Source organism: Glycine soja, chromosome 14 (assembly GCF_004193775.1).
Source record: "Glycine soja cultivar W05 chromosome 14, ASM419377v2, whole genome shotgun sequence".
Taxonomy (NCBI): Eukaryota; Viridiplantae; Streptophyta; class Magnoliopsida; order Fabales; family Fabaceae; genus Glycine; species Glycine soja.
In genome coordinates, this window is record NC_041015.1 from 51,040,879 (window position 1) to 51,112,268 (window position 71,390).

Genomic DNA, 71,390 nt, shown 5'->3' on the forward strand with positions numbered 1-71,390 from the left:
CAATAGGTTTTTGAATTAGATTACGGGGACACATTGTCAATGGAACAAATGCCTTCAATTTCCCTGTTTTTGTCCATGGCTGTTACTCCATCAACTAGATATTCATGATTTAAGAATGCTTTTTTCCATGCACATGAGAGAGAAACGGGTTTTTTTTAAAATAATAATAAATATAATGAGGATTAAAAATTGTCACCATTCATAATCAAAAAATCACACAAATTCACAATCGCAATCTGATTGGGTGAAAAGGACCAAAGAAGTGTATTTAAAAAAAATTGATGATTAAATTAAATCTTTTAAAAATTAAGAGATTAAATTGAATCTTTTAAAATAATTTGGGAACTAAATAATTAAGCTTTATTTAAATTTGATTAATGAATAAAAGCCTTAAAAGAAGGAGCTTCTCTAAAGCAAATTAGGGGACTTTTCATTTTTAAGAAAACGAGAACCTAAAAAATTTGAACCAAACAATACCTAATTTTCGTACTTTTCTTTTTTATTGGGAGAAGGGGTTTGCTGTTTGAAGTTATTTCATCTTCAGGTAAATACTTGTTCACTCTTGAAGGGAGAAGAATTAAAAAAGTTGATTGGTGCTCTTGCCCAAAAGCAGCATAGTTCTGTTGGGCATCACTTTTTTAACATTTATAAGTTGTGTTGTTTCAGGTCGTTAGCGTGGACGTGCATGTGTTATTGTGACAACCGAATGTAAAAGCCCCCTTTGATATTGCCGTTAAAGTGGTTCTTCAACCACCAAAGAAAAAAGAAACAAAAAGGCACAGAGCCTGTTCAATCGTTGTGATCTTGAAACAGAAATTAAAAGGACACAGACAGGCCGTTGCATGCTAACCTTTATCTTCCCTATATCCTCTATTTAGTTTGGACAACATGTTAAAGGCTTTAATATCACAAGATTTATGGGTGACCCACCCTATCACATTTCATCCTATGCGAGTAATCGAGTATTTCTTGTTTTATGTAAGCAATTGACGAGAAGTACTACCTGCCTATGTGAATGTGATAGTATTCAGAGCCCTAAATTCTTATTCCGTCCATGATTTTTGTGGGTTTTGCCTGTTTAAGTTACCAGAATTTTGTCTCAATTGAAGGATGTGACCAATGGATGGGCTTTTGTGGTGCGATAGAAACCATGATTAGGAATGATAAAATGCAATTTCAGGAAGGAATGGACACCTCAAAAAGCTTTGATGAGTGTGGGAACATCCAATTTATATGGCTTTGATAAAACATTAAATGCAAATGCCAATCGTGCTTTATAATGACCTTGACGCCACTGCAAACATGTAAATGCAAGAGTAATGAACATTCAATTCATGCAGTTTTAATTAAACTGCACATGCTAATTGTACATTAAGAGTGATGTTATATACTTTATCCTCCTACTAATCTTCCCAACAGAAGTATTAAATGAAGATGTGAGTACATTTAATATCTTGCCGTATAAAATACTTTCAATTACTTCTTCATTTAGCAAGTAGAAGAATTTGTAGGAAGATTTAAAATTATTCACTTCAAAATAAACTTGATGCCACTGCAAACATTTTATAATGCACGAGTAGTGAACACTGATAAACCTTTTTTGTTTTTTAAGATGAAGATGAACACTCACAACAACATGCTTGGCTTTTCATACAAGTTCACATTTGGGTGTCTTGGATATGTTAGGCAGGGATTGAGACCTTGATGGGATCATATTTTTCACCCAGCATACCGCCCTTCTGTTTTTGGAATTGGATGTACCTCAATGTGCCGGTAAAAAAGGCATCTGAAGCTGGAAGAGCTGATGCAGAGTCACTCTGCATCTCGGTCATGATCAATTCTATAAGCCCTTGGATAGTAGAACTAGTGATCTGCGGGTTTCCTTTCTCAAAATAGTAAATGTACCTGGAACCCACTCTCATCCGTAAGTAAGAAAGTCATGAAGATAGTATAACAAGTAGTTTTATAGCAAAAGGTAACCAACTTGTTCAGTATTTCAACAAAGAGCGTCACTGGACCACTGCTACCCCTTGCTGCATTGGCCATTTGTTGAGCAGCATTTGCAATCCTCAAAGCACGCTTAAGGCAAAGCAATACCCTGTAATCAAACAGTCAACAGCCCCACCCCAAGAGAAAGAAACAGAAAAGACGAAAGATGACAATTTGAAGACTGTTCAGCATACAGTAAAGTTCTACCCCAAATTAATTTAAGCAATTCTAAACATGTGCATCAATTATGCAGAGCCATAATTACATTTGATAAATCATGATGCAGAAGCATAGAGGGCGAACCCTGGTGCAGCGGTAAAGTTGTGCCTTGGTGACTTGTTGGTCATAGGTTCGAATCCGGAAACAGCCTCTTTGCATATGCAAGGGTAAGGCTGCGTACAACATCCCTCCCCCATACCTTCGCATAGCGAAGAGCCTCTGGGCAATGGGGTACGAAGTTTTTTTTTTATGATGCAGAAGCATAAATACTTTATGAAACTTGATTCCATATTGTCGAAAGAAGATCATTATTTCAGAAAACATAAGTAAGAGGCAAAGATGCATGAAACCGATATAATCATCCTAGTTAAACCAATTTGAGCAGTTACCAGCATACCTTTCTCCATCTTTAATACCATCTTGATCATCAACCCAAAAGAGATGAGAGCATGCATAAACTGCTCGGCACTGATCAGGTTTCTTCAAAAGCTTTGCTGAATACTGTGAAAAGATAGAGCATCATGTTAGGCTTGGCATGAATACATAGAAAGAGATTAATAACATTTGCCACAATCCTTTTGTATAATGGTCCGGGTCTTAAGAAAACTAATCACATGGCTGACGTATACTGAATTTTTTAACTAAGTTGGGAAGGCGGGGATGGAACTGGTTGCCTTCCCCAATCCTCCCATGTATGAGTGATTAGTGATGGGAATGGGAAAGGAAAGGTTTATTATAATTGTAACATTTCAACCTAATCCTTGTTTACTATTTTAAGTACCTTAGGAGCAGAAGTTGAATGATTGCCCTGGTATTCCCTTTCCCTCTAAAAAATTTTAAACCTCCAAGTAAGAAGGATTATTCCATTCCCATCATCACCCCTCATCCAAACAAACTCTTAAAAGGAAAAGGATAGGGGCCAAAAAAAGGAAAACAAGTAACCAGACTATACCCCTGTGGCCTTGTGTGTTAATGTATCCCTGTTCTCGACGCCAAAGATGTTCATTCTCTGAAGAGACCCAATAATTAAATGTATTGCAGTTACCTGGGCTTTGGAGTCCTAAAACCATTATAAACAGAGACAGATTAGTACGGCCATTTCTTAGTCATGTTAAGAAAATGTTAAAGTGAACTGTTTTTATTAATAATTACCGCAATTTCTTCTTCATATAATACAAATGCCTGAGTGAAAAATTCATAAGCAACAGGCTCAAGGTCACAGTCATTAGCAGCCTGATATTAATAATAAAAGTGAGAAAAAAAATTACTGAAACAGTTGTGAAATGAGAGATTTGTAATAATCAGGATAAAGAGTCTCTACAATGTCAGGAAAATATTAAAATTCATGGTTGTATGACTATAGCCAGCCAGTGTGAGCATAGCCCTTAAAAATCATTCAATTTAAATTGGGGAGGGGGGGGGGGGGGGGGGGGGGGATGCCCTTTAAATACGTTTGGGTGGCAGAGAGAAAGTTTGCAAGCCACAACTTCATTTGTAAATCCCCTTTTCTGGTTCTTCTCAGAGTTGTTTGGAAATATAGGGAGGAGAAACAAAGGCAAAACCAATTAGATCATTCAAGTTTGCAGAGTGAAGCATACCTCAGCACATTGCAGATACAGTTTCAGGGCCAGTTCAGGAGATGACACAGAAGAAAGAGCTTCAATTACCTGTAACAAAATAACTATTATTTGTCCATCACATTATGGTAACATTATTTGTCCATTGCATAAATATCATAAATGACTTGATAATTAATATATGCTACACAGTAGTCAGCTAAAACCAGATAAAATTATTCTGTGATAGTTTAACAAAAAATATTTTAGAGTTGTACACTTGTACTAATAAAGAGAGACAATTATTCTACCCCAGACCTCCACTCCACTTCGATTATAAATTTTTAAATCACCTCATTTAAAAGCTGAAATATTTTTTTTGGTGTTGTAGGAACTTCTTCTCCCACTATATCTCCATCCTGCCCTTGCAATTGCCTGATCAACTGCAGCAAAATATGATTCAAAAAGGCAAAAAAGAAAGAGTTATTCATTCCAACATATCATTCTCAAATCTCAATAAGTAAACCCCCAATTACAGTTTCATACAATTTAAGTAAATATTTTCAGACCTTGTTGCCCCAGCTATCAAGTATCCAATTGGAAGTAGAAAACTATTAGGATTTTTATAAATCTAATGGGTAAGAATATGCATCGCCATTGAAGCCGCCACAAGGTTTCAAAATAATATGAGGCTATTAAATCATAAATATAAGACCTCAAGATATAACTGTACAATTATTGTAAGTATTTGTAGTTTTACATATATACTTAGTCTCAAATCTCTGGTGTACATGGTTCATAGGATCACCATCGGTAGCTTTATAGTGGAATATGGACCTGACAAGACCAGGCAAGTCCATTCATATAATTTTCAGACAACCATCATATAAAACTCAACTCAAGAAGCATGTTAAAGATACTGGAGATAAAACATTGAAAGAATATCATCGTCAAGGAAGAAAGATACCCTTAGTGCAGAAAATATCAAGGAGGGAACTGTAAAAGGTAAGCGCCTTGGTCCTCCGCTCATAATATGCTTCGTTACGGTACATATTATCTGAAGGTCAATGAGTTGTGTTATATGAAGCACTTAATAGAGAAACACCAGTGCAATTCAATTTGACTATGAACACACTTATCGTTACCTTAAACATTTCCTCTGATTCATCATTATGAAACATGTGTATGAGGCGAGCAACAGAGTTTTGCTCCTCATTGAAATCTTCTTCATCAACCTGTGTATAAGATGGAAAAATATTTAAAATAGGATGATCTTGAGAAAATATTATATTTATGTAGGGAATAATAATAGATTATTTATTGCTTTGACATATAAAGAAATGTTAAATAAATAATTCAAAAATAACAGGTCACAGAGAACAATCATATCTTTATAAACAAAATCCCAAGATAATAAATACTCAGGCACACCTCATCCACAGTTGTTCCATCCAAGTCCATTATAAGCCCTTTGATTAGTTCAAATAAAACTTCAACCTTCAAAGGCATATTGAACACTGTTACATAGAGATAAAGTTGTTATGTTGAGCCATAAGCAAACTAACATACCTTATCGGCAGTACAGATGCAAGTGTTATTCTTCATAATGCTTTGGATAATAACCATGGCCATAACTTTATTTGTTTCATGATCAAGATGATCCATTACACGAGGATAATTGGAAAGTGTCAGGGCAGTCACAATATCATTGTATTTATCAAGTGGAGCACTTAAAAGTGCAACAACTTGCTTTGTTGCTCTATTGTCATCAAGCTTTGGTTTTCCATAAAGCTTCTTGACACATGATCCCTGTACAAATTCCAGAAATGATGCAGCTTAGCTAAAATGCAATTCATGTCCATACCACATCTCATAAAAAGGTTGTGATGTTTGAAAGTAACATACCAGTACTTGGTCCACATAATCAAGTCGATCTGGATGAACACGGAGAGTAAATGTAAGAAGAGAAACATGCAAAGCTATTGCTCCCACAATAGGCATGTCAACTTGTGCTTCTATCACCTGCAACCAACCAAATGCAGTTTATATGGTATTGGATTGCAGCTCCATAGTCCATACAATAAGGTATAACTAGTATTTAGAAGGCACAAAGAAGGGATAATGGGATATCATTCCTTTGTTTCTCTGTACTTTTCTTCCTATCAAATCAAATGACTATAACCACTATTTGGTTTTTCTCGTAGAAAGTTGAAAAGGACTTTTCCTTTTACACAGAAGATCAACTACCAAGTAAAGGCCGTTGGATCCACAAAGAAATTTTTAAAATATGCACCAAAAAAGAATCAATATGGCCTTGTTATATAGCCTCAGATTTATAAGTTACACCTAGCAGCCTAGCACAACCATGAAGATTAACCTTTAATTCAAAACACTTTTAACAGTGCACTACCAACTTATACAACTTCTGACATATGAATTCATAAAAAAAATTAAAACAAGGAAAAGAAAGGCTAGTACAGAAATCCATACTAAAACAATGTAAAGAGGTATCACTACATGTACTAAATTATCAAAGGGAAATATTTATCATGAAGGGGTAACAGCCTTTGGACAACAGCACCACATTTAGTTCGTTCATTGTCCATAACTTTATCAGGACATCCTTTTCTATAGTTCTCCCAAAATAAGTATGAGTAAAAGTTGCAAACTGAAAGAAATCTGGTTTACCCTGCCAATTGCTGTGCTTAATTTGGTAAATGCTTCCACTTGCAGAAATTCGGGCAATACCTGAGGCAGAAATGATATCAACAACACGTGGAAGCTTAATTTTTGACAAAAGGTGCATACAACTTACTTCAGTACTAGAGGCAGCATAATTTGACAACCTGTCCATTAACTGAGATAACACTGTCTTGATGTCTACTGTGGGCTGCAAATAAATCAAGTCAGTCATAGGGGAGATAAAAATGGCTTTCAGCTTTAAGAAAATCAGAGAAAAATAGAACAGAATTGATCTATGAGAAGTTTTTCTGTTGCTTCACTCTTCACTTATAATAGAATCCCCACATATATTCTAAAAGAAAGTCACATGGGTGAACCACTGCCATCCAGTAAATTTCTTGGTCATCTGCAAGGAAACCTACCACCAGCTAGATACAATTAAGAAACAAAAAATAAAACTGGGTTGCGTTTGGATGGAGAATTTTAAATTTTCAGAAATTAAAATACAGAAAATCAAATTTTGTCAATTTAATTTTCTTCATTTGAAAAATGATGTATCTGGGTAACAAGAAGTGAAATTGAAATTCCCTCCATGAAGAAGATTAGATAGAAGCTGCACCAAAATTATCATTCCTTGTATACCCATCCAATATTGTTGTCCATGACGCTCATGTCTCTCAAGCATCTCATCAAACAATTTACATCAACATCCATAACAAAACAATGATTGGTTAATAACAAAGTCAACCAAATAATTATCAAAAATGACAATGACAATGATTATAAGTAAATAATTTTACAGCTTCCATATCTGGACTAGGAATGTTGTCAAATGATTGGTGGGCATAGCAAATGTCTGATGATTCGTTGACCATGTGAATTAATAATAGCTTGAAGCCATAAACTATGATAGTTGAGATAAGTACAAAATAAACGATGTACAATGAAGCTTAAAGGAGTATGAAAGAAAGAAGACAGTGCAGTCAGTTCTTGACGAATTTTTGAAAATCCACTTCAATAGGCAGAATTCCAAAATCTCTGTTTTATTACACTCAATCAAAATGCTTACAGATTTTAAAATTCACCGGTTCAGTATCCAATCAAGATATTTTATTTTATTAGTCTTAAAAATTACATTGACTCCTAGAATCTCTTAATTTAAATACACTCTAAGTATGTCCAATTGTCCACACGTGATTAAGCATATCATGTGCAATTTTTTTATGCACCAAATCCAAGGTGTTTGAAAATCTAATTGAATAGGTCAGTGGTCACCATTCCAAATAGCCTAAATTCATGAGCAACCAAATGTATGATCAGCAATTCATAAGTCATAGAGCTTCACATACTTGTAAAACAAAACCCTTAAGAAGGAATCAATATAATAACAACAAAGTTAAACTCAAGTATATTAGGCCTCTACAAGGTTGACCAGTCACCACTAGTATAATTTTTAAAATCCCAAGCACAAAAGAGGTCATCTATTTCCAATCTAATTTACCCACCTGCAATTGAGGGCAAGCACCTAACAAAGTCTCAAGTGTCTGCAAATGGTACTCATCTGGAAAAACCTGGATTATGCACTCCATAAGATAAAATTGGGCAAGCTCATCTTTACAATTGACAACCTGCTCAAGCCAATTTAAACAGCTGAGAGACAATATAACATCAAGGGTTACAATAAGAGAAAAATTATATTTTGGGGAGAAAATGTACTTTATTAGACCTGCTCTAAGACACTAGGAAGGACGGTGTCTTTGTACATCTCAAGGTCCACGCCCTCTATTTGACTCAGAACATGTAGATTTTTCCCCACCTAATAATTTCAGAAAAGGAAATCACATATATCTATCAAAACGTATAACACATTGCTTCATCAGGACATAGTATCATATTTTTATATTACAAGATCACGAAGCTCGTTCCTTTCTTTTTCCCTCTTCTCCCTTATCTGAGCAGGTCCCTGCAGACCAGAAAGAGCAATTGAAGGCCACAGCTCAGGATAGCCAAAGATTAAGCATGATTCACAAGCACCATAACACCTGCATGGCCAGAAATCATGTTCTCATGATTTATTTTTACCTCTATGGCTATGGCATGCAAGTACTGTGGTGCTATGCATCTCATAAAATAAGATTAGAAAAGAGTTAAAGAAGTTAAACGAACCTGATGCTGCAACTGCAACCGAACCCAAAGCTTATTCATTTCTGTGAAATTCTGTAGAACAAATTCAACTGCGTCCATCACACTATTAGATTCCCTGCAGGACAACAGAGGCACCTTTCAATCTCCATTCCTTTAATGCTTGTACACCCAGTCCAAACATAATACCAAAATATAATTTTCCAAATTGAAAATTGAAACCAAAGACACATAGGAATTAAATTTAAAAACAAAAAAAAAGCTATTTTTCAGTTACTTTCTAATTTACCACCTACTATTAAATTAAAGAACAATTGTTGGAGAATATAACGACATTACTCTAAATTAAAATGACAAGATGCACAAGACATTTAAAAACATAAATTCATCAACAACCAAATAACAACCTTACCCCTCTTCATATTCATAGCCAATATCAGGCAACTTATCTTTACTGACTTGAGAAAGGTAACTCCTCAAAAATAGACCACGAATGGGATGTTGAACAGCACGACACATCTCCACTAGATCTTTAAGAACATCCTTTACTGGAGCATCCTTGCATCTGAGATAAACAGATCCTACCGTGCAAAGGAGATACCTGGCAGTAAATTAAGTTCAAATCATAAGCAGGAACATTGGCATTTGGTAAGCAACAATAAAAAAAAAAAATTGGGCGCAAAAAACGCTTACAGTCTAGGCAATATATTTCCAGCGTGCTGAACAAGCTCGTAGAGATCAACTATGGAAACCCCGTGTCTGCTTTCGTCTTTGAAGAAAATCTCCAACCTCCTGAGCTCATCGAAGGCTCTCATATCTGAGGCACAACGCCAAATAGAAATGAATAATTGAAGTGAGAGCTTAGAAGTTGGAATCAGCAAAGAAGGTTTTTTTTTCTGGTCTTAACCCTTCAATTCATAAGGGGAAAATGACTCTGACTAATCGGAGTTTCACCGGAAGTTAAGTAAAGCCTAACAAAGAATTGTTTTAGTCAAGGATTAAACTCAGGTACTATCCAAACGATTCAATCTTGACTTCAGCACATTAACTAGTTGTGTCCAATCACTTGCTTACGAATAAGGTATTTACTTACAAAGTTGGTAGTATTTGTGAGGTGAGAGCCTGGAAGTTCGAAGCTCGGATAGCATCTGCGCGGAGTATTTGAGAGCGTCTCTGAGATTGTTATCGTCCTGCGAGAGAGAGCAAATTGTGAATTGAGAAATTAGGTTAGGAAGTGCTGCGGTGAAGAATAGTGAATACCAGTGCGCGATGCATGAAGAATGCGTTGTGCTGAATGCCGGCGATCCCCTCGGCGAGCCATTTCTCTTCGTCCTCGAATCCCTGTGCTAGCATTGCTCTTTTAATTTCCTCACCTCAGATCGCTCCTCCTCTTCAGACGTTGAATTGAATCGCAGGTGAAGATGATTGACTCCAATAATAAAGTAAAACCACCATGGATTGACGAAATTGAAAAAAAAAAAAAAAAAAAGTGTAATTTTGGTAACCAAATTTTAATTTAGATATCAATTTTCTCTTAATTTTTTTGTTTGAATTATCTTTTAGTGAGTTCTTTTAATATTTTTTTATATTTACATGCATTGAAAATGTAAATATTTTTTTAACACGGTTCTTTGATTATAATTTACAAATTTTATTTTTTATTTTGTACATCGGACATTAAATATAAATACCAGAAATTCAAATCATACTTCATCACCTTATATTACAAATTAAATGAATGATAACTGACTTTTAGTATTATGGTGCCTAATTAATTAATAGTGTAAAAGTTCATACATTATTAAACCATTAGTTTTAAGGTTTACTATCCCATAGGTCAAAATCTCTATAAAAAAAATTCAATTAACACTTTTAGTCCTTAATGTTGATGACCTAAATTAGACTGCTTGAAATAACAGTCTTTACCACAAAAATATTGTCCGTAGATCAAATGACTTTCATTTTATGACTCCATTGCATATGCTTGCGGTAAACATTTTTATAAGTAGTATTTGTCCATGTATCATTTGATTGAATAATTGACTTTCAAGAAAGTTTCAAGAAAAACAAACATATGGTAGTAAATCCAATCTTTCAGTAAAACTTTGAATAGTTATCCCAATTGAATTTTTACCTTTTGATAAACCATGTTTCATCAGCTAGTCTTTAATTCTTTATCAACTAATCCAACCCCCATAAAACGTTTCACACTTTTATCACATTCAATTTTAAACTGCATGCTACGTTGCACAGCTCCCTTGGCCCACAACCCATTTCAGTGGTGTGAAACTGTGAATGATTTTAATATAATCGCAATCACTTGCTAAAAAACTGTTTTACTACTATAATATTTATGTCTGTGCATTCTACAAATACTACTACCGCCAAGTATGGATGACAAAATTACATCGATCATGTTTGAACATATTAACGCAATCTTTGCCCATATGCCATGTAATTGTTTTTCTCTTTCAAAAAAACAATCATCCACCGGTTCTCAATTAGAACACAGAACAGCTCCCTACTTTCATCAAACTACCACCTATTGTCAAAAAATAATCCAAAAGAATCAAAACGGAACTGCGTATGGCAACGCATATACTTCGACCTCAGGCAAGTATTGTGCACGAGGCCACATAGAATTTGAAAGCTGAAAGACATCAGAATCACACTTCTGTTTCTTCGAGACGGGCCTTGACTCTTTCGGTTCAGAACTAAATAACCAATCATCATATACCGAGTCCAATCCATCATACGTTAGTGGTGGAATCTGTAACAAAGATTCGTACAAAGATTCAACTTTTTGACTTCCAGGAACCAAATTCTGCAACGCTTTGCAATGTTTAGAATCAGAGTTTCCAAGAATCCGTTTGGGCTCTGTAATCTCGAGACTTTTCAACTGATGATCACTTCCAAAGGTATTTTTAGTGACAACGGCATCTCCATGAACTGGATTCTGCTTTGCTTTGCCATTTCTAGAATCAGAATTTCCAAGAACCCGTTTCGGTTCTGTAACCCTGAGGTATTGATCACTTCCAAGGTTCTTTTTAGTGACCACAGCATCTCCATGAACTGCCTGCATCGCTTTGACAGAGTTCCCAAGAACCCGTTTGGGCACTGTGGTCCCGAGACATTGTGACTGACAATCACTTCCAATGGAATTCTTAATGACCGCAGCATCTCCATGAACTGAATTCTGCATCACTTTGCCAGAGTTTCCAAGAACCCGTTTGGGCTCTGTGGTCCTGAGACATTGTGACTGACGATCACTTCCAATGGTATTCTTAATGACCGCAGCATCTCCATGAACTGAATTCTGCATCACTTTGCCGGAGTTTCCAATAACATGTTTGGGCTCTGTAGTCCTGTGACATTGTGACTGACGATTACTTCCAATGGTATTCTTAGTGACCACAACATCTCCATGAACTGAATTCTGCATTGCTTTGCCATGTCTTGAATCAGAGTTTCCAAGTACCCGATTCAGCTCTGTAATCCTGAGACATTGTGACTGACGATCACTTCCAAGTGTAGTTTTAGTGAAGGAATTTGCAGTTTCCCCCACACTTCCAGAAGAACACCCCGCTTGAAATTTTGATTTGGATTTCAATTCTTCAGGTTCTCTATGCTTCCTCAACGGAAGTCGAATTTTAATAGCAGATCCTGTTTCACAGAAAGTACAAATTAGATTTATACAAAGTTAACCCAAACACAACAATATACAATAAAATGACTAGTTTCAAACCTTCCTCACCATGATCATGAGTTGATTCTGGGGAGCTCCTTTTTCTCTTACTGCTTTGAGTACAGTCAGAAAGGCAGCAAGGCTCCACAGAAGTGACAGGTAGGTCAAGTTCCTCTGTAATTCCACTCCTCTCATGTTGTTCATTCTCACTGTCTTCACCCTTTTGCAATTTTCCATCTGCTTTGGTTTCCTTTAGTTCGTTGATGAGCTTAAACTTTTTGCCATCATCAGTGCCAGGGCAGGCACTTGCTCCGTCTTTAAGTTTCCTTTCTTTCTCCGCTTTCCTTCTCTCTTTCTTCTCCTTCTTCTCTCTTTTCCTCTCTTTCTTTTCCCTTTTCTTCTCCTTCTTCTCCCTCCGGTCCTTCTCTGCTTTCTCCATCTCCTCTCGGAGCTTTAAAGCACCAGAATAACATTTTCAAATAGATGATAGGGAAGAAGTCCAAAGAAACAAACATGCTATGCAAGCATTTCAATCTTTGCTTCACCATGCAATTCAAGAACTAGAGCTATTTCATATCTCTTTACAATTTACAAATCTTTTGGTAGTCAAGAACAATCGTTTCAACAATTGCAAGAACAATAACTATTTACATTTTATTTCATATATACAAGAGAGTAGCAATCACATGCCACAAAATAGTAAAATAACCTGAGTCATTTCTACCAATGAGTGAGAAAATCGAAGATTACCCAATCACCCACTAATCAAAATGAACGAGTTTCATATGATTTCGCATCTTTATACCTCAGATTATATAACCTAACGTGATCCTAACTACAAAAAACCGATCCAATATTTGAATTCACCATTTACGTAACAGAGATTATTGGTTTAAAAAAAAACATTTCAGGTTTTTTAGGCAACATAGGTGAAAAACACCCACCAATTATTAAAAACAATTGTTAGTGATTTGGAAGAACTGCATGCATTATAAAATCCTTATAAAAACCGAAACCCTTTTTCTAGGTCTCACAAAACAATTTCGGTTTACTAATTACCCAAAAGAAAACCCTAAATAATATTATAAAAGTTTTAGAGAATGACCGCGGGGCAACAGATCTTTGCTCACAACATGGCCAAATCTGGGTTCTAGGGTTCGATCAAAACACATTTAAAACGGCAGCGTTTGGCACTAATATACAACCCAAGCGCAAAAAGGGGGGGTGGCAGTTTTATGCAGAGAAACAACATGCAGAGAGAGTTGAGCACAAACGCAAAATCGAAACGGCTCAACAAACCTTAATCGATTTGATCAAGGCCTCGCCACGTGCCCTATACCCAGGAGGGGGGAAAGGGAAGCAACGAGACATCTTCAATTGATTGATTATCCGAAAAATATAAAACGTTCGGTTGGTTCTTTTCTGGGTTTTCCAGATCGCTCAGCTGCGGAAGCGAATCGAGAAGCGGAAAGGCCCGATTTGGGAGAAAGGAGGGTAAGAAAACCTACGATCGAAGGCTTCTCTTCTCTCTCTGGCTGGCGGCTATGGTCAATGGGGCTCCACAGAAAGAAAAGAAGAAGAAACCCTAAGATCTGAATCGTCTCAGCCAAATAGGAAGAATAAAAGGGGCCAAGGGCTTATTTATAGCCACGGAAACCGACTTTGTTACCACACGGTTTCGTGATGCCTACGCGGCCACGCGTATTGCTGCTTTTACGATATTACCCTCGCTACAATATGAATTCCAAACAATTTCAAATTAACGATTATCTTTTTTTAATGAAGGGGGGAAGACCCCAAATCAAAAGAAAAAATTAAAAGCTCCGCGGGAAAGCAAGGCCAATTGCATCTGCCACAAAAATTTTGGAGGCTTTTAGATTCATTTTTTTTTTAGTTTTATTCATAAATTAATATTAATTTATTTTCACTTTTACTGTATTATATATATATATATATATATAATAAAATAAAATGAAAATTATAATTAAAAAAACAAAAATAATTTTATTTTCTTAAAGAACAAAATATTTGTTATGTTTAATGTCTTTATTTTGGTTTGTATTTATATTCACTTTGTGTTTTATTCAAGTAATTTTTTTGAATGAAATTGTCCTAGGCCTATACATCTATATTTGTTATATTTGTAAATCCGATAAATCAAAAAACAGGTTAGATAAAACATGATAAAATTAGGAAATTCTTTAAAGTTCGGATGCCAGGTGTCATAAATCTAACTTTAAAATAATTTGATTCAGATACAAATCAAATTTAAATTAAACATATTTATTTTTAATTAAATAATATATTTGCAAGATAAATTAATCTCTACTTGATTAATTTTACTTATTAAGTTAACTTTTTCTTATGTTATTGTTTTTTAAAAACGAAATTATTGTGATTGGTTAGAGAGCTAATTCCCTTTAAAAAAAATTATGAATTTCAAATTGCGTTTAATTGAGTTGCTGAATCATAAACCTGTTTAAAAATTTAAAATAGTTTTTGCATGCACTCATTATTGATAATTAAAATTTTAAAAAAATATATATTTTAGCATATTTAATTTTATTGAACGAGAAACATAATTATTTTTAGGTAAGTCTAATAAAAGCTCTGGTTTTTGAAACTAAAAAGGAGCATAAATAAATATTAAAATATCAATTAATTCCCATATAAATAAAGTCAAAATATAAATTCTTCAACTAAAAATTAAAAATTAAAAATAATATTTGAAAAAAATTAAAAAATTACATTTTCCAATATTGTCATTTTAGTTGATTATCATAATTATAAACGATAAATGTTTTAATTAAAGTGATGAGAATTAATGAATACTTTTTTTTTCATTTGGAGCTTAACTTTATCTTTTAAGGATTATTTTCACCCACAATCAATTGTGCGGAATATTATTTATAATTAAGTCAATAAAGATGACAAAATTTTAATATTTGAATGAGTATCTCCAGTAACAAATAAAAAATTGTATCAATAACATGATTTTTATCCAAACTTACCTTATTTTCTGATGGACGTGAGGATGATTTAAATATGAAAAAAAAAACTTAAAAAACATGTGTCTATCACATTATCAAATATGCAAAAAGAATAAACATTATTTCAAAAAGGGAGATGTCACTGTACAGAAACAAGAAGAAAGGTTAGGAGATTTTTCTGTAGATTGAAAACAAAAAGTACATGTGTAATTATAACAAAATAAAATACATGAAGTATCACTGTACTCTTCATATTTTTATTCAATTATTGATATATTGTTAGTTTTAATATTATAAAATTACTTTTAAACATGACAAATTTTATTTGTATAACAATAATTTTGCTAAAAGTCAATGAAATGATAATTATTTTGCTAAAAGTCATTGAGATGAAACAAACGGTTATTTACATCTTAGTTTAAAGTTTGATCTCTTGTATTTAAAAAATTTCACTCTAGTCTCGTAAATTTTTTTCATTGCACCAAATTGGGCGTGCATTATGTTAGTTAAGGGTGATAGTGACATAGGTTGGACTTAATTTAGTCTGATTTACAATACAATTTGGGTTTGCTTTTTTTATTTTTTTTTTAGCAACCCAATCCACTCCAACTAACCTTAAAATAGTCATTTCTTTAATTTTTAACAAAGAAAAACCTCACAATTATTAATTCAATATTTCTTCGTAATTCTTATAAGTCATCGGTTAATATTTGTTTCTTCATTATTTTATAACTCACAGAGACCATTCAATGAAATCATTAAACTTGTTTTACAACTTACAATTAGATTGAGTTAATCTCCAAAACAAAATACATTGCTATGGCTTGCGGGAGAATGAGGGTTAGAATTTAGTTTGTTTTTTTACTCACAAATTTTCACATGTTATACATAGAAAGAATTAGACAATTACTTAACCCAATTTTAATTGCATGCACTAAATAATACTCAACTAAAGCCACACAAATGTAATTGCTTGCACCACTACTATTAGTTATCAAACTGATTTGATCAACTTTTATTAGTAGAACATTTCCTCCAAGTATTGGAGACATGGGATCTTCAAGAATATTTGTTAAAAATTAATGAAAAAGGAATTTAGGAGGAAAAAATAGATATTGTCTTAATTATTATAAGGCAAAAATTTCATCAAGAAGAGAGCACGATTATGCTATCCCTAACGCGACAATGCTTCAAATTATGCAATTTTGCTTTGTAAAAGGAGCACAATCGTGTTCAATGCAAAACACGGTTGTGCTTGAGTTTTGAGGTTTTTGCTTTAAAAAAAAGATATGTATGTGCTCATACTTAGTATGACCTTAAAAGATGAAACACGATCATGCTTGATTCAACAACTAAGTTAAAACTTTCACCATCATGCTCATATTTGTGTTTGTATCATTTGTAGCATGCATCTTGTTATTCCCCAAATCACAACACTTTTCTTGTTATTGTGCCTTGTTTAACATGTATAACTTTGATCAAATCAATTAGAAAATAAATCATTGTTTTAAAACCAACTCGAACAGGGAATCAACATTATGACTAGTTCGAGTTAAATATAAAAGCAAACATGTGTATTGACCATGTGTTGACTTTGTTAAACTAGTCAAAACCTGTCAAAATTTGGATTATCTCGGTATTAACAAGTTTTAGTGAACCAAAGAAATTGAATTTTATGTTTTTTCAAATTTGTGTCCTTTGTGTGATAAGGTGCAACGATTTTCTTGATATGTGCATTCACAATAGCTACCTTGTCTTGGTATGCCTACAACAACTTTTTGAACATGCATTCACCTTTCACATGTCTTAATGATTTGTTGGTCAATTTTAGGAGAAGGGGGGATGCAAAATGTTATACTCTTTTGGTTTCAAACCTAACACTTGCAAGTTTTAGCATGGTAACTTACCACTACACCACCATAATTATTTTAAAAATTTGTGACATAAATCATATATACGTGTATATAAATACTACACACGTCTCTAAACATACTATTATTTTAACTAATTCACATTATTGAAGAAATTTGATTAACTTAGTTAATAACATTAAATTTGTTAACAATTTGTATTATTTTTCCAAAATCATCCTTAAAATTATTGAGATTCACCATCTTGCTCTTTCTACTTAATTACTTTATACACGATTAGTTAATATCTGCAAATCTTGTTCTCTAACCCTTATAAGATATATAATGCATTTATTTTTTAATTCATAACATTTGTTGTGAAATAATTAAAGGTATTTTAGTAAACAAATTAATATAAAGAAAATTTTGAAAATAATCTTATAAAAAAGACAAACAAAATTGGAAAAAAAAACTTATATTTAGGAACAAAGATAGTATCATATTACTTACATTAGTTCATGCATTTCAACTATTGACCCATTAGTTTGACTAGCAACTTCAACCCATTACATTAACTATTATTTCAACTCATGCACACTAACCCCCCTTATGTAACAACACTTTGAACAAGGGCATATGATTTTGCCTCAATTTTATACATAATCAACTGCAAACCTAATGAACTCTTTTGCTCCACACTAACTATGCAAGTTATAATTAAAACAACGAGCTCAACAAGAAAATAACTATATATGCTCTAGCAAGTTAACTATTAAAACTTGGTGGAGAGCTTCATCAGCAAAAAAGATAACAAAAAGGATTATACTAAATTACTTAATATTCCTTTTTCAAAATTAGTATCTTGTGTTTGGACCTTCTATATCAACGATTCTAAAGGAGATTATGTTGACCTTGAGGGAAGTCTCTGAGATAATATAGTCGAACACTATAGGGATGTGAGTCACGTTTGGATCTAGGCATGATAACTAATCTCGAACATGTGGTTACAACCTTAAACCTCTATTGACTTTAACAAAAAATACCCACCTTGATAAGATACGAGCTTGAACACGAGTATTATTTTGAATTTTTTAAACGGAAATGAATATCAAACTATACTCACACTTGTCATGGTTATATTTTTATATTTTTTTGTCATAACATATATATATCAAAGATTTTATTGTTATAATTTTAAAAAAATATAAATGAATTAGTGTTAAATAACAAACTTACAACTATACATTTAAATAAAAATATAACTTAATTCTTTATTTTTTTATTCATTATTTTATATATATTGTTTGAATTAAAATTATATAATAAGTAAATTAAATTATAAAAAAAATAATGTAACAAATTAGCCATAGGTATAACTGAATTCTATGGGAATGGACATGAGTATTCAAATATCAAACCCATATCTTTATATCCGAATCCGTATGAGTCCAACCTTTTCATGGGAATGAGAAGAGTTAAAATCCGTCTCCGACTTCTCTCATTGTGATTCCTATTTGGATCCTTTATACTTTTGGGAGAATTGGACATCTCCATCGGCCTTACACTTCATCCGCATCTCCCTTCACCTATCCCCAACCTCTTACTCCTTCAATCCTTCAATTCGACCCTCTCACCAACACCAACTGCAACATCTCCAATCCTACGACGATGGCGCCGAAATCATCTTCCACTCGATGATTACGGGAGGGCAGTCGGTGGTGGTGATGCTGCTCCTCCCCTGCGACGACGGCGACGAGCAAGGTTGTGAAAGCGGAGTGCAGAAGTTTCGGGTGAAGATGTTGGCGGAAAGTGGTGGTCAGAGCACTGTGGATGTTCTCTGTCAGGTACTAGGCATTTATTCTGCTGCTAGTTTTCGCTTAAATTGCACTTGCATGTTGGTTGACAGTAAATTAGGCAACGCTGGATAAAAAATCATCTGGGACTAAATAAAATTTGTTTGATTGATTATTGAAAATTTTTAAATAAGTTTTTAAAAAATAAAAAACTTAAACATAATTTTACTAATTATTTATCATATTATATAATTTAATAATATGATGTTTTTATTTTAATAATTGGACGAGTAAATTAATAATCTCCCAGATACTTTATAGTTTATGGGAAATGTGTTATTAAAATGGAAATGAAAATGCACTTAGACATAAAATGTAGTAGTATTCAATACTTTTTTGATTAATTTAATTTTAATAAATTGGAGGATATTGATATAGGAGGATGTTGTATTGTAGGAGGGTTTAAAATTATTTCCATTTTTTTTCTCAAAAAAAAATTCCAGTTTTAAGATTTATTTTAAAAATATTTTCAGATAAACTGTTTCCTATAACACACTCAAACACATTTTCTGTATCATTTCCTATTTTCATTAAAAATAGAAAATGAGGAAACCAAATGGGGTATTTATATATATATATATATATTTTTATGTACAATGAAGACAGCATGGGTTTGAATCTAGGAACTTGGCCCTAATATATTCTCACTTGTTTTTCTAGAGGGAGTATAATGGCAAGCTACAACTTTGGATTTCTAAATATACTCCCGAAAGGTATATCTTCTAACAGGGAAATAATACTTCGACGCACCTTGGGTGTGATCGGTTAGAGAGAGATGGAAAAAGAGGAGACCTAAGTGATTGATATGATTTATGTGTGATGTGACAAGAAGAGAAATAAAGAAAAATGAAAGATATTGAAGGAATAATTGTAATTAAGTGGGTATCCAAAAATCAGCCCCTCCTAATATAATTATTTGAAAAGCAAAAGGGAATATGTTAGCAGAGATGTGTGTTTTTGGCACTTTGATGGTCCGTATGTGCAATCATTTTTTTTTCTTCTTTCAGCTCAAAAGCTTTCACTTGGGACAAAGCTTTTGTTGTTGTATTATTACACTTGCATGCAAAGTCAGAATCCAGTAGGTATGCACTATGCAGGAACCTACCTTTTCTGCGAATCTCTATCCCGAAGACATTTAGCATAATTTTTGTTATGCATTCATTAAACTATTTGTTGTTTACCATGGTGGTTGATTTTAATTGGTGATTTTGTCACTGCTAATTCTTTCAGATTGGTTTGGATGGAATTCGTATGTTGGATCCAAATACTAGTCGAACATTGAGAATATATCCAATTGAGAACATAACAAGATGTGATGTAAGCTTGTTGTTTTCCTTTGTGAAAATTTGAAATTAATTTGTAGTCAATCTCAATATAACATTTTCTAATTGAATTATGCAGAAATTCGATTCATCTACCTTTGCATTTTGGTCTAAGAGCTCGGTGGATGTTGTTGAGCCAAGACGAATAAGACTGCAATCCAATAGTTATACTACCAACACACTTTTGGATACAGTAACTGCCCACCATACAGGTATACAGAGAAATTCATTCTTCATGTTTGCCAGTATTTATGTTGCTGATAAATTAGATAGAATAATGATAATCAGAGTAAGCAGTAAGACTAAGACAGATTGCACTGAAAAATTAAGCCTATACTAACCAAAAAAGAACTTCAGCTTTCAGCCACTTTGGTCCATGAAGACACTGCAAAGAGTGGATAGAATAGTAGCCTGGCTGAACTGTTATAAACTGTTATTAGTAAAATAGGATACCAATCCCTTAGAAGCTTGGATTCAAGATCTTCAGCAATAAATCCTGGGAAAATAGACAGAGACACTATGTAGATTATGAAAATTCCAAATGCTGCCCCCTTAAATTTTCCTGCCACTGCCCAAAATTTTGTCCCTGTGCATAAGGTGCTCTCCTGAGTCCTGATGAAGCCTCTGATGATACTGCTGCATCACTGGTAACTTGTGCTGCAAGTTGCTAAAGATAATACAACATAGGAGGAAAATGGTGGCAACCATGAAGTACAAGTGAGTACTTATTTTGAGGCCCTTAGGGGCTTGTAGGAGTGATGCCTTGGTTATTATCCTCAAGATTGAAATTATAATACCTGTCTCCCAGAAAAAAAGATTATAATTATTTGTATAAGAACGAATTTTAACAGCACCTGGATGTCAAAGTTACAATTTTACTGCAGAAAAGGCTTTAGCTGTTTCATTTGAAAACTTGAGGCTGACCAAGTACAACTTATTTAAGCAAGAAAATCAACAAGGTCAGTCACAGTTTCAAAATCTCTAGTATTTAATATTTAAGTGGCAGTTGGTGTGAGCAATAGCATGGCTCTATTACCAGATGGATCGGATTAATTTATAGATTATAGATGAAAGAATATGATAAATACACAAGAAAAGATCTTGCCACATAGATACAGTGCCCAGTTAGTTAAAATTAAGAAAACGAAGACCCAGGAATCTACATTAGTTTATTTTCTCCCTAACCTTTAAAAGCATGTATATCTTTAAAAGAATAAAAGTACACATCGTGGTATTGTTTAGAATTTCTATACTTCTAATAAACAGCTTCTTATGTTCCTTTCTTTATTTTTAAAACTAAAAAACACTTTTTCTATGATATGGATTAATTATGGAAGCAAATGAATAAATCCTACAATTCATGTCCCTGACTAATACTTAATTAGTATCCACAACCCTCCCATCTATCTCATGGGAAAAACCTCCTGCAGCAAGGAACAACACCATTTTCAGATAATGCTTCTAGAGACACATAACTTAGAGTGCCCACCTACAAGAGTTTAAAACAACTTTAAGTAACAAGTACATATCTAATACTTTTGAGTTAGTTTGGTATCCCTTTAAAATTAGGATGAAAATTTCAAAGAAGTTTTTCATATAATTTCTTAATAAAACTCAATTCTTAAATTTTCACATATTTTTAAGGAAATGCCGAACTGTTATTTAGGGTGCGGTCTTTCATTTTAAGCCTGGGAAAATACTTCAAATTTTGGTTGTGTATCTATCTTATAACGTTTTAAGTACTTAAAAAGAGCCTAGAAGAACAGTAATGAAGTTGTAATTGTCCAGCTGCTGAACTAAAATGCACCCGAGGACCTTCTTCTCCTTGATGTTTCCCGCAAGCGAACCAAACGCCTCCGTCGCCGCGCCATCACCTCCATCACCCCGCACCGGTATGCCCCTGTTTCTCTTTTTTTCTTCTGTGGAGATACAAAAGGGAAGAGTGTGTGTGTGTGTGAGTCACGTTGCACATGGGTTATAACTTAAGGGCACCCTTTTCTTGGACTGCACAGGGAGATACAAAAGTGGGTGGAACAATTGTTCAACTTCTTGGCTTTCACGAAGTAGCATTTCTCAGGGAACGTTTAGTTTAATATGGGGAAGTGTACGTGTAACTTCCCCCAACAATGGACAAGTTGCTTAATAACAATAAATATATTAATTTAATAAGTTAATGGCCTAACAATAAATATATTAATGGGTTATATGTTTTTGAAACAATAATTATTTTTTAACGAAAATTCTATTTTTAAATTGTTAACATATCATGGACATACATTAAAAAATGGAGTTTGGCAGGAAAAAAGACAAACTTGTGAGGAGGAATAGTTTATGTATCCATTAAAATGTGACGCAATGAGCTAAACGTTAAACAAAAACTAGAACCAGAGTAAACTTCAAGGTTAACAGAAATCAAAACACAGTTTGAAAACAAACTAGTAAAATACCCTTAATATTACACGGATTAGATTTGTTTTTTTAAGCATGTTTACAAACCACAAAAATTTTGAACTCGACAATACCAGAATTCATTAATTTTCAAATAAATGAAATTTACACAGATTCCCTAGATATATGATTGGGGCAAAGTGATCACGATGCATGCCATATATGTCTTCTTTCCGCGTGCATTAATGAGGTAAGTACAGTTTCACCAATATGTAAGAAAAGATTAGTGTTCATAATCAAATGATCACATATCGTATATGAACTATTTAATTATAAAGTTTTTCGATATTGGGAAAACTCTACATGTATTTATTCAACTCTTTGATGAGTGAAATAAAATAAATTCTTTTTCTACTTCTCAAAGTCTAAAATTAGGTTCGACTTTTTCTAGATTTTATCTATTTGTAATGTTGATGAAGAGATATGAACTTAGCCTTTTTTCAGAGAAAACAAAAGAAAAAAATGAAAAGTTTTATTTAAAATAATTTCATATTTCTTTATCTTCATAAAAAAATCAAATATCTTATATTTTTAAAAAGCTTGCTCATATTCACAATTAATCGTATGACTAATTATGATAACTAATCATATGATTTGATCCTGATACGTAACAATATGATATTATTTTTATTTTATGAACAACTTTCACATTTATAAAATAATATTCTTCTTTTTTTATATTAATTATATTCTTGGTGATAGCAAAGAATATAATAATATTTCACTAAAATATTTATTTGATTAAATTAAATTTTTTAATTTAATTATCAAATAAATTATTTTTCTTTTTTGCAAATATTGAAGCACTTGTTTGCGTGTGATTTCGTATTTTCAATATTAAACCGGTAAATTAATTATAATTAATTTAGCAATCAAGTTAGACATCTAAAAACACTCCTTGATGTCTAAACAATATGTAGTGATATCTTTTACATTCAAGAACCAATAAAAGAATAATGTAATATTTTCTTCTATGCGCTCAAGATTAACGCTAGAGTATAATATTAGTGTTAAATTCTAATAAGTTAACACATTTAATAAATGAATGACTTAAGAAACTCTCTTTTTTCTAATTCAATATTGTGGTCTTAATTATCCTAGAGTGTTACCAAGAGTTTATGGATTTTTTAATTACTATAATAATCTCAAGTCAAAGAAAAACTATTATATTTTTTTATGAGAACTTCCTATTAACATATCAAGGTAATAGTACGTGTTATGAATTCTCAATTGAGTTAGTTCAATGATGATATTTACATATACATAATCTATATGTGTAATTTAATAGATTAGATTTATTAATTTTTATCCAATAAAGATCGTTACATATATATTGGTTTATCCAGATTATCGATATCATATTTACAATAATTCTATGATCAAGAACAATTCAAATTAAAATTATAAGAAACTTTTCTCATTTTCATAATCTTTATTATCATAACAAAACTTTAATTTTAATCAAGGACTTTTATTAAGTTAACTATTTTATCAAAACAGTATAAAAAATAATAAAAAATAAATAAAATATTTTATTATTAAAATTAGAACACATATATTATTATTATTCTCAACACAATAATCCATTAATTCTTGCATGAGCACATAAATTCTTAAGCTGATCAAAATATAATAACAAATCCAAGGATTGAGTTGCCAAACAATTTCAACCACAATATATCATTAGTAATCTGCAATAAATATTTATTTTGATGAATAGAAGATAATGAAAAGAACACTGGCACAAACTAATGATATTGATCCAGTCTTTTCCCACTTTGAAGGAGGTCTGCGTTACCATAATTAACCCAATGCATTCATCAATGGGTACCAAGAGATGTTGATATATGCTTTTGAATAGAATGTAGCATAATGTGTTTACTGAGTGATGACGGTTAAATCTAAGTAGGAACCCCAAATAAACAAGAAAAACACCAAAATTATTGCATAGAAATAACAAGAAAAATTCAAAATTATAAACTCAAAACAAATCTAAACAAATTATTTTGGGATTAATATATTTATTTTTCTGTCAAATGAGTTTAGGTAGGCTTGAGACATTACTCATACTTTTCAATTTCTTATTTTACCATGTTCAACTTTATGTATTCCTCCCTCTATCCGTAGAGTAGATTGAATGTACAGAAATGGACGAATATGAAAGCTTCTATAAATACAGATACTTCTGTTGCATCCAAACTTATTGCTCAAGGATAAAGGAAAACCTTTTATGAAATCGGTTCTTGAAAAACTAATTTAATAACATAGTTTTGAAAAAAAAACAAAATTCTCGTTATGAAATTGGTTTTTCAGAAATCAATTTTTAAAGTACTGTAAAAAAAAAAAAATCGGCTCGGGAAAATCATTTTCACTTACTACAATGTTTTGTATTATTAAGATAAATATTTTTTGAGTTATATTATTTGAATAATTTTTTATGTAAAAAAGTCCCATCCTGTCTCTTCCACCGCAAATGTAAATACAGTATCTATCTGGCTAGGTCCCTAGTCCCTACCCATAATTAGTATGTTGAAAATTATTATTACATGTTCAATATTGATACATTTAATGACGAGCCACACTTATTTGGACTTTTGGTGTGAGGGGTAATCTAGCTTCAAGAATCCCAACACTACGCTTGACACTTACAATAACACACTATCTCTAACTTCGTTTTTAGGAATATTATTCTTAGACATCTTGTGGAGGTGTATATAGCTTGAGAGAGAGATAAAAATAAAAAAAAAGGAGAGAGATAATCAATTGATAAAATTAGTGATATAATATGTCAGGAAGAAAAATAAAATATATAATAAGTGTTGATGAAATATTTATAAATTTAGAGTATTTAAATATAATTTATTAACTACTCTTTTTTTAGCCACGAAATTAATTATGACATTTATCGTTATTAGTAAATTATTTATTTATTTTAAATTATTTGTTATTTTAGAATATAAAAAATATTATTTCTTCTAATAATGTTCTCAAGAAATAAATGTTTTAGAAAATGTATAGCTATAACTATACAATACAATTCATTAATTATAAAAAAATTAATTATAAAATAAGGATGTTTTAATCAGATAAAATTATTTTATCATGAAAATGAGAATTAGTCCAAGCAACTACTTTTTTAAACGATAAAAAGAATGAGGAAATGTATATATTTTACTTTAAACAATAAATAAAATGAGATGAAAGCAGTAAATATTATTAAATATAATTATATGTTATTAAATGGTTGCAATTTGTTATCTCGTGCAATGGTCATATGTAGTCATTTTTTAAGATTTGGGACTCATCTTTCCTTCATTTTGCTGGAGGTTTTCCAACTAGGTTTTTTTTAGCCAAATCTCAATAGCGTGATTCTCAGTTTTGATTAGTTTCTTTATTATCAGGTTTTCAACATTAACACTTTTAAACTATTGTCTCACCTTGTTGTGGATTAATTGTCTCATTAAAAACACTAGCAAATGTTAGAGGCCAAAATAGCGCAGAACATACCGAAAACATAATAGTATGTTGTTTGTGTTGGTAAATATTTGTGTTTTAATTTAAAATTTATAAATATATATTAATTTTATTTTATACAATGAAATATTCATTTTAAATTTTTTTAAGATTTTATTTTAATTAGTCAATTAGTTTGTTATGCTTGTTTTGAAATTGGTTTTCAACGGTCATATTTTCAACAATGATATTTTGTTTGTTGCACAAGGTGGTTTGTGTATGTATATATATATATATATATATATATCTTTCCTCCAGGACAATGTCTGCTCTCTTTCTCCCAAAAAATTGAAGTTCTGATTTTGATGAAATAAAATTGACAAGTGATCATGTGCAGTATCATGAAAATATACTAGACAAATTATTATTTCACATGAAAGCAAAAATTATTGCTTTAAATACTACTATTAGTGAGACTAAATTTCTTAAAAATGTATTATGTGATTTGTCATTGTTAAATAAGCGTATACCTCCAATTTCAATGCATTGTGATAGTCAAATTGTTATATCTAAAGTGACAAGCAAAATTTTAATGAAAAAAGAATACACTTAAAAGAGTGAGACATAAGTCTATAAAAAATTTGTTTTCTCATGGTGTCATTTCTCGTGACTTTGTCAGGTCAGAAAATAATATTGCAGATCCGCTTACAAAAAAGTTGACATGTCAACAAGTATTTGAGTCGTCGAGGAGAATGAGATTAAAGCCCATTATTTAGTTATAACAATGAACACTCGTCTCCGTGTGATTGGTGATCCCATGAATGGAGTTCAACGGATAACAATGAAATTGTTTGTTGACTAAAGTATACCAAAATAAAATTTGGCCGAGTTGTTCCTTTCTCATTCCTATGACGAGATATTTATATATGTGTATTTTTGGTTTAAAAAAATACCTCTTAATGAGTCCGATGACAATTATTGTAGGGGTGGGGTCACAACTCACTCTTTGAGGATTCACCTAGTGAGTGTGGTGGTGGGGTCGCCACTGTGAAATATGGGCTAATCTCTAAGTAACACTCACGAAACAAGATACAAGCGTAAGACCTTGTAACGCGTTACCACTGATTAGAACCTAATTGAACACCAATATTGTAAGGGTTGTGTACTAAAGTCCGGTTAAAGAATATGTAGTTCAAGACAATCAAGTCACTACATTTTTTTCGGGTGGAAGTTCATAAACACTAGGTATAAGACTCAAACTCGGAAGGTTCCTTATACCGAAATACAATATCACATGCTCTTTCTCTCATATTTCTATACAAATTATCTTTTAGAAAATATATCTTAAAATTTTAAATTATGTGGGGGAATGTTGGTAAATATTTGTATTTTAATTTAAAATTTATAAATATATATTAATTCTATTTTATAAAATAAAATATTTATTTTAAATTTTCTTAAGATTTTGTTTTAATGAGTCAATTAGTTTGTTAGGTTTATTTTGACAACTATATGTTGGTTTCCAACGGTGATATTTTGTTTGTTGCACAAGGTGGTTTCTGCCTATATACATATATATATATATATATATATATATATATATATATATATATATATATATATCTCTTTCCTCCTTTTAAAAAGATGACAGAGCAATGTCTGCTCTCTTTCTCCCAAAAAATTGTCTCTTTCTTTTCCTATAAAAATATTTATTTATTTTTGTGAGAGCAAGGACATTGATGTTCAAAAGGTTTGGGAATCCCATCGCTGCACACGATCGGAATCAACGAGTTGTCGTATCTTGGGAGAGGAGTGTAATCAAATTTTCCTACCAGTGCAGTGAGACGTTTTCTCTCTAAGGATAGCGTTTATGCGCTTCTACCCAGGCTATTTAATTCTTTCTTTTGATTTAATTTTTTTCTTTTGCTTATTGTATATTATAATGCATTATTCATGTGCTGTCAATTAAATTTATTTTGTTATTTAATTCAAGACTGTGCATCTTCTTCGTATTTATTTTTTTTCATTTTTATTTTATTTTTTTTCTAACAGTTTGCTGGGTGAAAATATTGTAAGAAAAGGAAAAAGAAGCAACAGATTTTTTTTCACAATTTGTAGCTGCAACTGCAACTGCAACCTTAAGAATGGAGAAATAGATAACATCTGAGGCATATAAAATAGACTAGACAGATAACATTACATTAAACACAATGTTGTGTCAAAGTCGTTGAGTGTGACCCACTTGAGTGGAGGAGGCCCAACCCAAATTGATGGAGTTTACATGCAGGGCAGGGCCCAGGCAAGGCTGGTGCATGCGAACCAACTGCTTCAGCTGCCATCTCATCAATGCACACACTTTTTTCAGCGCTAGACCCGGCCACCCTACACAGTCAATTAATTTCTGTACAAATAATCAAACTTCACAGTGCACACTTGATTCAAAATATATTTGCAGTGAATACCAAAAGTAAAAGAACATGAGATGGTAGTCTTACATTTATAGTTTTACATTTCTAATGTAAAAGAACATGAGATTCAAATGTGAATACCAAATAATATCAAACTTCACACACTTTTTTCAGTCCTATTTATAGTCTTACATTTCTAATGTCTAATTTTGTATTTGTTTTAGCTTTGAAATCCACTTTCAAGTTTCAATGTGAATCTAACAATTTATTGCAGTCACATTGGACTACATTTGAAAGGGTGGAAACGGTAAACTAAACACTATAGTAAGTTCTATTATGTCCAAACATACATGGCATTCTAGTATTTCATTTGGACTCATAAATAAAAAATAATTAATTTTATATTAATTAAGAAAATTAATTGATATTATTTAATTTTATTAATCTCAAACAAACAATAAGATTATTTTTAAAATATTTTTAGTTAGAATTTGTTATCATAAATAAAAAAAAGAATCATTAAAAATATAATTAGAATTAAATAAATAATGCTTTAAAAATGATAACATTATATTACATAAAATTAATTAGATTTATTTATTCAACATATAAAATCACTTTCTTTTTATTTATATATAAATTTAGAGGGAGTATTCACTATGCATAATTAAATCTTGATAGTGCTTGTTTCATAAAATCAACTTCCAAAGTGCTCCAAAATTCATTTTCTTCTCGAGGGTATTTGTTGTGCCTTGATTCCATTCAAAATCCTTATTTATTAGACATCTTATCATTATCAGTTTTCTATTAATTAAGCTTAAATCTTCATAATTAGGTTCTTTCGAAGTAAATATTATTACACCTCTTTTACATCTTCTCAATTTTATAAATCAAAATATTCTCAAAACTTAAGACACTGAAAAAACTTTCTGTTCACCACCAACACATACCCCCAAAATGTTTATTTTTTAAATACTAAACTTTCAAAGAAAAATAAAGCTTTTTAATTGTTTTATATTTTTCAAACTTTTCTTTTTCTAGAAGGACGGCCACGATCATAATATTGGAGGAAAAATATCGGAGGGAGGTGGAGATTACCACTCTGATCATTGCCATGGTCTAGGTAAGTTTCCCTCTCCTATGATCATAAGTAGGAGTGCTTGTGGATTGAATTACATTACTTTTTGATAATAAAAAAATCTGATTCCAATCATTTTAGTTTTGTTCTTTAATAATCTAACTGGTTTGATTTTAATATTAAATCTAATCAAATTATTTTGGTTAGGATTTTATTAGTTTTCAACTTAAATAAACAAAAATTAATCCAGCATAAAATGTTGTATCTCATATATAACTCATATCATAGTTCAAAGTATACATTTAAATTATAAGTTAAAGATGATTTTACAATATATCACATAATAAATACACAATAGATAACATATTCCAAGTTCATACAAGTTATTGAATATATGAACATGTAATTAATTGTTAAATAATCTTGAATGCATACACAACAAATTGGTTCACTTTGGATTAGATTCGTTTTTATCATAGTATCCAAGATCTAATCTAAACCAATAAATTAGTTAGATTGAAAGTAAAAGAAGATGAAATATGTTCTTTGACACATTATATTTGATATTTTTTTATTGAGTAAAATTTATATAAATTTTTTCCAATCTTGTGAGGTGTTTGTTAGAGAAGTATTCATGTATTTAATGTTGAACAATATCTCAAATAAGATTGTCTTTGAAATAAAAATGATATTTGTGGTGAAAAAAATCCTTGCGAATTCAACTTTGAAGTAATGAAACTAATAATAAAACATTCAAATTAAAAACATAGCATTATCATTTCTAATAATGAAAAGAAAAACAATGATGGTTTTTACCAAAATTAGTTTCCTTGAGCTTCTATTGTTTTTCCTATATGTGCAAGGCAACCAGAGAACAATTGCCCGTCCTCCATGCAATAAATGAGCTGTATCAATTATTTTACTTTAAAATAGTAGATCAGAATACTAATAAGTATTTTTAAGATATTAATTAAAATATTAAGAGTGTAATTTTTTTATTATAAAAAGTTGGTTTTTACTTGTTGAAATGAAATAAAAACCACTAGCATATCTTGTACTAATGGGCCATCCTATCTTCATAAAATACCTTTTGCTTACAAAAATAAAATTAAAAACAACAAACTTTATTTCCATGAAAGAGTACGTGGGTGACTAAACTTTCTTCTCTATAAATAAGATTGTGGAATTATTAGTTCTCCAATACTAGCTAGTAGTAGCCATGGTTCATCTTTCTTGCTCTGATTTTCTCCCTAGTTTTTTGCTGCTTCGCTTGACATTATTGATATTACTAGTTTCTTCCAAAACAAAGGGTTTGGTGAAACTACCAGCAGATGTGTCGGTTCCAGCAGTGTTTGTGTTTGGAGATTCGGTGGTGGATACAGGCAACAACAACAACAGAACAACATCATTTGCTCGCTCCAATTTCCCACCATATGGGAGAGATTTCCAGGGTGGCATCCCAACTGGTCGATTTAGCAATGGAAAGGTTCCATCAGACCTTATAGGTACTCTCTTTTCTCTGCGCATTCACCCATGCACTTGTCTTGTGCTATATCTTCACTTCTTTGATTTGCATGGATCCATACACATGCAACATTTCTATGAGGATCCTTAAATGCCAAATATATATATATATATATATATATATATATATAGAGAGAGAGAGAGAGAGAGAGAGAGAGAGAGAGAGAGAGAGAGAGAGGATTAAATACATTTTTTTCTGTAATTTAACATTTTTTTATTTTCGTTTTTATAGTTTTTTTTCTATTTTAGTCCTTGTAAAATACATTATTTAATTTTTTATTTTTAAAATATTTTAAATAACACTTTTTGTACTGTTTAAAATATTTTTTTTACAGTTTAAAGCGCTTAAAAATGATTTTTTTAAAAGGATTAAAACAATTGTTTTTGCAAGATCAAAAATAAAAATATAAATATAAAATTATAGGGAAAAAATATTTTATATATATATATATATATCCCTAAACTGTACTATTTTCTAACAATAATGTGAAATTATAAAAGAATGGTACGAAAGAAAATAAGAAAAAGAGACATGCATGATGAGAGTATTGGCGTGAGAAATGGGAGTGAGGAAGTTTGACTTTGGATAAAATTGGAAAAATTGACTTACGTACGTATAAGTGACAAAAATTTACAAATCTAAGTAATGACTCAAGTTTTAAAAATAATTGTAGTGTTAAATTTATTTATATGCCTGGTTCGTGACTCATTCACAAAGATCTCTATCAAAATCATGAGAGCCAGCGTGAAGGGAGAAAGGGAAAGCAGAAAAATAACAAAAAAGTTTTTTTTTTAAGTTTCTTTATTAACATTACCTTTTTTCTTTATAAAATTTAAAGTTAAATGATTATTTTGGTCCCAATTGATGCCATTGAGATTTGAAATATTTTTTTAAACTTTAGATAAAAAAAGTTAATAAGTTTTAATTAAAATTTTGATTTGTTTAATAAGAACATAATAAACATCAGTGTGTTTAACAATATGTAAGTCAAATGTGAAGAGTCAATTCTTCACACTAAATCATAATTAACAGAAACAAAACTTTGTTATAATTTGACAAAAATTATATTATATAATTTTTAGAATATAGTACTCTACAGTCAACACTTTATTATATTAGTCATCTTATCACACTTTTCTTTAGTCTGTCATTTTTTTTTTTGCTATAGCTCTTATCTCTCTTTGTTATAAAACAACTAGTATGAATTTATTGTATAAATATACTAGTTCAAAGTAACATGCACTACTCCCATTTCACTCATCTGAGACATGTGAAGGATTCGTTTATTACTATCAATACCTAATATCTGGACACTAACTCACCCTACTGGCATGACACCGACAGACATAAATAAAAGAGAGCATTAAAAACATTGAGAAGGACTTCTGCTGGCTTATCTGCTCTTGTATTTTAGTCAGAGATGCTGCTACAGTGAATCAAAGAAACTCTAATATTCTAATTAATAATGCCTTGTTTGATTGCAGTGACAATAAAGAGAAAGAAATATAAGAAATACTATATTTTTATTGTTTAATATATACTTTGGTTACAGAGAAAAAGGAAGTAAAAAAAAAATCTAAAAACCTATTTTTTATAGAATAAGAGAGAATAAAATAAAAACCACACTACTATATTAAAATAACATAAAATTTAAAATTATTTTATTTTATTTTTAATGAAAAAATTAAAATTTTATGCCGAAAATAATTTCAACTTTTTATATTTTTATTTTCTTTTTATATCTTACAATTTTATTTCATCTTCATATCAAATAATTTGCACACGGAATTAAATTTAAAAATATGTTTACCTAAATAACTTTGAAAGTACAAAGGGTTTAACCGTTTAATTCTAATTTTCCACTTTTTAGTTTAAAAAATGTGTATAATTCTGGTCTCTCATTTTTTTAAAAGTTAATTAAGCTTTTAATTTTTAAAATTAATTAAATTTAGTTCCTTGGTTATTTTTTTCTATTTAAAAGTCTGAAATTATTATTTTCTTGGGAGTTTTATGATGACATTGAGATGTGAAATATTTTTAAAAATTTATATTAAAAGTAATTTAGTAAAATGTTAATAATTTTTTTGAAGGAATTTATAAGAAATGATGTTAATAATCGAAAAGGGGTAGTTGGTGTTTTTTTTTTATAAAAAAAAATAAAATTTGATGTTTTGATTTGTGAATTTTAAATTAAAAACAATTTAATCAGTTTTTGTATTTTTTGGGTTAAAAAAAAGAATATAAGAATTCTAAATAGAAAAAAAAATCAACAAAGGAATAAATTTATTAAATTTTTGAAAAAATAGAAATAAACCGATACTTTGTTATATGGCCTAGCAAGTAGCAACTCTTGTTTCCAATATATACTAAAGTATCAGTTCTAATTTTTTTACAACTGCTATTTCATTTTTATCTTTTTTTCCCCTTACATATTTAATTCTTTTAACAACGTTAAATCGCCTCACTATATTTTCTTACTAGTTTTACATGATAAGTATTGATTTTTTTTCCAAGGTATTAAACATACCTTTTCATTCAATTTTTTTTATATAAAAATTGAAAAAATGATAGAAAAAAAATTATATGAAGCCTTTTGAACCCCCACCCCCAGGCATGCTGGGACCAGAATATCTGACAAATTAGTACATGTTATTGATTATGAGACCGGATGGTAGTAATAGTAAATATATTAAAATTATAATTAAATAACTGAGACTACTATTTAATTTAGAGTATTTTGTTCTCTCTCGTTATATGGTTATGCATGTGAGTGGGACTAACTGGCTGGTAACATATATAAAAAAAATCACTAACTAAAGAATTAATATTATAAAAAAATTCTTGTCACAAGTAGATCAATAATAAAATTTCTTAATTAAGATATCAGGTTTGGTTCCTGATTTACGACTGAAGTTATAAAGAAAGATTAATTAGGGTGTCCAATAATAAGAAATTTGAGAACTAATACTATATATTTACTTGATCATTTCGCTGGTAGTACATAGTAAGTTTATTTTACATGTGCATGGATTCTTGCTGAGTTATTTTTTTGTATTGTAACAAAACAGTTGAAGAGTTGGGCATTAAGGAGCTTCTGCCAGCATATTTGAAACCCAATCTCCAATCTAGTGATTTGATCACAGGGGTCTGTTTTGCTTCAGGTGGCTCAGGCTACGACCCTTTGACATCAATATTAGAGGTACTATCACTATGTACTCTATAGTTGTAAAAAAATAAAATAAGAGGATATTTTCATTTGTATAGTTTGTACTATTTGTGATCTAATAGCGTACCTGTTGATTATAACCAGTCATCTATGCCATTAACTGGGCAAGTGGATTTGTTGAAAGAATACATAGGGAAACTAAAAGAACTGGTTGGAGAGAACAGAGCAAAATTTATATTAGCCAACAGTCTATTCGTTGTAGTAGCAGGCAGCAGTGACATTTCTAATACCTATCGCACTAGATCTCTGCTCTATGATCTTCCTGCTTACACTGATCTTTTGGTCAACTCAGCTTCTAATTTCTTGACGGTAAGATATATAGTGCATTAATTAGCTGCTGAGTGTGTTTTGTTTAAATTATTAAAAGAAATAGCTATACTAAACACAAAGTTAGTTCAAGCCTCAGTTCATAACTCTAATGGCACACTTAAAAAAATAGTATATATTAATAGATAATGATTTTTTTTTATCACGATGTTGATTGTTAATTGATTAATTTTTGTTAATAAAAAGGTTAAATTCATGATCTTTTTTATTTTTTATTTTTTAACCACTCAACTAACATTATATATTCAGATAAATAGATAGTGACTTAATCTTTGTTAGTATAAATTTTATTTAATAAAAATTATATTGCTGATATAAGTGGAATAAATTTATATCAATAATATGATGTAATAGCATACTATCATGTTATTTTATTATTATTATTATGGACTGTATAATTAACAAAAAGAAAAAAGACAAGATTCAATTGAGAACCACCTGATATGTATATTTTTTTGCAACATTTATTACGTGAAATTTATAATATTTGCTTCAGAGTGACACGCATTGAAAGCTATATAACACCAAACATGCTATGTTTTTTTTTTCTTGCTGTATTGTCTGGGAATTCAAATCCAACATATTAATAATAGATAATTTTATTGATATAAAAAATTAACATATAATATTAATATAAATCTACAATATTTACATCAATATTTTTGTTACATAAGAGTTATATTAATAAAAATAATATCAATAGATAATATTATTTTTTTGATAAGTGACAATTTATTTGAGTAGCATATACATACTAGTAATTCAGAACATAAACTTACGTTCATGGATCTTTAATGCTCTGTGCATTGATTCATTGAATTTATCAACTGACCAAAACTTATTTCCTGGTGTATGAAATGAAAGGAAATAAATGAGCTGGGTGCACGGAGGATTGCAGTATTCAGTGCACCACCAATTGGGTGTTTGCCATTTCAGAGAACTGTGGGTGGAGGAATAGAAAGAAGATGTGCTGAAAGGCCCAACAACTTGGCCCAGTTATTTAACACTAAATTGTCCAAAGAGGTCGATTCCCTCAACCGCAACTTTCCCAATAGCAGGAACGTTTTCATCAATGTTTACGACCCTCTACTTGACATCATCACCAATTACCAAAAATATGGTACTAGTAATTCTTAAACTCACAAAGTTTCTACTCAAGCCTTAAAATTAAACTAGAGTTTCACCTAATTATCTTTACCTATGCATTGCATGGCAGGAAAGTCATTTGCACACTTATTTAAATCTTCAAGGTGGATAGATTTCAATTTGTTAATTGAGTTAACAATAAAAAAATATTTATTTATATACAGACTTAATTACATTTTTATCCCTAATTTTTATTTTTTTTAGAAATTTTACCTCCAACAAATTAATTTAGTGCATTTTACTCTCAAATTTTTATAAACTTGTGATTTTTACTCCTGGATCGTATATCACTATATCCATTAATAAACACAAAAGGGTAAAATTTTCTTAAAAAATTAAAAGTTAGGGGTAAAATTTGTCAAAAAATAAAAAGTTGGGTTAAATTTTTTTAACAAAATAAAAAAGTTGGAACAAAAATTACAATTATGTTAAATAAATTAATGGGAGTAAAATTCACAAGTTTCTTAAAAATTAGGGATAAAATGTGCCAACTTAATTTGTTAGGCTAAAATTAATCAAAAACTGAAGAATTGAAAGTGAAACAATTAAGCCTAATATATATTATATAATAAAATAATACTTTAACTTTTGGGGAAAAAATTTGTCTCAAATAAGTGTTATATATTTTCTTAAATATTAGTATTGTATATTCACGACTTTAACTTTTGTAAAATGTTTCCTTCTCCGATGGCACACAGGCTACAGAGTTGGAGACACAGGATGCTGTGGCACAGGCAGAATAGAGGTTGCAATATTATGCAACAGTTTCGATTCCAGCTGTCCCAATGTTCAGGATTATGTCTTTTGGGACAGTTTTCATCCTACAGAAAGCGTTTACAAGAGGCTCATAAACCCTATTCTTCAAAAATATCTGTACCAATTCAAGTGAGCTGTCATTTAATTTTAAGAAATAAAAGCTTCAAACTTGTGGGTGGCTTCTAGGTTTGGTTAATTGGGCACTTGGTTGGTAGATCCGAATAACTGTGTTAGTGAGTATGATTCTGAGTAATTTGTTACAATTATATCGACTGATATAATTTAATTATTAGATTAAATGTTATATTATTAATATTAATTATGAAAATAAGTTTTATGGTATTTTAATTCATCAATATTACTTGAATTTATTACGTGAGTGAGTTTATGATGGGTTCTTGGTATTTAAATAAAGACTCGTTTTCGTCTGATGATTGCAAAATTATTGTTCTATTAGATAATTTTGTGTGTCACATTGAAACAATATTATTTTGAAAATTCTAGGCGTTAAACATGATTGTTATTTGTGATTCTTTTGAAGATAACATGTGTGAATTTTATGTCCTCTTTAATTACATGTCATCTACAATCTACATACTTCGATGTCACATTCCACACATTCACTCTTACTATTAGATCATCATGTTCTAATGACTGAAATGTTCTTATTTTATATTTTATAATTTTATAAAGATTGAAAACAAAATTAACGGTAGAGACTAAAGTTTGCTCATCTCTTAGTGCAAAGAATCCTTATCTATTTTCTAACCCTTTTATAATTGTTATTATATGTTATGAACATGCTACAATTGTACATCACTTTGTCAATAAATTTTATTAATTGGTACTAGAGCTAAGATTAATATATGTTACATCAAAAGATTTATATATGTTAATGTTGTTCTTGCATTATAAGAACATTCAAAATTCAGATAATATCAAATCTTATATTTTTTCTTCATTTTAATTTTTGGCCAAAAATAGAAAAAATAATTTAGGATTTTTTTTTATCGTAGGATGTTTGTAAATTTATGTGATGGACATATCTCACTGTGCATATTAAAACAATTTTATTGTTTTTCCACTAACTATTATGCATACTTTTTTTTATATAACTTTGAATGAGATCAATTTTCAGAACTAGAACAAATTTATGGATTTGTGTTTGATCATTGTCAATATTGACTTGGCTTTAAGAGAAAATAGAGCCTCCATTTCTTACTGTTGAGTCTAGTGCTGTCATGGGAGATTTTCTGAGAGATATGAGCCCTTAAACAAAAGTGTGTCTGATGGTGACAAAATTCACCATAAAATTAGCCCATCAGACAGAGCATATATGGTGGTCACCGGTGTTCGTGAACATGTATGCTAAAGATGACATTGTTTTTTACAAACTGAAGATGACGTTTATATTATTTATTCTTTCTTATCAAAGGGACTGATATTTTTGTTATTCATGACATATTACTTACAGTTTTTACAAATATTACTAAAATTAGTTTTCATCAATGATTTTTTTATATTAAAAAAGATTAAAAAAAGATGGGCGGTGAGAAGAGTAAAAAGGGCGGATTAAGTGTGCAATTGCCCATTTTATGTTCTTCTACCATCTCTTGGGCCGACGCATTTCCTTAGGTCCAGTTATAGAAAGTCATTCCAGAATACATTCTATTTTCCATAATACATTAAGTACAGAAAACAATAGTGAGAGTGCAGGAAGCAATGGGCTTTTCTTTATTCTTCTGCTGAGCTACTCATTGGAGCCTAATGGATCATAGACTTGGTGGCTCATAAATCAAAGTTGGGGAAGCAGTTAGCCTAGTGTGGTAAGTGGCAACCTTTATCTTGATTGCTTGACTAATGTCAGCTGGAAATTGGTGTTATATGACTGTGCTCTTTGCAATTTAAAGACTGTTAATAACACACTTTCAGATACTATCTATCCGACATATTTTATTATTTGTTATTTTTTTAATTATATTTGTTAAAATTTATTAAAATTAAAAAAAATAGAAAAGAATATGATTAAATTAATAGTCGACTAAATTGGTTAAATCAAGAAATATAAAAACTGAAAACTGTGTTAGGAACAGTTGAAAGATATTGAAGGAGTGACTATTAGTAGTTTTTTTTTTATAAGATGGAGTAACTATATTAGTTAGTTGCATATGCTTTTGTATTTATATGCCTGTATGGACTAATATGTATATCACCATGAATGAGCATGTGAGAATGAGAATGAAAATACTTCATCTCAACTTTTAAATTAAGATGAAAGATGAAAATTAAAATATTTTAAATTTAAATTAAAAAATCATTTAATCATAAATTTTTTATAAGATTTATCTAACAAAAAATCAAATATCGTAAAGATTTAATTTTTGTCAACATCGTTATTGTAATCATCAGCGACATCATAATCGTTACCACCATCGCAGTGATGATCATGTTGGTGGTAATGATAGTGATCATGGTGTTGGTGGCGACGGCGACAGTAACAACAACAATAATTATGTTAGTGATTGCAGTCATGACACCTGTGATGAAAATGATCATGATAATGATGATGATTATAGTGATGATATATTTGAGATATTTTAGAACGTCATAAATTAATCTTTAAGATATTTAATGTTCTTTTTAATAAATCATATAAAATTTTTATGGTTAAATGATGTTTTAATTTGAATTTAAAATATTTTAATTTTAATCTTTTATTTTAATCTTAACAATTAAAATTAACCATTTTTATTCTCACATTAAATAATCATTCTTATATGATACATCCATTCTATATATTCTATATATGTTTCTTGTCTTGTAGAGAGAAAACTCTAATTTTCTTGGGAGTTTCTCTCCTGTAGATCCTAGATCCTGAAAATGCCCCACCTGCTGTTGCAGCTGATCCAACAAATGTCAATCTAATAAGCCACATGAAGATAATGATAATAATACTAATAACAGTAGAACAGTAATAAACAATGGCAAACTACCCCAACATAAGAAAAGAAGTAAAAGAAAAATTATGCAATGGCTAGAAACAGTGTGCATGGTGAATTAAAAGTGACTCAAGAGGAGATTTTGTAAAGAAAAAAAACTATTGGAAGAACATGTCCAAGGACAAATTTCGAAGAAACTCTAATAACAATTATTTCAATCAATATCCAATATTCAGCATGACCCGACTAAGCACATGCATGGAAGTGGACTCATTGTGATGATGGAGTCATTTGCATAACTTGTGTTCCTACAAGAGAGCACTCAGACGTGATAACAAAAAGATTGTCTCTACAAAACTTGATTTCTTTTGCTAATTTAGATACAATCAACATCTAGCATCTAACTTGACGGCAAATAGGCAAATGCTGAAAACGTATTTATTATATACGACACTTTATCAATTAGAATCCCAATTAAATAAGTGATTTTTTATTCTGAATTTTTCTTATAAGCAAAAGATTTCATTACTAATAAGTAATAACAGTGCTTGGGTCAAAGCATCCAATACAAAAGTAGCACAGTCAAAGTGTAGCTTAGTGCTGCTGGATCAAAATACATGGTAATCAGCAAACTTCCATTCTCTTCTAACAATGGCCTACCATCAAATATAACTAACCGTGTATTAACATAAGAAAAAGAACCTATGAGAAAGCACAACTCTTTTAAGGAGAAAAACAATTTGGGAAATAAATGCTCTGCATTCAAGCATTTGTGAATTTGAACCTCTGAATGAATATTTATTTTTTAAATTAATTTTATCAAGATAAATTATGAGTAATCTGATCTATATTTAATAATTGTGATCAGCTGAATGCGAGAATTTTCTTTCTGCAGGAAATCTGAATCCAATTTGTTGACTTGGTAAATCAAGTGAGGCTGTTTGCGTGGCCAAAGTGATTGTGGTCACTGATTCAACTACTCCAACCAAATCATTAAAATAAAACTCAATTAAGCCAGAATAGAAAAAATCTATGTAATTAACCAGAATTAAAGTTACTGTTATCCCCTTTTGAATTGCACAAACATCTATTTGATGTGGGTAATGAAGAACTCCCTTTGATTTTACTCGTAATTACACTCTCTGTCCACTTACTAGTAAAACACTTCCTTCCCATCCTCTTCCAAACTTCGTACAACGATATTTATCACCAATACTCACCCAGCCAGAGACGAGATAATAAAAATAGAACTTACTTATGTTCCAAAATAATTGTCGGATTAATTTTTTAATATAAAATTAATTGTTCTATTAATATTTCTAATAAATATCACTTTATTTTTGAATTTAATATTAATAGTATTATTCTTTTTCATCTATTCAATAAGATTAATTTTATAAAATTATTATTCTTTTTTATTTATTTATTAATTTTTCTTGATCGGTGGAAAACAAACTAGACACTTATTTTGAGTAAGAGGGAGCAATTGATTTTACTATTTCTTTGATGTCTCTTTTACTCATCAAGAAAATCAGTTAGTTTTAGGCCAATCAAATTATCATTATCAAAACCACACACATAACACCAATTCAACAAGTAATTGATTCTGAATTAAGTAAGTGGTTAGAAAGGAATCCTTAGTTTGTTTTACGAAAGTTTTACATTGATGGGTAACATTTTTATTAGGAACTCCCCCCCCCCACTCCCTACTGTATTTAAACAAGGACCAATAGCTTCGACAAGAAACATATAAGAAATACAAAACACATTGCCACGACAAAGCTCAATTTGCTTAATAACTTATGTTGTATGCTTTAAATTTTGAATTCCCAAAAAATCAATGATGTGTTATATAAGTCAAATTAATTTTGTAGGTTAAGTAAAATCTTTTAATTTTTTTCAAACTTAATTTTAGCTGCGGAACACTATTTTTTTAAATATTACATTTATATTTTCAAAATGATCTAAAAGTAATTTTTAAATTTAAATTAATAATATTATTATTAAATTTTGAAAATTATTTTTCCAATGGTGATTTTTTTACATTAATTCCATGAAAAATAAACGTATGGTCGGTGGAAAGCTCCTGTTACCAAATAAATAAGTAGCGTCTACTTAATTATTGGGGCCTAGTCTTCGACAGAAAATTCAATCCTTTCCACACGCGTCTGGTTATAATTTGGTTTGAATTTTTAAATATTTGATGGTAACAGATACAACTGACACCTAACTCAATTTAGTATATCCATCATTTTATTTATTTGATGATTCTACACTAGAACTACTCTCGTATGAAAACCCCACTCATCTTTTATATTTTATGAATTTTATCATTTAATTTTTAAAACAAAATTGTTTAATTATAACACAGAGATAGAATGCCTACAATTTTGAAAAATTGGTGGCAAAATACAAATTTGAAAGTTGAGTAACAAAAAATATATATAAAAATTAAGTGATAAAATACACAGCACATTGTTATAAATCAGTCCCATATGACAACTGAACTTATTAATTGTCTGCTTCTGATCATTTAGTTATTTTCATAAATGGAAGTGTTAATTAAGAATATCATGGTTTTTGCAAATGGTGAACACTGAACACTGAATTTGATAACCTTTAACGAAAATGGAGGAAAGTGGCTCCTATAGGAATGACATGTGTACTGGATTGCGGTGCCACACTACTAATAATAACACATTTCACGACGTGCATTTAAGGTTGATTGTTACAAAATCACCTTTGTTTGGGAGGGTGTTATTTTTGTAATTATTGACAATATTTCAAAAACAGTTTTGAAGAAATCGTATACAAAACAAATGATGAGTTCTCTATTAGTCTATATAATGTTTTTTCGTTAAAAATTTAGTACTAAAAAAACTTAAATTAAGGTTTTTTTAATCTAAAATATATGTCAATTTTAGATTATTATTTAATATTTATTTATTTTTTTAATCAAGTATTTAAAAAAATTTCAGTTTTATTTTACTACTCGCTAGTCGACTTTCGTTAAATGATAACATGATAAACAAAGTGTTATGTTATCACATCTTGTCACAGACACTTCGTTACCACGTCATCACCTTTGTCACGTCATCATTTATCGGAAGAGGATTAACGATAGATAGTAAAATGAAACTAAAATTTTCCCAAGGTAGGTATTTCACAAAAAAAAATGAATTTTTAGGTAGAAATATGAAAACGACCTATTTTTTTAGGTATGAGACATCTGTGACAAAACGTGATGACGTGATAATGAGACATCCGTGATAAAACGTGATAACATGACACTCATTTGCCACATCATCACTTAATAGAAGATGACTAATGATCGATAATAAAATAAAATTGAATTTTTTAGATATTTAGTTGAAAAAAATTCATATTAGATAGTAATTTAAAAACAATGGTATGAAAAACTTAAACCTAAGAAAAAAAAAAAAGAGTGCTGACCTTAATCTCAACATAACGATGTTGCGTTATTAGAGTTCATTGTGCCTGAGTTAATATCTAATCTAAGGGATACTATTAATTTTGTCTTTGTCTTTTTTAACTTTTAATATCAGTCCCTCAATGTAGTTTTTTTTACTTAATTATAATATTTTTTTTATAAATTTATTTATTTTTTATAGCATTGTTTTTTAATTTTTAGATGTATTAATCATATATTTTTTCATATATACTCTTACTTAATTATTTTCTCTGCAAATATTAATAAAAAATAATTAAATGAATAGAAAAATAAAAATGAATAATTTTGAAATAATAATATAAATAATTTAATTTAAGACCGAGAAAATATTTAGTTTTGGTGGAGAGAGGCCGGAGAAACAAGCTGCTGGAAAGGATTATGACTATTAACTCTCTCTCTCTCTATATATTGGCATAATCTTTATGTTGCACTACAATAAATGTTTTTAATACTAGAAACTACTGTTTTTAATTATAATATATATACTTTTTAATTTGTTACTTTTTTGTTGTCTACAATAAATGTACTAGTATGTATAGAAATTAAGACAAGTAATTTTCAAAGCAACTGCCAACTGGTGGTCACGGAATTGAAGCCATCGCGGCACTTACACAGATAGCTTGAATTGAATTGCTGTCCAATTGTTTTATCATAAACAATCTGAGCCATAAAAAATATTACTTTCATATAATATAATATAATATAAAATAAAGGCACTCATGGATAGTATATATATAAAGCTATACTAGTATATCTTACAGTTTGATATGCATAAAATTCGATTCTCTACAGTTCTATATATAAAGAACGTCACAAAATCCGAGCCAAAAAAGTACACAAGTCACAATTGAACCAATATAGTTGGAGCTGTAGGAGAGTGATGAAATTAAAATTATAGTTTCACATCCAACACTATCTTTACAAGTGACCTGAAATATGAGCAGAGACAATTGTCTTTGACTTCTTTCTGGTTTGCCAATCCTCTTGCATTAAATTATACAAGAAACTTATTAAAAAGACCAGAGGATTGATTCCATCAATCAATATTAATTGTTACTATATCTCTTTCAAAATTTACAACTTTATCTCTACCACATTCTCTTAATCTTGTATATATGGTTTTTTTAACGTTCACAGTTACGTGCACTTGTTTTTTTTGTTTTTAAATATGGGTGTGTTAAAAGACTACGATATCATTAGTGTATTTTAAGAGAATACTTAATTATAACTTACTAATATAATATATTTTTTTGATGAAAAATATTTTTAGCAACATAAATAAAGATAGTTTTTATAATAATTTTTAATTGTAAGTATGAGAAAATGAAAAAAAGAACTAGATTATTTCAGGCCATCTTTCCCGTTTTCATTTTCTTTTCTTTATTACCACATGTATAAAGGCGAAATAAATAATGGTTGAGCTTGAGAAAACCATTATTTTGATATGTAAAATTGTATATATATTAGTCACTTTAATCCTTAATTTTATAAAAATTTAGTTTCATAATATATTTTTGACTTTAATTTTTTTAGTATAAAACAATAATAAAATAAAATATAAATGTATTATAACTAATGAATTTTTTTTAATAAAACAAATAATGAAATGAAAATAATTATAAAATTTAAATTATATAACTGAAATTTATTTATTTTGAAAAATTAAAATAAGAATTTGCTCATTAATGGCTTGACAGAATCGTCAAACTACAATGATAAGCTCCGTTTTGTTGACTTTACATATATATATATTTGCAATAAATGAGCTAAAACAGAGAAGGATACACTGATGCTGTCATACACTTTATGGTGTAACTGTGTAAGATATGAATTATACAAATATAAAAGATGCTATGTTTGATCAACCTTATCTTTATTATTTCAGAAAAAAGAAGCTCAACCAACAAGTAGACAAAAACCCCAGTTATAATATATGGTTCTTTTTATGAAGCTCCCTTTTCCTCCTCATCTTCCTTCCTCACTGCTCCATTTCACATTATTATTATTGTTTTTTATCGTGTGTAAAACAAGGGCAGTTGTGAAACTTCCGCCAAATGTTTCAGTTCCAGCAGTGTTGGTGTTTGGAGATTCAATCGTGGACACTGGCAACAACAACAACAACTTAGGAACAACAGCTCGGTGCAATTACCCACCATATGGTAAAGATTTTGAGGGAGGCAAACCAACTGGTCGATTTAGCAACGGAAAGGTTCCATCTGACTTTATAGGTACGTGTGCTATGCATCTTCAAGAATCCAATATATATAATATCACATAAAATTTATAATAATTAACACATTCAAATCAACCATCCCAATTAGACTGTGTATTATTATATTTTTTTTCTCGTCCTTCCCATATCTTTGAAAAATTAATAGTTGGCAAATGCTAATAATTAAGTGTCTAAGACATTTGTTAAAAAATTAAAATGAAATTCTTTTTTTATTAAAATATATAAAATTGTGCTGTTTAAAACTTATTTTTGTCTTCTCTTGTTATTTCCACAATAATACTTAGTCATTTTAGTTCATAACAGTCACTACTATAAGGGAATCAAAGTGATATGTTTGGGCTCTTCAAATAAATGGTTCCACATATATAAAACGCGAGCTAAATGCTGAGTTCAGGTAATACTTTGATACAAATTACTATTAAGCTTTCGGTATTAATTAATTTTGATGTAAATAAATTACAGTATTATCTAATTACATATCTATTCGTTAAAAGTTATGTCAATAGTAATTTTTAATATATGAAATTTCCTATATTAATAATATATAGAAATTAAACTATTATTTATTTGTTATATATTTGTGTGTATGCATTACTGATATGGATTTTTTTGAGTGACAGATGTGATTTAATTTGTTTGGATGCAACTAAGGACTAAGGAGTACTTAAAGAATAATGGTTAAAAAAATATTCAACGATAATTTTATTAAGTATTTTAAATCATTTTAAAAAGTAAATATTAGATAGTAGTAGTAACATTTATGTTTCTACATATATAATATAATACAATACACATTTCTTTTATTTTAGTTTTTTAACGAGTGGACCTTGAAGTTTATTTTTTTCCTTGCGGTGAAGTCAGTGACATTAAATGGCGGTGGGTATTGGCTTTAAATTAAATAGTGTATCTTAGTTATTATTTTGTGTTGTATTAGCTGAAGAATTGGGCATTAAAGAGTATGTACCAGCATACTTGGATCCACATCTCCAACCTGGTGAATTGGCCACTGGTGTGTGCTTTGCATCTGGTGGTGCAGGATACGATCCTTTGACATCGCAATCAGCGGTACGAACAAAAAATAATATTTATCTTCATCTCCAAATTAATTATTAATTTATCTATATTTCTAATTTCTAATTAATTAAGTTTGTTACATTCTTATTATTATGATAATGAATCAGTCGGCTATATCTTTATCGGGTCAACTAGACTTGTTCAAAGAATACCTAGGCAAATTACGAGGAGTGGTTGGAGAAGACAGAACAAACTTCATCTTAGCCAACAGTCTTTATGTTGTGGTATTTGGCAGCAATGACATTTCCAATACTTACTTTTTGTCCCGTGTTAGACAACTGCAATATGATTTTCCTACATACGCTGATTTTCTGCTCAGCTCAGCTTCTAATTTCTTCAAGGTATGATTAAGTTTCATGACTTTTATCCAAGCAATTAGCAGACATATATAACTCAATCCCCTCGAGTCAATTACAACTATTTTCTTATTAATCCACTTATATTTTATAAAACATTTAGTAGTTAATTTAGATAAAAATAATAATGTTCTTTTATTTAATTAGCAACAGGATTATTAATTAAACATATATTATTGAAAAAGCATAATTATTCACATCTATATTAAATCACATAGTCGTGTTATTTCTAAAAACCACAAAAATAGGTTTTTCAGAGATGATGCAAGTAACAAGTACCAATGATTGTTAACCACTTAACCATATAATCATTACGAGAGTGATGGCTGAGATGCTACATATATACTATATTAGTATATTTATTCTTATTTAAAATCACATTTTAGAATTTTTTATTCTGTTATAAATTTTATTACGAACTTTATGAAATATTAAATAATTTTTTAAGTTTGTCCTTAATTTCTAAATATACCCTATTCAATTATTCTACACTTTCCTACAGGTATTTAATTTTTTCACCTTTCTAATAATAATAAACTGTAATAATAGCCAGTAATATATTACAATTAATGAGATACTAGAAAAATAATTAAGGAGGATAGAAAATTAGTAGAATTGAAAATTTTAAATATTTATTTTTATGTATTCAAGACTATTAGCTAATTTTAACATCTTTTCTTAATTTTTATGAATTGGGTAAAAATGACTTATAAGAATAAATAAATATTGTATCATTCTACAATATTCTCCTGATAATAATTTTAGTACTCTATGAACAATTATTAAATAAAAAAATTAAATATATTTGTTAATTTAATATTTTCTAAACGATAAAAAATGTTTAATACCTTTTATGCTTAACAAGAGGATTATTGTACCTTAAGAAATAACTTTAAAATTATTCGTCATGGCATAATTTATGACCCACTTACTAAATAAATAAACAGTTTTTTTTCAATGTATTTCCATTTTACACTGCTTTTTTGCCATAATGACATTAATATTAATATAAAGTATCTATAAATTTTATGGATAATTAATTTTTACTAACAAATCTTGTTGGTCATTTTTAGTAGAATCTTTGCTCTTAATTCATACTTTCTCCATCCACAAGGTTCAAATTAAAGATCTTACTTAAAAGAATCGAAATCAATATCACTTAAATTAACAATTTATTAATTGTTTTACACCGTCTGAGTATATCAATTTTTTTGTGTTATCCACCGTCTCATAAGTGTCGTGTAAGAAGAAAAATAAGTCTCGAAATAAGTGTTGTTTTAGTTTTTCAATGTAGATTTAATTATTTTTTTCATTAATACCCCTAATAAGTGTATTTTAATTTTTTTTTGTAATATTAATAATAAGGTGAGTATAGTAAAATTACTAATCTTTTTGTGAGTTTATTTATTTATTACTTTTTCTTGGTCTAGTATAAAAAAAATTTAGGACGACACTTATAGGATAAAAGAAGTATTAAAACAATACTCCATTTGTCCAATAATATTTGTCATCCTTAGTTTTTTTACACAAATAAAAAACTAATAAATAAATAAATAAAAGTAGTAATTTTATAAAATTAACCGAATTACCATTAATTCATTTACATAATTTGTTTATATCATTGATATCATAAAAGATATAAATGAAAAAAGTAATTAATATTACATTAAAAAGTTAGAATGACAATCATTTTTTAATAATTTTTTACTTATATGACAAATATTATGAGATGAAAGAAATGCTAAACAAAAAATAGAAATTCCTCTTCTCCAAAAAATGATAATAGAAATTTCATTTAATATTTTTTTATAAATATTTTCTCCATCTCAAATTATTGTTATTTTAGATAACGCACTCATCTTATAAATACTATTAATAGTACAGATTATTATGATAAAGTAGTTTTGTCAAGCTAAAGTATTCTTATTAAAAGAGCTTGCTTGAGTGTAGTAAACTAAAAGATTAACCTGCGGGTTAAGTTCAGTTGTCTGTGGTGTTGGCTGAAAAGACTCAAATCTAATTTGGGTTTCTTATTAAGAGGCCGCAACATAGATTCATATACCACGGCTCTAGTTTTTTCTGACATTTGTTTCGAGTATTTTCATTATTAATATTTTTTTATATTTTCATTGTATTGGGAAATGTAAATTTATATTTTAAAATGGACTTTGAAAAAGTAACCAGTGCATGAAACGAATGTGAGAATGCAGAAAACATCACCCATGTTTTCTCCGTCCCACAAGGCGTAAATTAATTCAGGTTTTCTATAGTTCTAATGAGTAATTAAATATCTTAATTAACACGTACTTGTTTCCTTCTCAAAGGAATTATATGGATTAGGGGCACGGAGGATTGCAGTGTTCAGTGCACCGCCACTTGGGTGTTTGCCATCTCAGAGAACGCTGGCAGGAGGATTAGAAAGAAAAATTGTAGTCAATATTAACGACGCAGCCAAGTTATTTAACAACAAATTGTCAAAGGAGCTGGATTCTCTCAATCACAACTTTCAAGATAGCAGGATAGTTTACATTGATGTTTACAACCCTCTCTTTGACATCATTATAAACTACAAAAAATATGGTACTTAATTTCAATTTTCACTTTTACCGCAAAGTTTTCAATATATAGATATATTATATTTATGATTTAAAGTTTTGCAACATGCTGCTTAATTTGTTAATTTGAGCAGGCTATAAAGTCGGAGACAAGGGTTGCTGTGGCACGGGAACAATAGAGGTTGTGTTATTATGCAACCGTTTCACTCCCTTGTGTCCCAACGATTTAGAGTATGTGTTTTGGGACAGTTTTCATCCTACTGAAAGCGTTTATAGAAGGCTCATAGCTTCTCTTCTTGGAAAATATTTGGATAAATTCTTGTGAGCTAGCTGCACTCATCAAATTCTTGTGTTTATATTCTTAAAAATCATGTGTTGTCGGATTTTCTATTTTTTTGAATTAAACTTCAGACTTAGGCAATTTCTGAGGGATGGTTAATTTGCCACAAAATAAAGCATGTAATAAATTTCAAATGTTACATACAATTTATATATGATAAGCTTAGCCTAATTATTTTTTTCATTGTATATACATTAATTATTACATATATTCTCATAAAATAGCTTATATTTGTTGAAGGAATATGGTAACTCTAACCGTTAATTAATATTCATAAGATAGGAAATTAAACAATTGGAAAATCAAATCTATCTAATGTATTAATTTTATCATAGGAATTTTGCTTTTTAGCATCGGCCAAGACTCAATGCTAAATGTGCATTAGTGTCGACCATAAAATTAATTATTGCACACACACATATATATATATATGCAATAATTAATTTATATACAATTAATAAATAAAATTGTTAATGGAAAAGTTCAACCATAAAATTAATTATTGCATATATATATAAAAGAAAGAATTTTATTTCAGAAATATATATATATATATATATATATATATATATATATATATATATATATATATATATATATAAAGAAAGAATTTTATTTCATCTTCACTTTTAATTTTTTTATTTGATATCATTGTAATTAGGGTCTGAGACTCTACAATAATATATGTATTTTTACACATTTTGATTGTTTGAAACAGTTATGAAATTAATTATTGATTGAGATTTAGTCATCTTTAAAATTTTTCACCATTTTTTAAGAGTTAAGAATGTATTTTACGAAGAATAAATTTTAATATTTTTTCACAAATTCAACATATATTATCAACTTATCTATATTCATTCATCTTCACTTTTAATTTAGACTTGTTAATTACAATTTTACAAATAAAAAAAATTCATAATGAACCTAAAAAGAAAGATGTGATTGGATAAATTTGTACTGTGACTAGATGTATCACAAATACACTCAAACTGAAACACATGTTTAGGAGATCGTCATTATTGATGTCTTTGAGGGTATATATATATGCCAGCCTGCAGACGTTCCCTTGCAATTAATTATTAACATTGCAGTAAATGAGATAAATTGTTTGGTATAGTTGGATGAACGATTTGAAGTACAAATAGGGGGTTATGCATAACTTTAATTTGCTCAGATCGAAGAAGCAAAACAAAGCCAAAACTACAGTTCTCTCAATGAAGCTCCCAGCACATTGTTTTCTGGCTTCAACTTTGAAGTCACTTGTCCGTTTGACAGTACTATTACTAGTTGTTTCCAGCAACAAAACAAAGGGTGCCGTGAAACTTCCACCAAATATCTCGGTTCCAGCAGTGTTGGTATTTGGAGATTCGATCATGGACACTGGCAACAACAACAACAACTTGATAACATCAGCTCGGAGCAACTTCCCACCATATGGCCAAGATTTTAAGGGAGGGATCCCTACTGGTCGATTTTGCAATGGAAAGGTTCCTTCAGATATTCTAGGTTTGCTTGCTTCGAGGACACTTATAAATTGATTTTTTTTATATATTAAATTGAACGAAATTTAATTATATAAAATCTTATCCACTAAGTTATAACACTTTAAATTAATTTATGATTTAGACTTGTTTGTCTATATATACTAAGTTATAATACATCAGATGCGATTCTTTATGCGTTGTTGAATTCGAATTATTCTTTTTTTTTTTCATTACATGTATTGTGTGCGATAAGTTAAATATTTATTTATTCCCTTCTTAGTAAAAACTAAAAAACATTGATCTGATAATCAAATTCATTTAAAATTGGAATATGGATCGATATATTAGATCACATTTAAATTAGAACCACTAAATGATAAAAATAAGGCAGGGGGAACTTAACAAATTGAATAAAAAACATATATATATACAAACAATATGTTAATAATTTATTTGTTTGTGATTTTTACCATTGCTTTATCTTTAGATGATGTATATTGGAATCTTTCATTTTCAATTAGATCCCTTTCTTAGGAATGAGATTCTTAATTAGGTAAATTTCCGCGAAAGAATTATAAAAAAATTGTTTAATTATGATCAATTACCATGAAAATTTAATAACTTGAATTATAATTAATTCTCACAACAAAAAATTACGGATATAATTTTTTTATTAATACTTTAGCTATCTGATCCCTATCTATCTGTAGCCTTTATTAAAACACTTTATTACCATTCTAAAAGTATTTTTTCTATTAGAATTTAAATATGTTAAACTGAATTTAATTATTTTCTAGTAGACTACTTTTATATGTTGTGATGCTAATTGAGTGCATATTTAATTTATTTAATTTTAGAAAAATAAGCACTTTTTTACTACTAGCTTCATAAGATTTTTTTTCTTTCTAAAAATTAAAGGCTATTATTTATCTAAATTTAAACATTGATGAGTTTTTATTTTTTTTATATCAACGTTGATGAGTTGCTTCAACTTGATTTGTGCAAGGGGATTAAGTTTAGAAAATTTTAATATAATAGATAAAGTGATCACTAAGCTAAAGTCTTGTATTTTTCTTAAATTAGTTTCTTTCTGTTCTTTAACTGTATGATCAGTTGAAGAATTAGGCATTAAAGAGTTTCTACCCGCATATTTGGATCCAAATCTCGAGCTTAATGAATTACCCACCGGTGTGTGCTTTGCATCCGGTGGTTCCGGATACGATCCTTTGACATCCCAAACTGCGGTACACAATTTTTTCTCCCAAATTAAAGTTTGTGAAATTAATAATTTCACTGTTCCTATACTCTTTTTTTTTTTTTAACTGATTACGTTGTAAAAATCACTGTTCCTTTTCTAACTCTGTTACGTTACTTATTTATAACAGACAGCTATACCATTATCTGGTCAACTAGACATGTTCAAAGAATACATAGTGAAGCTAAAAGGACACGTTGGAGAGGACAGAACAAACTTCATCCTAGCCAACGGTCTTTTCTTTGTCGTTTTAGGCAGCAATGACATTTCCAACACATACTTTTTGACCCATCTTAGAGAACTGCAATATGATGTTCCCACTTACTCCGACTTCATGCTTAACTCAGCTTCTAATTTCTTCGAGGTATGCATAAGTTTCATATATATAATTTCTTCAATTTACACTATTTGTGACTTTAATTTCAATGAACGGTAAGACACCATTTTTTTTTTAAAGAATGAAAGGTGTGGAAAGGGTAAAAAGATAAAAATAAAATATAGAAGTGTGAGATTTATTATATTAATTTTTGAAGTTTACATCTCAAATTCATTCAAGAGAAATTAAACCAAATATTATATATTGATAAAAAAATACTACCCAAGTGTAAATAATTTTATCTTATTAATTCACTAAAAATTGTTATTAATATGATTTTTAATATAATTATTATAAAAATTTAACAAATTTAACAAATTTATCATTCAAAACCGTTAATGTTGTAATTCATTATTTTCATATGATCACAAAACATATCAATTCACGTATTTTTCATAGAGTTTATTGTTATTTACTCATATGAAAATTAAGGTATTGATTTTTCTTCCCTCTCAATACAATTGAAAGGAAATATATCAACTGGGTGCACGGAGGATTGCAGTAGTTAGTGCACCACCGGTTGGTTGTGTACCGTTTCACAGAACATTGAGTGGTGGAATAGCAAGAAAATGTGTACAAAAGTACAACGATGCAGTGCTGTTATTTAACGACAAACTGTCGAAGAAAATAAATTCCCTTAATCAGAAACTTCCAAACAGCAGGATTGTTTACTTCGATGTTTACAACCCTTTGCTTGATGTCACTGTGAACCACCAAAAATATGGTAATTACATCACATTACATATTTCACTTTATCTTTTGATAGAAATTACCACTGATCAGCTTTTGTTTTGAAATCATTAATGACAAAAGTTGCTAGGTAAAACTTCAATAATATTACCTTCACTTTACCGGTATTACCTCTTTTTCATATTATTTTTTTCTGTTAGAGATTGTTACACATAGATTAAAAAACATTTAATAAAATTAAAAATTGTTACACTTAAACTAAAATGTTCTTATTTAATATCTTGATTTCTAATAACTGTATCACTAGTAATGAGTATTAGATGAGAGTATATTTGCAAAAAAATTATTAATTAGACTTTTTGATTAATAAGGACTCTAATCATTCGGGATATAATTATACTTTTTGACTTAGCTTATTCCCAATAATGTATTTTATGAGAATCAATCTCATGTTTTTTTCTACAAATTCAGTACATGTTAATTAAATTATACCCATTAAATGAATATTAATTAGATTTTGAAACTCTAAAATATCAATTATTTTATGAAATAATAAAAAATGTAAAACATAGAAAAATATGAAAAGAAGGTAGTACTTCCCTATAGTTTGTGAAAATCTTTCGGTGCTCTGCTGTTTATATATCACTTTAATTGTAACAATCCAACAGAAATTAATGATTTTAATTAACTTTTGTGAAATGTTTCCTTGTCCAACTGCAGGTTACAAAGTCGGGGACAGAGGGTGTTGTGGCACAGGCAATCTAGAGGTTGCATTGACATGCAACCATTTGGATGCCACGTGTTCCAACGTTTTGGATTATGTGTTTTGGGACGGTTTTCACCCTAGTGAAAGCGTTTACAAACAGCTTGTGCCCCCTCTCCTACAGAAATATATACACCGGTTTGCGTGAGCAATTAATCTATTTCCTTTTTACACAAATCTATCTCTGATTTTTTATGTAATTTCGGGTTTGATTAATTCTTAGCTACGTGGCTACCAAATAATTCGTTATATCTAAAAGCTAAAAAATCATGCATACAATTTCTAGAGGGTTGTGGCTTTTTCAGACAATAGTAGCAGAAACAAGTGCCTCTGAGATGCATTTTCTTTGAGATGCATTTTATATTTTGAGTGCATAGCTTGCTCAAAAGTATGGAAGCTAAATTGGATTATCATTTTCTCAGCTTTGCGTAATAATTGCAAGGTCTGTTATCTTCAATTTCTCGCTTAATTACTAAGTTGTTGTTCAGTCTTGAGGAAGGAGCGGCAAACTATTTGGCACGCAGTAGTATGAAATAGAATTATTTTGTAATAAAAAAAGATCGGAGATAGAAGAAATAGTGGATTCAGGTTTATGATATGGTATCTTGCTTTTAAATTTGATGTGGTATTTTTTATTCAATCTTATTTTGAGGGGTCATGCAAATTTGACTCGAGTTTATGATGTGGTGGTATCTTGCATATGCTGCATATTGACATTTAGTGCTTCTAGTTGTCACACGATATCTGTTATGGTGGCATATATTTAATGTGGATCTCTTTGTATTTGCCTTATTTGGCGGACCATACTTGTCCAGATTGTCATTTTCTAAGGCACGAGGAATGTTGTGGCTAAATTTGGGCGTAGGGAGAGATTTATATTTTAAATTGCTGGAGTTATTAGCTAGAGTAGTTTTATTCTTTTGACAATGATGAACAAAGTTTAAGTATCCATTTAATTATCAGTGTGTTTAGCATGATCCGCCCAGAGCCTTGTAAATGAAAGTTTCTACTTTTCAAAACAACAATCGTAAAAGATATGGGGGATGGATTAACGTTAAGTTGAACTGAACTTAATTTCAAACACCCACTGTATTGGTAATTAATATTTAATAAAAATTATTGAGTGTACATGTTTTTTTTAATTATTATGTTAGTTATTAATTTTTTTCAGTAAAAAAATTCAAAACTATTATTTCTCTCCTCTTCCATTGTTTTTTTAATTTTTACAATCAAATCCATCTTATAATTTCTTTATTAAGATATTTGTAAAATGAGATATTAATTAATAGTAGCTAGATGGTTGACTCGGAAGCTCCCTTGTGATATTCCAAGGAATAAGCAATGAGTATGAAAATTTGGTCTGAGTTTTTAGCTTGGGACATGATTTTAACTGGTTTTCCCCTTTGAGAAACCATATTCTTCACTCATCAACCTAAATTGTTTCCTCGATCGACAATTAGGGATGAACCAATTGGTTCCCACTCCTGTGTTGAAGAAATTGAAGCAATCATTCGTGGATGCTGCAATCAATAAAGTAGTACTAAAGAATTGATATAAAAAAAACTGATCTAGAATGTTGGGAAAAAAATGTAAATTATATTAAACTCAAAATGATACAATAATAAACGGGGCATACCCCGCAGTTAAAGAAAATCAAAAGTCTCCCTAATACAAGAAGACCTATATCAAGATGCTAAAACAAATGTAACAGGTGCGCTTGTCTATACATAAGAAACTTAATCTTGCTAATAACCTCTATTACAGAAAATTGATAATCTTCAAAAATCAGCTTGTTCCTAGACAGCCAAATGCAGTAGACGGTAATTGCTATAGCCAGACAACATAATTTTCCTTGAACACCTGATATGGATCTGCCCCTAATTAAAGAGTCAGTAATGCGTTGTAAAGAAGTGAAACGCCTGCGGAAAGGAGGCAAATAACGAATGTGAGCTCAAACTTGGAGAGATTTCCTGCAAGAAAAGAATAAATGAACATTTGACTCAGGCTCATTTGAACATAAAGGGTAGAGGGAACCCTTGTTCAAAAAAGCAACTTTGTCAAGAGTAAGCAGCCGATTCCTTTTAGCAAGCCACAAAATAAAAGACATCTTATGGGGGATTGCTGGATTCCATATAACAGAACACCAACTAACAGTAGGCTTGACACCTCTAATGTATTCATAGACTTTGCCAACAAGCAATTGTTCATTGGTGCTTCAAGATTGAATCCTCTTTTTGGACTCTTCCGTACTTAGTTCTTTAGAGATAATAAAGTCCCTTATTTGAATGATTTTCTTTATCAAAACTGAATCTGATGAAGAAGTATTGTAATTCCACACATCGCTCCCTCTGAAATAGTAATGGTGAACCCACCGAACCCATAGAGAATCTTTCTTACAATGAAAGTCCCACAGGATACAGGAAAGAAGCGCAAGGTTCCAGTCCTTGAGATTAAAAAGGCCTAAACCCCCTTCTTTTTTCGGAAAACAAACTACTGACCAAGCAACCAAGGGCTTGTTTTTGCCAATATCCGCTTTGCCCCACAGAAAATTACGGCACGAAGCGTTGATCCGGTCCAGAACAGATTGCGGCAAAGGAAAAATCCCCATCCAGAAATTCACAATTCCTTGAATAACCGCTCTGATCAACTCTAACTTACCTGCATAAGATAAAGACTTTTTGTTCCATCCCTGAATCAGACCAGTAATCTTGGAAAGCAAGGGAGCATAATGACATACATTTAATCTAGATGATAAAAAGGGAATACCCAAGTATTTGAAAGGGAAGTCACCCAAGCTAAATCCAGTAAGTTGCTGAATATGAGAAAGCTCATGAGGCCTAATACCGGCTGATACCGGCTGAGTATATGACAGATTTATCAGAGCTGATGGAAAGTCCTGAAACCCTACAGAAGTGCTGAAGCTTGGCAAACATAGTTGACACAGAAGGGATATCTCCTCTAGATAGAAGCATAATATCATCTGCAAAAGTCAAATGAGATAGCTGAATACTTGCACAATTGGGATGAAATTTAAAATTGACATCATCCTTGAGACTGCTCATATCTCTAGAAAAGTACTCCAAACAGAGCACAAACAGATAAGGGGAGAGAGGATCCCCTTGTCTAAGACCCCGTTACCATTTGAAGTGACCATAAATGGATCTATTGACTGTCGCACTAAAGGAAGTGGAAGAAACACAAACTGATCTAGAATGTTCATCGTTCGTGATATTGCAAAAATATCATCTTCTCACACATTACAATGATTTTCTAGGAATTGATGTAGATTACCAATATAAAAAGCATTTTGTTTTTGTATACTAGAGAATATTTTAACAAAAGTTAAATAAAAAGGCCATATTTATCTATCTATCAGTTGAAAATAATGTTATAAGGAATCCATTATAAAATGCCTTATTTTAAAAGTTTGCTTATGTTGTCTTCCTAGCTACAGTGGTACAGAAAATAAAAGATATGATTAAAAAGAAAATAAAATGTTCTTAAATAGTCCGTGTTTTGAATATATGTCTAAATTATCATGAGAGATTAAATGAGTTTTGCACTATCTGTATATATATCTGAGCCCGATTGAAATAAGGTGCACGAGGATCATGAATTTCCTTGCCAAACAGCTGGTGAAGCAAGCAGGTTCTGGTGGCCCCGTTTATTTGAAAACAATTTAGGTTGGTTTTGTTCCAGTTAATAGCTGGAACAAAATAATGTTGGTTGGCATTTACCTGAAATATATATATGACCAGGGGCGATTGTCATTGACTTCTTTCAGGTTTGCTAATCGTCTTAATTGCATTAAATTAAATAAGAAACTTAAAAAGCCCAGAGGATTAATATTGTTATTATATCTCTCTTAAATTTACAATTTGATCACTACCACTTTCTCTTAATCTTATAGTATAAAAGATATGAATTGGTTAATTATAATATTCCTTAACAAAAAAAAAAAAAAGGAGGGCAGCTGCATCCCCTGGATCCTTATATAAGTCTGTCATTGTATGTTAAGGGATTTAAACACAAAACAATATTAAATAAGAAAATATTTAATATTTTAAAATTAAAAATATTCAATGTTTTATTTTTAAATACTTGAAATAAATTAACTAAAAGTACCAAATAATATTTTCACTCCTTTGTACAGCCTTAAAAAACATGCAATAAAATTTACCCTCATATAATTCATAAAAAATAGTCAATCTTTTTTTTCCCATCAAATTATTAATGCCCGATCATTTGTTAACAATTATTTGCTTTTTTACTTTATTTTATGAACATTTAGATTTCCCTTTTATTTTTCCTCCTTATCAATAACAAATAAAACCTGCATAAACAAATACCGGCCAGATTTGTTTAATTAATGTCTATCATTATTTATTTATTTTTATTTATCTGTTTAATGAAATTTTAAATTTTTATAGATAAAATTTTGGTATATATTAATTGTTGTATATTTTCAAGCAATTCGTTCCTATATGTTAAAGTTCTCTCTTTTAGTCAATCCTTGATTAAGAAAACACCATATATATATATAAGTCACTCGTGCATATTTATAATCATGTGAAACTGTATAGCAAATGGATATATATCATTATCTGTTCACTGAGTTTGTCTTATTGTCCGCAGTCTTAGAAGTTGCATAGTGCTTAATTAATTGAGTTACCCATTCATATGCTAATAACCAAGTTTGGTGTACTGGAAAATAACGAAGGCCACGCGGATTGTTGGAGAAAGCTGTAACTACTACTCCAGCATTCGTTGTTGCACCAGCTGTTTATTGTTGTTGCATTGTTTGCAAAATGATGATCTGATTAAAGCGCTGCTCATTTGTAGAGAAAAAAATATAGAAAGGTTTTATAAGTGCAAAAAAGCATTCAGAATACTATTCAAGAAATTAATATTTAAAATTATAAAATATTATCAATGCACTCATAATTTTCAAAAATAGAACTTGAATTTTATTTGTAATGCATGCAATATTGCACTACCTTAGATCTTGAACCAAAAATAATGAGAACACGATAGTAAAGTTAGATCTGGTTAAATATTATTTTTTGCTTTAAAACATTTGCTATTTAAAGGGATAACAAAAAGTTATTAACTTTTTTTAACCAAGAAAAGTGGATGATGGTATTAATCTTAAGAAATTTTTTATCACTTCTTTAAATTTTTCTTGTTTTATATAAGGGACATTACTAATTAAGATATAAGAATAAGATTGGAAAACATAATTAGTATTTTTATTTTCTAAAATAACAACTTAATTGAAACAAATTAAATAATATCTGGAAATCAAAAGGTATTCTGAAATGAGGACAATTAGTTTTTAAAATCAAATTTAATATGAGATCTAAACATGATGTACGTATTATGTAGAGGAGGTAATTCATTTTCAAAAACTAATTAACTTCACCAAGCGTACAATATTTTAATTTTCTGCTTTTATGTTGATACAAGGTGGTTGGCACTTGGCAGAGCGAGTTATAGCAAAAGAGGGGAAACAGTCACCACGTGGTCTGCATTATTTGCGGTTCGACTTTTAACCACCAGTTATTAATAAAATATATATATATATATAATTCGAAATTTATTAGGGTAGCCTAATCCATTATTATTAGTTCTATCCCATTTTTGTTCTGATTTTGTCATCTAAGACATACTAAATAAATGTGATAGGTAAAGTGTGGTTATTAGAGACACTTTCCTTAATTTCCTTAATTAGTGCATCATCCACTTAGTAGGCGTGTTGATAAACAGATGAAATCTAATGTAAATAGAAAAAAAATGATAAAAAATTGAAAACCGAATAAATCAGAAATCAAACCAAACTTCTAAATTCATATATATTTTTATCCATAAATTTATAATATCACTTGTTTTTTTTTATTTTTTTATATATTTATAAAATTATCATATAATTTATATTTATTTATAAAAAAATATATTTAATCAATGATCTTTTTTTATTAATTATCTGAGTTAAGATGTACAAATATATTATCATCCATATCTATATTAAAACTATTTGGTCACTGTCTCGTATTGTTGGACAATTTTTAAGATTTTCTATTTTAATCTTACTGATTTTATTTTTTATTCTTTCACTTTTTTTCAAGATCGTGCAATGCACGGATTTCCATGCTAGTTAGTTATATAATGACATAAATAAATTATTGATATTTGAAATTATTTTTTTATTATATTTATTATATATATCCTACTTTTTATTAATATTTTTTCAAAAGAAATAAAATTAAAATTAAAATTGATAATCAATTCAATTTAAATCGCTTTAAATTAAATTTGATTGGATCGATTAAAACTAAAGAGTACAAACCAAATCAATAGTAAATTTACAGAACCAAAATTATCAGTTCAAAGTAATTTTTCTCTTCAAAACAGATTCAATTTAATCTACAATCACCCTTTGACTTAGCCCACCTACTTCCTTGTAGTATCAATTAATTTTCTATTTGTTTTCACGAGAATAGGTATGCACAACTCACTTTAATTTGTTCACCCTTTTGCTTTTTTTGGTGATTGTGAATTAATGCTAGGGTTAGTTCAGAATGGATCGATCCAATTAAGAAAGAGCACGCGTCTCTCTCCCATCCCTCTTCAATTTAATTTGCTTTAATATATGTATTTAACTAATATTTCTTTTATTTTTGTTGTCAAACTCGTTTTTTACTACATACTTATATTTTACTATAATTATATATTTATAAGGTTATTTTTAAAGTTGTTTAAATTTTTTCCTCCTTAAATATTTTCTGAACTTTTTACTTAATATTTTTTTGGATATATATCATTGTATTTTCTGGTTTTTATGGAAGACTACGACCTTCTAATTAAAATGTTAACATGAAATGCATATATAGACTTCTGTGAGAAGTCTCGCATGGCGACAATCACATTAATAATGAAGCCTATACATGAATTTCATCTGACAAGGCCTAAAGCTAAAAGAAAAACTGATAAAAAAAAAACCCTCCAAAAAATCCAAAAATTAAGTAAACCCTAAAATTAATAAACAAATTAAAAACTGTAGAATGAGCATGCATGACATGTAGATTGTGGCCACTTCCCATACGACGAATGCTCATTTATATGTATCTAGGACCATTGCAGGGTCTCAGTCTGTCACTATATAAATTTAATTGGTTGGACTTCGTGTACGTCTTTGACACCTTGTATAGACAGTGGTCCGGGAAGTTTACGATTCTAGCATTGGAAGGTCACTACTGCATCATGCTATCTAGGTTTGTCTGAATTGAACTAAATTACTCTTCCATAGTTCAGTTTTTAAAAATTAAACTGCTCTAAAACTGAGTTGTTTGAACCGAACCGAATATGAAAAATTTATTACAGAATAAAATGTTAATGGAAAACAATTTAAACAGTTTGAAGTAATTTGGAACAGTTTGGTTCAATTCAGTTTATTCAAATTGTTACACAATTCACTTTAGTTTTCCAAATTATTACACTGTTCAGTTCGTTCAAACTATTTTTATAGTTCAATTCAGTTTTTTAGTGGTTCTTTCAGTGCATCTATTCTGCACACTCCTAAATTGCTATCACATTTTCTGTTGTAAGAAAGAAAAAAAAATCTTTACGGCTATTAATTAGTTTGCTTGGTAACAAACTAAGTTCCGTAGTAATTAATGCTCTAGTACTACTCTATAACAGCCAACCTAATTAATTAATTTATTTTCATAACAAAAGTGAATTCATTAAAAATGATAGGACCCTGGACTTTAGCATGAGAAAGGCTAAAGATCAGATTTGAAAGTCTGATACACATGTACTCATAACCCCTAAAGCAAAACGAAATGCTTATAGAAGCAGGTAAATAGAAACACCAACTTAACAAAGATTATCCTAGACATCATCTCCAAACACCAATATCGAGCCATTTTGAGGTTCCAATGATTCTTATGGTACCACAAGAAGCACCAGCTAGCCAATAAATACTCTGTATCATTATTCAGAAAAAGAAACACAGCATATTACCCGCTACAGTCGTAACACCCTATCAATTAATCGTAGTAACTGATCTTCCATCAATCTCCTAGAATATTTACCTGTTTTACATGAAGAATTACTCCGATATACTAATACTTTTTCAATATTAATTAACAGCCAACATCTGGAATAAAACTTACAATCCCTTAAAGCGGTATAAGATGACTAATTGAGTAAGAATAAAAAAAGGTGAAAAATGTTAAAAAGAGATACAGAAAAAGAATATATATTATACCGTATAGGTTATATACTCAGACATGACTGGACACACGATCTCCACTAGAGAACACAAAGCCTTGGACTTAATTGAGTTGATAGTCGGAATCCCTTTGTACGTATCCCCATGGTAAGAATATATATATATATATATATATATATATTTCACACACGAATTAGCATAAAAAATCAAAACCTTATTGATTGAATTGTATTTGTAGTCTTATGAATTGAGATTGAATTGTTTTGGTATTCAAGTTCTAATTATGTCAACAATACAAAGTTACAAACAAGTGCTTCAAAATTTTCACACATCTACAATCAGATATCTTCATCTAGATGTAGAAGCGAATTAATGCTATAAAGAGTGAGCCACAACTCTACAAATCAACTAAATATAAATTGGGAGCCTCTTGATGAGACAAACTTCGAAATTTAATATTTTTCCTTAAGATTACTTTAAATAACTCCATTTGTCAACTTCTGAGTTCTGACCTTCTCTTTGTCCGTTTGCTTTTATGGGCTTTGCCTGCCCATGCACGAGTTAGCTAGCTTAGCTTGATCTATTATCAATATGGTTCAGAATTCAGACACAGACCAAGCGATAACTGCAAATGCTCTAACGACATATTTTCGTCTTATTCATTTTCGTTTCCTCTTTTTCCTTATATGGTAACCATATGTCAGTGTTCTTCGTTCTTTGCGCACATACGTACGTTAAGAATGGACCACTCGACCCTCTAGCTAGATTTAAAAAGAAACCGCAAGAGTCAAGATGGTGTATATATATCCTCCAACAATTTACATTTATTAAGATTTTTCTTTTGCTTACAATTAAACCACTTAACATGGGAGATATTGAAATAAGTATGTTTTAAAAATGTATTTTTTTAATAAATAGATAGAGCTTGTTTATTGAAATAAGAAAATAAGAAGAAAATATTTTTTTTAAGGAACAATTCAAACAAATACATTAACAAAATAGAAATTTATTTATTTTATTAAAATAAGTGTTTTCTTTTCAATAAATAAGTTTAAGGGTGAGTTTGTTTAAATTTTAAAAATTAACTCTAAAATAATAGTTTTTTTTAAGAAACATAGAGGATTTATTTCTTAAAATAAACATAAAAATTACTTAGAAACCGTTTAGACAAATATACTAAAAAAAATTTATTTATTTTTATTAAAATAAACACTTATGTTAACAAATTAATTTAAACGCATTGATTTAAATCAACTTAACCCATTTTAAAATATAGACTATGTATAAGTGGATAGTTGATTCAAATAGTGTATATTTAACTTTCTTTAAATAATGTTTTGTAGATGAACAAAAAAATGCTGAAAAATTAACTTCAACATTGCCTCAAGTGCATGTACAAGTGGATTAGGAAAAAGAAACAGAGAACACATGGCCACATGGGATATATTACTAGCATTTATAGAAGTCATTAAGGATAATGGATTGGGCCAAAAGATAGAAGCTATTGAAAACCCAAGGCTTGAGTGATCCTCACCAAAGAAAGCGAAAGCTGTAAAGGTTTGGGTTAATTGCATAGGGCAGGTATAAGTGAAACGTACGGACCATATTCATAACCATACAAGGTCCACCACCTAACGCCATGCCACTAATTTACTGCTGCAACACAACTCATATACCTTAAATATCTTTTAGTTACAAAGCTACCCTCCTTATCTACTTTGCTAAATTATCAATTATTGGACTCGATAGTATTTTGATTCTTTCATTATGATTTATGCGTAATCTTAATCCTTTAATTGATTGCTAAACACTCTATTTTAATTTTTTTCTTCTTCGAAAGCTCCATGAATTTAATAAGTTAAACCATTTTAAGTCTCTTTTCCTCAAAATTCACCATTCAAAATTTCAATTACTACCTTAAATTAAAGGGGGCCAATTTTTCTCGTCTTCTACCTTAACTTCACATTTTATAATATATTTCAAATTTTATGGAAAAGTTGACTTTATGAATTTTTAAAATTATTTGTATATAGAACCTTATATTTTAGAGATCACAAATATCTTCTTTAAGAAACAATCATAATCAATTTGAATAAAATTACTATGAATACTTATTTTTGTATTTGACGTAATTATATGTTTAGGATTCAAACTCAAGATTACAAATTAAGATGAAATAACTTTATATATAAGTTGATTTATGTATTCTATGCATGGTTAACATTCTAGTTATTTTTTTAAATGTGACTCTAACAATTTTAGTTAAAGAGAGGGTGATTAAAGATTTGAATATAATAATCAAGAAATTGTAAAAAATTGTTGAGTTAAAATGACACATCAATCATAACAGGGAGATCAAAAGTTCAATCGAATCTTCATTTTTTTGTTAATTTATATCATCAAAAGTGCACGAGTATCTTTTAATTTTATATATGCACATAATTAAATCTTTCCACGGTTTTGACAGAATTGTATCAAGTGCAGCTTATAATTATTTTTTTCAAAAACAATGCAGACCAAACGTGTTGTAATTCAGTAAACTTTATTCTTATAAAATAAATTTATGTGATATATAAAAAGAAAAAAACGCATTTAATTAATCGTTGAGGCCTCATGCAGTTATTGCATGTGGTTATGATCCTTTATATAATATAACCTTCCCTGAGACACAATAGTGAAGAACAAGTCTTGCATTGGGTGGAGCATACTTAGAAACAGCAACTATGTCTCTCATGCAGCTTACTAGCTCCCCTGTTGGCTCACTGGTCCGTTTCATTGTAATATTTGCTTTATGGTACAGAACCATGGCTTTGGCCAAGTTGCCACCAAACGCTTCATCAGTTCCAGCAGTTTTAGCGTTTGGAGATTCCATCGTGGACCCAGGCAACAACAACAACATAAAAACATTGATCAAGTGCAACTTCCCACCTTATGGAAAGGATTTTCAGGGAGGAAACCCAACGGGTCGATTTTGCAATGGAAAAATTCCTTCTGACTTAATAGGTACTATATATATCTTCTCTCTGCACTGCTTTCTTGCCTTTTATCTCACATTTTCCTAGCTTAGTCTATTTCAGTAAACTTTTAATGGAGGGAAAAGATTAATATATATATATATATATATATATATATATATATATATATATATATATATATATTCATTCTTGTCTCTTTCTCTTGAAGAAGACAGTGCCCTGCATAAAAACTTTGGAAGGCTTAGAAGATTATTAAAAAGATTTAGTGTATGAAGATAAGAATGAGAGATAAAAGAATAAGAAAAAGATAATAGAGGAGATAAAAATAATCTCAGGTTGGATAGACTAACAAGAATTAGCATTCTAGCAAAAAAATATTTATTGATAAAAAAAATAATTAAAAATATTTAAGTTAGAGTTTTATGAAATAAATAAAAAGTAAACAAATGTTTTTTTATACGAGCCCAAGTGATTGCAAGACATATATGAAGGCACTCAAAGGCGAGTTATACTCTTCCAGCCAGATTTTATACACAAAATTTGAGATTCAAATTCTCGACTACCTTTTTAAGGGATGCGAGGCTATCATTACTCGAACAAACACTTATTAGTAATCAATAAAAACCAGTAATTAATTAGACAGCCTTTGTCAACAAAAGACTCATAATCTTTTCATTTTATATGAAATACATGTATCTTCTATAAGAGGTTCGAGCCTAGCAGAATAAAATTCTGATGTAATTTTTAAATATTTTTTGTGTTATTATCAAACTAAAATTGGAATGAACTTTGGAATTTTGCATTAAATGTCAATATATGATAATGAGGTAAAACTATATTTTTTTATTAAAGTATTACCAAAAAAATAACGAAATGTATGAACAAAACTTATTTCTTGAGTGTTTTTAGTGTTTTTTTTTCGAATTAAAATTAGTCTTCACGTTAATAATCTATATAAAAAATTATATTAAAAGCCAATATAAGTCACTAAGATAAAACGACAATTTTGATGAGAGAGTAACGTTATAAACACCTAAAAACTGCATCTAATTAAACTTTATCCTTTTTTTTTTCTCTCATCTAAAGTTGAAAGTAACAATCCGTTCAGTCACAGTCAAATTTAATATCGATCATGGCAGGATGTTTGGTACCTTCTTTGTTTTTGTTTATTGTCTCACGCTCTAATTGGAAGGTCCTTTATTTACACTCCTTTTTATCCCAGCCATATACTGTGTGTAGACAGAGACAGTTGTAGAGTGCTACGTCAAAAAATTAAAATGCTTTTTAACTGTATGTGCTTCTGCACTATTATAGCCAAGATACATGATATATTAATTAGTTAATACCTTTATATATATATATTAACTATTCTATCAAAACCTATTATTTCTCTGAATCTCTTTCTTTCTATCACAACATTCAAATATTATATATATATATATATTCTTCTCTACATGTTGAGTAAAGTTTGGTTGAACAAACTTTTCCCAAAACAAATTAAATGAATTACTTAAGCGGAAAAAAACAACAACAAAGAAGCAAGTTTGAATGCTAGTGAGGTTATAAAACTCAAGGAGGGGCACCAAGTGTGAATTTGGAGCAAGAAAATGGTGAGACAACGAGTGACATATGTCATTTGGAGAGGTAACTAGTTGTGAGGATTGGAGTTGTTCCAAGCTTTTATGGCATCATCTTGGGTTATAAAGTGATTTGGGTACAGGATGGTAGTGTGCAGGTAAGGGAAACAACTAACAAGTGTACTTCATGTTCGTGAGGAAAGGAAGGTCAATATTCTATTATAACTAGACCAAATACTTTTAAAAGCACTTTTTAAAGAAGCATGACAAATGCTAACTTAGAACACTAATTAATAAGCTAAGGGAACTTAAATGAAAGTAGAAAGTTTTTATTAAAATACGAAAAAATTGTGATTTTTTTATACTTTCATATGATTTTTATAATATATATATATATATATATATATATATATATATATATATATATATATATATTTTAAATTTCTTAATTAGTGTAAAACACTGGTTAGTAACACCTGGTAAACATTAAAAACGAAGCTTTAAATATTAATTCAGAAGTATACCTTGGCTTACTGTTACATTTTTAACAGAATGTAAAAAAGAGTAATGATATATAGATATTTCATTAATTCTCATAAAAAAAATCTTAAATAATCGTATTACAAATAAATAATTAAATAGTTTGGGCTACTTGATGAAATTCATTTAACATTCAATTGCAAAAGTTATCAAGAGTAGTAGAAGCAATCTACAAATTATATAATATAATTCTAAAGAAAGTTTATATAAAAATTGTTATAACTAAAATGATTTTTCATCCCAAGATTCCAAATATAAGGTTAAAATAAATTGATTTAATATTTTAAAATGATACAATGTAGTTTAAAAATAAAGTGAGTTATAATCATCAATTAGAAAATTAATAATTAAAAATTTAATATAATTTGTTATACATGCATATCCATACTTTTAGAATTTTAATTGCTATTTTTTTAATTATGATTTATCATTATACTTTATGGATTAAATTATATAGTACCTTTTTACTTTAGAAAGTCAAATACTAATTTGTAGTTAGGATCCATTTCCCTGTTATGATATGTAAATGTAATTACGGTTCTTATGAATCCTCCTCCAAGTTATAAAATAGTTTTGATACCTAAAACAGTGTTTCTCATCGCAAATTCCTTGAGTTTCAGCTGAACAATTGGGTATTAAGGAGTATTTGCCTGCATATTTGGATCCGAATCTCAAATCTAGTGATCTTGTTACCGGCGTCTGCTTTGCCTCCGGTGCTTCAGGATACGATCCTTTGACACCCAAAATAACGGTAAATGCAAACAAAATTGAGCTTCATTGTCAATTCCTAAAGTAGTATTATTGTTGAGTAGAATTACTACAATCTACACTTCATATTTCCCAAATGATTTTTCAATATATAATTTCATTATAGTGTAAATTTTCTTAAAAGTGAAAGTGTATATAGAGTCGATTTAAAATGAGTTAAGTTTACCAAATATCTTAATTTAAATCAGTAGTAAGTAGTATATTCTATATTTTGCAACCAACAAAATGTTCTTATTTTTTCACTTTAAAATAGGACGTGATGAGTCATTATAAATCTGTTAGTAACTATTTTTTATTTCTCTGGATAAAAAAAACTTTAAATGTTTCTTCACTTTTAAGAAAGCAAATCTTATAAATTTACAGGTGAATGTAGATGGGAATTAAATTCTGTATATCGTTATTACTAATGTTCACCATTTGTTTGTAACATGTAAACAGTCAGTTCTATCGTTATCTACTCAACTAGACATGTTCAGGGAATACATAGGAAAGCTGAAAGGCATTGTTGGAGAGAGCAGAACAAACTACATCCTATCCAATAGTCTTTATCTTGTGGTGGCAGGTAGTGACGACATTGCCAACACCTATTTTGTTGCTCACGCCAGAATATTACAGTATGACATTCCTTCTTACACCGACCTTATGGTCAACTCAGCCTCTAATTTTGTAAAGGTACGTAGGTATGCTTGAGGTTTTTGTTCGATCTCAAAGGGACAAAATAATTGTATTTGTACCCAAAGAAAATGATCAAATATAAATAGTCATTATAATATATCGTTAGTATAACTTTTAAAATAATTATCATAAAAATCAACAAACTTATCACATATGATTGTTTATAATAATTGACACTGATAGTATAAAATGCTTTTAGACGATGAGTCCAATAATAATTGGTGATTAATATGAGTAATTATTATCATAAAACTTATAACAAAATCTATCATACACGGATATTTTAATGGTGATACACATGTACTGATACTATAATACAAATTTTTGTGCATGTAAAATCTATCATATAGATACCACGCTCACCATATATATACATATGATATTTTTTTCTTAAGGAACTGTATAATCTGGGAGCTCGTAGAGTTGCAGTACTGGGTGCACCACCGATTGGATGCGTGCCATCACAGAGAACTCTGGCTGGAGGGCTAACAAGAAAGTGCTCAGAAAAGTACAATTACGCAGCCAGGTTGTTCAATTCCAAACTTTCAAAGGAACTTGATTCCCTCGGTCACAACTTGTCCGATACCAGGATAGTTTACATTGATGTTTACACCCCTCTGCTCGATATCATTGAAAACTACCAAAAATATGGTAATCCCAAGTTTACTTAGTTTCATTCATCAGAATTTATTTAATTTCTTCGATAAAATTCACTACAAAAAATAATACTAGTAACAAAACAATTTATATGTAATTTTTTCACTAAATTAATACATTAATCTTTTGTAATGGTTCTTGATTATTTTTTTTTCTCAAGTTTTCACTTCTTGAATTGTAGGCTATAAAGTTATGGACAGAGGTTGCTGTGGCACAGGCAAACTAGAGGTTGCAGTGTTATGCAACCCTTTGGATGCCACTTGTTCCAATGCTTCGGAATATGTCTTTTGGGATAGTTATCATCCAACAGAAGGAGTTTACAGAAAGCTCGTAAATTATGTTCTTGAAAAGTACATAGATCGATTGTTTTGAGCTCGATTAAGTTTGCCTACGGGAAGTAATATCAATTATTAGTTATGTTGATGTCAACGAAGACAATGAGTATTTTGATTTGTCGAGTTTTGGTGTGATTGTTCGGTACTTTTTGTAGATTTCAATGTTCACAGGCATCGATCCATCTCACAGACGTTCCACATTTTTCCTGTGTGAAATATTTACCTTTAAAGTGGATGTATGTTGTTGTATTCAGGTGTTTAAATATGATTTTTGATGATTTTACTGGTTGGAAATAGCTATTTCCTTGTTAGTTGGAGTTACCAAGTAAAAATGTTATTTTGTTGTTTTTGGAGCTTGTTATTTTGTGTCTGCCATAATATTCCTCTATAAAATGTTTCATTATGTTATTTTATTAACAGAATAAAAATTCTCTATTATTGTTTTTTTTTAATAATAACATACTTATTCCTGCCTAATCTGATAAGATATTTTTCTCCTTGCAATGCCCTTTGATATCTTTGAGATCTTTTACTGTGACTTAAAGTAAGATTTCCACCTAGAACAATAAATGAGTTTACCTCAAAATTCTCATACTTATTTATACATATTTTTAATGAACCTTGGACCTTATGGGCTTTTCAGTTTGATTACCACTTTGGGCAATTCGTCTTTGACCCTGATGATCCTGCTTAATCATGATCTCTACTTCTTTGTTGTGTTTATCAAATGTGTTGTTGTCCTTTGATTAGCTGAGATATCCAAATAACCGAATACTCCTAATCGTTTTGTGTTTGGTTATAATTATAAAAAATGTTTTTTAATTAAAAGTGAATTTTAGTTTGTTTGGGTATGACAATTTTATCATTGTTTTTTATTACAAAATTATATAAAAGATCTTATAAGTACTTATAAAATAACATGCTAGTTTAGAAAAAAAAAAAGCACTTATAAATGTTGTAAAAAATACAATGCACCATATATGTCCATTAAGCTAACAACTACATATGGCCGATAGATAAAATGAAAACTGCATATATATTTTTTAAGTTAACAAGCATGTTATTAAAGTTTTACTAATTAATATTTATGGATAGAAAGCGCTAGCAAGATGGAAAATCGTGGCACAATGAACAAATTGATTCAAATGTACAAGTTAAACAAAAATATATGTCAATCCAAATGAACAGGCTAGCCCGCAGCCCATGAAACATTTTCTTTTTAACTATTCTCTAATTGTTTACACGCTAAATAATTATCTGCTATGGAAATCAAACAATATATATATATATATATATATATATATATATATATATATATATATATATATATATATATATATATATATATACACACACACATATATATATATATATATATACTAGATATAAAAATATAAAAGTCTAATGAATATTAAAAAAATAATTTACACAACGG

General features: G+C 29.7%; 7 protein-coding genes across 15 annotated transcripts; 5 read left to right on the forward strand and 2 right to left on the reverse strand.

Annotated features, from left to right (window-relative positions):
- Window positions 1-1,305: 1,305 nt before the first annotated feature.
- LOC114384834 (vacuolar protein sorting-associated protein 35B-like) lies at window positions 1,306-10,018 on the reverse strand. The gene is made up of 22 exons (XM_028344632.1): window positions 9,849-10,018; window positions 9,682-9,778; window positions 9,282-9,405; window positions 9,001-9,189; window positions 8,613-8,706; window positions 8,353-8,409; window positions 8,173-8,262; window positions 7,952-8,074; window positions 6,580-6,654; window positions 6,453-6,512; window positions 5,670-5,786; window positions 5,334-5,573; window positions 5,196-5,261; window positions 4,910-4,999; window positions 4,732-4,821; window positions 4,118-4,207; window positions 3,807-3,875; window positions 3,361-3,441; window positions 3,161-3,268; window positions 2,606-2,709; window positions 1,985-2,098; window positions 1,306-1,905 (listed from the first exon to the last, which is right to left on the reverse strand). Exons 1-22 carry the CDS (start codon window positions 9,939-9,941, stop codon window positions 1,683-1,685), a joined length of 2,394 nt encoding a protein of 797 aa, XP_028200433.1. The 5' UTR covers window positions 9,942-10,018; the 3' UTR covers window positions 1,306-1,682.
- Window positions 10,019-10,895: 877 nt separating this feature from the next.
- Window positions 10,896-13,886, reverse strand: LOC114383224 (reticulocyte binding protein 2 homolog b-like). 2 transcript variants are annotated; one of them, XM_028342850.1, is made up of 3 exons: window positions 13,573-13,886; window positions 12,343-12,724; window positions 10,896-12,251 (listed from the first exon to the last, which is right to left on the reverse strand). In XM_028342850.1, exons 1-3 carry the CDS (start codon window positions 13,642-13,644, stop codon window positions 11,158-11,160), a joined length of 1,548 nt encoding a protein of 515 aa, XP_028198651.1. In that variant the 5' UTR covers window positions 13,645-13,886; the 3' UTR covers window positions 10,896-11,157. The 2 variants fall into 2 exon arrangements, with proteins under 2 accessions (XP_028198651.1, XP_028198650.1); XM_028342849.1 differs by having other exon boundaries at window positions 12,334-12,724.
- A 4,646-nt stretch (window positions 13,887-18,532) lies between these two features.
- Window positions 18,533-27,092, forward strand: LOC114384377 (protein FREE1-like). Of its 7 annotated transcripts, XR_003660658.1 has the most exons (7): window positions 18,533-18,750; window positions 18,802-18,957; window positions 20,197-20,283; window positions 20,368-20,500; window positions 21,173-21,247; window positions 22,077-22,180; window positions 22,301-22,462. XR_003660658.1 is itself a non-coding variant. In XM_028344046.1 (5 exons), exons 1-5 carry the CDS (start codon window positions 18,808-18,810, stop codon window positions 22,115-22,117), a joined length of 486 nt encoding a protein of 161 aa, XP_028199847.1. In that variant the 5' UTR covers window positions 18,533-18,807; the 3' UTR covers window positions 22,118-22,462. The 7 variants fall into 7 exon arrangements, 3 of the variants coding, with proteins under 3 accessions (XP_028199847.1, XP_028199848.1, XP_028199850.1); XR_003660657.1 differs by lacking the exon at window positions 22,301-22,462 and adding an exon at window positions 26,869-27,092 and having other exon boundaries at window positions 18,533-18,957; XR_003660656.1 differs by lacking the exon at window positions 22,301-22,462 and adding an exon at window positions 22,850-23,156 and having other exon boundaries at window positions 18,533-18,957.
- Window positions 27,093-30,862: 3,770 nt separating this feature from the next.
- LOC114384431 (GDSL esterase/lipase EXL3-like) lies at window positions 30,863-36,974 on the forward strand. Its single transcript, XM_028344096.1, has 5 exons — window positions 30,863-31,180; window positions 34,269-34,399; window positions 34,511-34,735; window positions 35,618-35,873; window positions 36,598-36,974. Exons 1-5 carry the CDS (start codon window positions 30,895-30,897, stop codon window positions 36,786-36,788), a joined length of 1,089 nt encoding a protein of 362 aa, XP_028199897.1. The 5' UTR covers window positions 30,863-30,894; the 3' UTR covers window positions 36,789-36,974.
- A 7,879-nt stretch (window positions 36,975-44,853) lies between these two features.
- LOC114383701 (GDSL esterase/lipase EXL1-like) lies at window positions 44,854-49,812 on the forward strand. Its single transcript, XM_028343428.1, has 5 exons — window positions 44,854-45,294; window positions 46,234-46,364; window positions 46,481-46,714; window positions 49,054-49,309; window positions 49,419-49,812. Exons 1-5 carry the CDS (start codon window positions 45,000-45,002, stop codon window positions 49,607-49,609), a joined length of 1,107 nt encoding a protein of 368 aa, XP_028199229.1. The 5' UTR covers window positions 44,854-44,999; the 3' UTR covers window positions 49,610-49,812.
- Window positions 49,813-50,620: 808 nt separating this feature from the next.
- Window positions 50,621-55,169, forward strand: LOC114384618 (GDSL esterase/lipase EXL3-like). Of its 2 annotated transcripts, XM_028344323.1 has the most exons (5): window positions 50,622-51,133; window positions 52,225-52,355; window positions 52,497-52,730; window positions 53,211-53,466; window positions 54,153-55,169. In XM_028344323.1, exons 1-5 carry the CDS (start codon window positions 50,779-50,781, stop codon window positions 54,341-54,343), a joined length of 1,167 nt encoding a protein of 388 aa, XP_028200124.1. In that variant the 5' UTR covers window positions 50,622-50,778; the 3' UTR covers window positions 54,344-55,169. The 2 variants fall into 2 exon arrangements, with proteins under 2 accessions (XP_028200126.1, XP_028200124.1); XM_028344325.1 differs by lacking the exon at window positions 53,211-53,466 and having other exon boundaries at window positions 50,621-51,133; window positions 54,153-54,325.
- A 9,938-nt stretch (window positions 55,170-65,107) lies between these two features.
- On the forward strand, window positions 65,108-70,368 carry LOC114384515 (GDSL esterase/lipase EXL3-like). The gene is made up of 5 exons (XM_028344209.1): window positions 65,108-65,431; window positions 68,141-68,271; window positions 68,727-68,960; window positions 69,359-69,614; window positions 69,802-70,368. The coding sequence occupies exons 1-5, from the start codon at window positions 65,152-65,154 to the stop codon at window positions 69,990-69,992; spliced, it is 1,092 nt and encodes a 363-aa protein (XP_028200010.1). The 5' UTR covers window positions 65,108-65,151; the 3' UTR covers window positions 69,993-70,368.
- Window positions 70,369-71,390: the final 1,022 nt, after the last annotated feature.

What these genes read in the sequence shown, in the direction of transcription:
- LOC114384834 (XM_028344632.1), bottom strand. Translation starts at nt 9,941, where the DNA reads ATGCTAGCACAGGGATTCGAGGACGAAGAGAAATGGCTCGCCGAGGGG. An exon ending in AATCAGAGGAAATGTTTAAG is followed by an intron (nt 4,822 to 4,909) that starts GTAACGATAAGT and finishes ATTGACCTTCAG; the next exon opens with ATAATATGTACCGTAACGAA. An exon ending in TAACACACAAGGCCACAGGG is followed by an intron (nt 2,710 to 3,160) that starts GTATAGTCTGGT and finishes ATCTTTTCACAG; the next exon opens with TATTCAGCAAAGCTTTTGAA.
- LOC114383224 (XM_028342849.1), bottom strand. Translation starts at nt 13,644, where the DNA reads ATGTCTCGTTGCTTCCCTTTCCCCCCTCCTGGGTATAGGGCACGTGGC. An exon ending in CCTTGATCAAATCGATTAAG is followed by an intron (nt 12,725 to 13,572) that starts GTTTGTTGAGCC and finishes GGTGCTTTAAAG; the next exon opens with CTCCGAGAGGAGATGGAGAA. An exon ending in TCATGATCATGGTGAGGAAG is followed by an intron (nt 12,252 to 12,333) that starts GTTTGAAACTAG and finishes TCTGTGAAACAG; the next exon opens with GATCTGCTATTAAAATTCGA.
- LOC114384377 (XM_028344046.1), top strand. Translation starts at nt 18,808, where the DNA reads ATGATTACGGGAGGGCAGTCGGTGGTGGTGATGCTGCTCCTCCCCTGC. An exon ending in AGTAACTGCCCACCATACAG is followed by an intron (nt 20,501 to 21,172) that starts GTATACAGAGAA and finishes ATTTTACTGCAG; the next exon opens with AAAAGGCTTTAGCTGTTTCA. An exon ending in TAAGCAAGAAAATCAACAAG is followed by an intron (nt 21,248 to 22,076) that starts GTCAGTCACAGT and finishes GTAATTGTCCAG; the next exon opens with CTGCTGAACTAAAATGCACC.
- LOC114384431 (XM_028344096.1), top strand. Translation starts at nt 30,895, where the DNA reads ATGGTTCATCTTTCTTGCTCTGATTTTCTCCCTAGTTTTTTGCTGCTT. An exon ending in CTTTGACATCAATATTAGAG is followed by an intron (nt 34,400 to 34,510) that starts GTACTATCACTA and finishes GATTATAACCAG; the next exon opens with TCATCTATGCCATTAACTGG. An exon ending in CAGCTTCTAATTTCTTGACG is followed by an intron (nt 34,736 to 35,617) that starts GTAAGATATATA and finishes ATGAAATGAAAG; the next exon opens with GAAATAAATGAGCTGGGTGC.
- LOC114383701 (XM_028343428.1), top strand. Translation starts at nt 45,000, where the DNA reads ATGGTTCTTTTTATGAAGCTCCCTTTTCCTCCTCATCTTCCTTCCTCA. An exon ending in GGTTCCATCTGACTTTATAG is followed by an intron (nt 45,295 to 46,233) that starts GTACGTGTGCTA and finishes GTGTTGTATTAG; the next exon opens with CTGAAGAATTGGGCATTAAA. An exon ending in TATAAACTACAAAAAATATG is followed by an intron (nt 49,310 to 49,418) that starts GTACTTAATTTC and finishes TAATTTGAGCAG; the next exon opens with GCTATAAAGTCGGAGACAAG.
- LOC114384618 (XM_028344323.1), top strand. Translation starts at nt 50,779, where the DNA reads ATGCATAACTTTAATTTGCTCAGATCGAAGAAGCAAAACAAAGCCAAA. An exon ending in CTTTGACATCCCAAACTGCG is followed by an intron (nt 52,356 to 52,496) that starts GTACACAATTTT and finishes TATTTATAACAG; the next exon opens with ACAGCTATACCATTATCTGG. An exon ending in CAGCTTCTAATTTCTTCGAG is followed by an intron (nt 52,731 to 53,210) that starts GTATGCATAAGT and finishes TACAATTGAAAG; the next exon opens with GAAATATATCAACTGGGTGC.
- LOC114384515 (XM_028344209.1), top strand. Translation starts at nt 65,152, where the DNA reads ATGTCTCTCATGCAGCTTACTAGCTCCCCTGTTGGCTCACTGGTCCGT. An exon ending in AATTCCTTCTGACTTAATAG is followed by an intron (nt 65,432 to 68,140) that starts GTACTATATATA and finishes CTTGAGTTTCAG; the next exon opens with CTGAACAATTGGGTATTAAG. An exon ending in CTTTGACACCCAAAATAACG is followed by an intron (nt 68,272 to 68,726) that starts GTAAATGCAAAC and finishes ACATGTAAACAG; the next exon opens with TCAGTTCTATCGTTATCTAC.